Genomic DNA, 72,089 nt, shown 5'->3' on the forward strand with positions numbered 1-72,089 from the left:
TTTGATTTGCATTGTTACGTGTTTGTTCGTGTTATTACGCCTTTTCTGCGTTATCACGCCAATAAGCGGCTTTATTTCTACTATAGTGTGGGTTTTTTCGCGTTTTAACGTGTATCAATTAACTATATTCTATCCTATTCACACTAATGAGCTGTACTAATGAGCATGAAGGTTGGTGCTGAATTCTTTTTTTTTTAAGTTGACGTTTTTTAGCAAACGCATCGAAAGAACATTCTGTATTATTATTTGTGGTTGTTTGATTGTAAATTTTCATATAAAAAATGCTTTGACATTTTACACATGTTACCCTTGTTGACAACGTGTCTACAATGATGCCACACACATCAAAACAAGATGCAACATACAAATGTGCAATCGAAAAATTACTTAGATCTGTATTTTGTTTGTTGTTATGTGAACACTATACTAATGTTAATATGTGGTTTGATAAGGTAACATTCAACTGTTGCGAAATATACATTTTTGTACAGTTTGAATTTATGTTATTGTTTATTGTTCCTTTTTTCTTTGTGGCCATTCTGCTAACTATGTACTCATAAGAAAACAAATAAAAATCAGTTACTAGTTGTTATTGAATGACATGAAATTGGATGTTATGTCACGTATGGAACTAAGCAAACGAAACAATTTGTCACTTTTAACGGGTAAGTCGCAATTACCAAGCTTAATTTAACAAACATTTTCAAGGCCAGAATACTGTTGGTTGTATAACTCGCTCAATTAGTATTTTCCTCCCCGGGTAAGTCATCGATGCCATAGTCATTTCTTAGCCTTCCTTTTTGTAAAATATCAATATTATTTTTTAAAAGAAAGGAATAAAATCTTATGTAAAATGAATATGACATTTTGAGTAGCTATTCGGTACATCGGTGACACTCGTTTCACGGTCAGTTAAGTTTATCTTTAGAATTCAAACGAAACCAGTTTTAAAAAAAATGTTTTGAAAACAATGTCAAAAGCTGTGAAAGTTGGTCACATAAATATATCTTATAATGTCTACATGGTTTGGGTAAATCAAAACTGAGGCTGAAAAGGCAAAGACGTGGCTATCCATTTTAATCGACCAGTTTTATCGTTGCGTTTGCTACACCACGTTTAGCATGATTGACAAGGCGACGAAGACTTTCTCATGTGGTCAGTTAGAGTTCCTCCGTGGCATCGATCCTTAAAAAACAAAACAAAAAAGATTAATGTTAGATATTGCCAATAAAATATCAAAGTCGGAATCACAATTTACATATTTACTTGAATCATGGGTGCTCGTTTCTATTAATATTTTCGTAATTGTGTTTGATCTATTTCAAGTTGATGTTTTAGCTGCCTTTCAGTATCTACATCTATTTTGTTCATATCATCACTGTTGAGTCATTGAAGGACAAACATCTGAATTGTGCAATCTTATTTAAATGCTGTTTAATATCGTGTGTGCCTTTTGTACAATCCTACAATGTATACCATAGCCCGAAGTTGGTTCCGAGTTCCGAGTTCCGTTTAAGAAAAACTGAAATACTATGTATTAGCTTTATTAGTTTTGGTCCCAGTTCCGAGTTCCGTTTAAGAAAAACTGAAATACTATGTATTAGCTTTCTTGGTTTTGGTCCCAGTTCCGAGTTCCGTTTAAGAGAAACGGAACTCGGAACAAACGGAACTAGGAACGAGTTCCGAGTTCCCTTTAAGAAAAACGGAGCTGCAATGTATTAGCTTTACGAGTTTTGGTCCCAGTTCTGACTTCCCTTGAAGAAAAACAGTTCCCAGTTCCGTTTAAGAAAATATTCTATGTACTTTATCTAAATATGAGACCCGAATCTGAAGAAGAAAAACTACATGTGTCAAATGGATGCAAAGTCATTTATGAGTCACGTATGAATTTTACGGGACTGGGTCCTAGTTTTCAGTTCCGGTGAAGAAAATCAAAACTAGAAACCAGTTCCGAGTTCCGTTTAAGTAAACGGAACAACTATGTATAAGCTATATGTAAAACCAATTAAGCTAATACATAATATTTCAGTTTTTCTTAAACGGAACTCGGAACTCCGTTTATCTTAAACGGAACTCGGAACTGGTTCCTAGTTCCGTTTTACTTACACGGAACGAGAACTAACTTCAGGCTCCCGATATGGGACTACTATATCTGCTTTATAAAGTTGGTATCTGGAACATACTTAGTGGCCTTTCCTTTAATGAGTTTCCCGGCATACTCAAGAAGAAATTAGTAAACAATCTGAGGACGAATACTCCTTTACCTGAGACAAGCGTATCAAATTTGAATATTATACTATCATGATACTTATTTAAATGAAAAACAATACTTAATTTGCATGGTATATGAAAATTCAAACAGCTTTTTGCATTTCCAGAACACCATCATTTGTTTGGTGATATATGTGATTCAACATCAAATTGGAAAAAAAAGAAACTAGTTCATAAATAGTACTGTCAAAGAAAATTTTGAAGGGTTTTTTATTTTATTTTTAAGGATAAAGGTTTTTGCATTATCCCCTGGTTTATAACGCTTTCTCCGTCTTGGTGTGATATCCACCTTTCAGGTGTAAAATTTGACAAATATAATTTATCTCAGTACTTTCCAATTAATAGACCACCGACATCACTTTTTTCATTATATTCTACAAATGTTTAAAAACTTAACGAATGTATTTTCGTTGTAATAATTTGATATATTATTTCCAAATTACATGAAATCGCCATAAAAACATTATATTAATCTGAATAAGATAAACTTGTGTTTATTGACATATTAAACATTGCTAAATCCTTAAATATAGTCACGCTAAATATTTTTATAGCATTATTGCATTACATTTGTATATTATGTGGAATTTGTTACTTGTTTTAAATACACAAACATGTTTAGAATTGCGACGTATGTTCTGTATCCTCCGATAATCTCATTAAATACAATGCGCGGCATGTTTTGTTTCATTGTTAGAGAGTAATAATCAAAAATATAATATGTATTGCTAAGTCAAAAATCTTTATATTGACCTATATATGCTAAAAAAAGGTTGACAATGACGTACATCACTAGTAGTAAGTATATGTATGAACAACTACAATATATTTCCCATTTTTTCCTGTTAGATTTCCAAACAAACATGTGTCCAGCCAGAACATAATCATTTGACAAACAACAAAATGGTCGAAATTCATCAAAAATATAAAATTTACAATGCTTCCGCATATAGTTATATAATGCCAATGTTATAAAACAATCAAACAGAATATCATGTTTCAGCTGATAAACTTTTATGTACATCATTTACCACAAAATATTCCGTAAATGCTCTTTTTTTCTTAGCCATATTAAATCCCGTTAGATTTATACCCTGTTTATAATATGGGTATGCATATATTCTACTTTAGTAATTACATATAAACTTATATTGACACCCTCCATATTCAGTTTTATATATTATATATACAGATATACAACAAAGTAATATACAAAACATTTGTCTTGTATCATCATTAAGAAAGCAATAATAGAATAACATCAACTCACCAATGTCCAGGTGTAGTATCGGCAACTAAACTAGGTTTACTGGTGCCTTGGTTTTCTTGACATTTTTGCGGGAAAACTACGGGGTGCTCAGTAGGATAGAATAGTGTTTCTTATATAGATTTACTAATGCAATCACGTTATATACCCCGTTGGTGCCTCTCATAGACAGTAAGAAACTGACCCGCGCTAGCCACTGCAGCAGGATCAGCTGCAGGTGACCCATATAGATAACGTAATTCGCTAGGTGTGTATGTGAGGTGACTTCACACAGTCTACTCAACATATTTTTCCAGCCCTATACACACGGTGTGTATCAGGGTGGTTCACAACGCTGTTATACAGTTTTCCCTTAAATATATTAAGTAGGGTTATAGTAGGCCACTAGATGTGTGTACACTGTGGACACCAAATTATGGTGTCCACAATGTAAAATGTGTCCACAACGTTGGTCTATACACCGCTTATGTGTCCACAACTCCGTAATTCTGAGAGCACACACACACACACACACCCCGGACACCCGGAAAATATTTGTTATCTATTTATTTTTTAATTTCAATATATGTTTTTAGAAATGATAATATTAAGTTAAATTAAGTGCTACATATATGTATAAGTGATTTCAGTCTCCGGTGGCTTCTGCAATTAAACAACTGGTTTGAACAACAACTACTTGAACTTTTACATAAACAATAAGCTGTTAGACAGGTGTTTGGTAGGTTTTTCATTGATTTTGTATTCTCCTGAAAAGAAATATATCATTAATGGCTTCAATGTATCAACAGTGAAATGTCTACGTTTTCACAGGTATAAATTTGTTTTGATATAATTTCTTTGATTTTAATCATTCCTAAAATAAAATAATTACAATACAGAGTAACATGTTTGGTTGGACACTCATTATAATTTGAGACACAGATACTGAAAAAGGAGATGTTTTAGGAACCTGATAGCACCATGTGATCGACGATTATCAACACTTGAATTATACAACGCTTGTTTTCGTAATTTCATAATTTTCTTTTTTAAAGTTATCTGCTAACAAATATATTATATACACATGTGGAACTTGTGGACATTTAGCCAAGATTTTTTACAGTTCACGTTAAAATGTTTTTTGCAATATTGTATAAAAACAAAATTTTGGGATACATTTTGATCAGCATTTAAGTGTTTACCTATTGCATTAAGAAAATAATTGATTGTTCTTTACCATAAAATATATAACTGATGGGGAATTTACCTCTTTTTGTAATTAAAGAAAATCAGCATATAAATTATATTTATTGAATATCTTAAGTTATTGTGAAGAAAATGTAAATAAAAATTATTTTTTGATGATTCGCAAAAAAAACCAACAACAAAAAAACAACAACAGAAAACCCCAAACACTATAAATGTTTGAAAAACATCCACAGGTAAATATTATATATGGGTAGTGTTAGATGCTAATTACCGGTTTGTAAGGCAGAGGAGCCTGCCACAGCAGAGAGAGGGTGGGGGGGGGGGGGGGGGGGGGGGGGGGGGGGGGTAATTGGGGGCTTGACAGGTGTCAAAACAGGCACGACTGATCCTCATCTGATACATATATATATAGGTGTTATGGAGGTTCATAAGGTGGTGGTGAGGTATAGGTTTGGGCCCTGGGGCCCAGGTGGCCATGACAAGCATGTCCTGAGAGTACCAATCATGCATATATACAGCTTCTAGTGCCATATGTCTCTAAAAGAACATAAATGAGAATATACGAAACTTCAGATTCTTGATTCTTGAGTATGCACAATGAAATCATTTCATGGTTGAATAAATAAATATTAGTGAAGTAACAATACATTGAATTAAAAAATATGTTTGCGTGATAAAATAATATAAATATTAAAGTATATGTACATATACAGTCATCAAGACCTAAGGTAGAATTAATCTTTAATATAAAATTGATATCAATTACATAAAAAGCATCAAAGTTTTCAAATCAGGAAGATAAGCCTTAATTTGATATATAAGGCAGTCAATTTACACAGATCTGTATATGTTCACTGCTATATAGTTTACCTGTAGCTTAAATGTAGTGCACTACTAGGTTAAACGTAAACATGTAGCTATAATTATATGTTTTGGATGATCAGAGCGTATTCTGTTGAAGTATAGTACAAAGAAAGGACGTCATCAACAAGGATATGTTTGGGGAGAAATAAAAATTAAAACAATTATTCATGTCAATATATAATATAGCTACATATAGAATTAAAAGTATGTCAAAAAGTAGTTCGACAATGAAATGTACAGCTACATTTCCCTTTATATTTGCGTTACGGCGCATTGTTACCAAGAAAAAAATCCCTTTATTATCGAATTACAAGTGTGCTTTTTGCGATAAATACGGTACTGGCTCAGTCGTCTCCCCTGAATGAAATCTCCAATAAAAATTGTAATTTTAGTGTCAACTTCCGGTTAGCAGACAGCGACGATAAAAAAGGAGAAATCAAAATGGATTGACTTTCATTTTATAAGACACGGGTATTGATTTTCTCAGGTCAGTGATATCGGTTACTTTCCTTAAACATCCGTGCAATTAGTGCAAAAATTTGGCATTGAGATATTATAACGCAATAGTATTCTGACCGTCGTCGGATCAAGTCAATCGGTTCGGCCACGTTGACAGATTATTCGCCGGACGGCTAGTTCTCTATTATCCTCGGGCTCAGAACTTTTATTCACTCAAGCCACGCAATTGTTACGTGTCAAGCCCTGCTCACCCCTGATTGCCCGAATTGTCATGGTAGAGGCAACGTGTGTTACTGATTTTTTGGATGAACTTACAAAAAATCATTGATTTTTTTCTTTGTGAAAAAGTGGTCCACTGTCATTTTTGACTGCTTTGTAACTGACTTTGAATCTCCGTTGATGATAGGTTGGTAGTTAGTTGTCAAATAGCTCTGCTATCATTTAAGTACACACTAACTACCCGACCGCCGGAGCTATGAGGGTACTAAGATACAGAAGAGGAGCAATAATCAAGCTTGGAATTGTCACACTGATCGCTCTAATCATTGTTCCATTTTTCTTCTTGAAACTTGATGGCAGCAAAGATTCAAAATCAAAGAAAGATAATGTAAGTATTAATTAATTGTCTAGAGTTTGGTCTAATAGTGCAAGTCTGGTAATCAAAATCAATGGATATTTTAATTTATTCAGTTTCCACTGACTGTAATAAATAAAAGTTCATTAATAACTAACTTATAAAGCTATTCTTCAAATAATTATGGAAAGAATACTAATTGCAGTTCTCATCTTTACAAAGAAATCCTCAGCTATTCATTAAACCATCATGTTTACCCTTTTATATGATCTTCTCGTAGACTGGGTTACATTGATATATATTATTACAGAGAAAATCATGTAGTGTTACATTATTAATCATATATCATCATAATCATGTATATGTTTATCTGTTGTCATGCAATATTTATAATATATATATTTATAATATATATATGGATATGTTACATGTTCACACAGGAATGTGAGGACAGTTTTGTAAAAAACAACATTCTCAAAGTAAAAAAAAAAAATAATTACTCTCCACCAAGGTACCGAGAGGATCGACAGGAGGGGATATTTTGGTATATGAAACTACGATGAACTATGATGAATGGAATAGAATGTAGCCTGTACAGATATATTATCGACGAAACTAGTAAAAGTATTCTATATGGGGGGTATTAGCAGAGGTTAATCTAGACCAATTTTACTACCAAAATTTGGTAGTATTCTCCACTGATGGTATTTCCCCCTTTAAATAAAAAATAAATCCTCATCAAGAAAAAAAACCCATAAAACAGATGGGAAATTCTCCAAAACAGGGGAAATCCCCTAAATTTTGATGAAATATGTGAGAATGATAGCAAAGAATAGCTGTAAATATTTTGAAGAATAATTCAAGACATTGCAGCCCCTCATTTCCCCTAAATGTCATAATGGTACACGGTAGTATTCCACAAATCCTAGATTAGCCCCTGATTAGTAAAGTTGCTTAAAAAATCTTTAGTTGCAAAATTATTTGTTTTGTCAGTTTTTGCAGTACTTATTACTGCTGTAGCTATTTATATTGATATTTTTGATACAAAAGATATTTCTAGAACAGTCTAACATAACATATCACAATATGCTTTTAAGATCACAATGACACCACTTCAAATCTCATATGTATGCCTCTGGAAAACATTGTACATTTTCTTCTCCCAGATTCTTGCAATTGCATCTTATAGTTTTTGCAACTGTCAATGTACACTTATTCATGCATGCTTTGATTGCTTATCAATATTAATATATTATGTTTTTGAATAATTTCTTAATTTGCAGATATCATACAAAATAAAAACGCTCATTTTTATTTCACATTGATGTAAACATTATAAAAGTCTCAGGATCATTGTATCATAGTGTGGTAATATATAAATAGCTATGGTAGAAATATATCATTACCAGCTATATATATATATAGAAGCCCAAGGGGCTTTACATGAAAGTAACATGATGCATATATATACATAACATGAAAGTTATTTTATATATCTTATGTATGCATGCCTAACGACAATAAACTGTCCTATGCATATTATTTTGAATAGCTAACTTTTATTTGTTGTTGCATATCATTACCAGCTCCATATGTGAAAAAGTCTGGAAATAGATCTGAATAGTAATTATAACTTGATATTGCATTACTTTTGTGAATTAAACACTTAACATCAATTTGTATTGAGATTGTAAGCAAGCTAGGATCAGAAACACCTCTTTGTTATAACGACATGTTTAGTGACATTTGTTACTTGGTTTTTGTGCTCACTCAGCCTTCAATATTACTAAATACAATCCTAGAACACGTACTGTACAATATATCATGCCAGATTTAAAGAACACATATGTTACACCATGTGTACCGAATACCAGTTAAGCTACAAATATTGATTGTCTTAAGCTGTGACTTACTGCTGCCAGTCAGTTTAACTGTAAGATATGTGTAAACTGAGTTCTATTTACAATAATTGTCGACTATCAAAGCTTCATAAAAAACACATCTCTGTATGAACTTCCATGTAACCATTTTCTAAAGAATCGTGTATGAAAAGACGAAAAAAAAAAAAAAATAAAAAAAAAAAGTTAAATGTCTGAAAAAATTGTGGTCATGCTGTTACCTATAGCTGCTAGCTATATCCGTCTCCAACTAATGTAAAATATGTGTATGTATCACATTATTATTCCATTGTAAATCCTCGAGGTCATATTTTGTTACCAACAGATTATGATGACATTTCCCAGAGCCCCATCTGTTTAATCTGTTTAATACATCTTGATTAAAAAAGTCCCCTATGACCTTACTGCTGTGAAACAGTTTAACTGTGAGATACATTTCCACTATAACTGTCACAGATATTTGTTGTGATTGCTAACTATCTAAGTTTCATAAAAGAATCTCTGACATTTACCTTTAGTCATATTTTTCAAAGAACCATGTGTAAATACTGATGCATGAGAAAACAATGAAGACCCTATTTTTTCATTTTCAATATGGGTTTGTTATTTCTTTTGACATATTTACATATAAATACATGTACATGATGTATATGCAGCAAAAAGCAAATCATATCTACATTAAGTTTATACCTTTCTATTGCCATTTCTTAACAAGCCATAAATTTTCATAATTAAAGTCACCTGAAATGAGTAAATGATTAAAGATGAATGCATGCAAACTTGAAGTATAAATTTATTCTATAAACTTAATAATTTGTACAGACTTATAATCATTTATAGATACTTAAAATTAATTTGACATAAGAAAGCTTTTTTTTTTTTTGTAGAAAATTAAGATCTATTGCTGCATGTGCTGTATGCATCATGACCATCAATGCATCATAATTATAAAGTACTTGTAATTCTAGTCTACACAAGTTGAGGCATCAAACTTGATTTGCAGTCTTTGTAATACTGTGCTTTATGTTTTTATATAAATGACAGCTTTGCAGGAAAAATTATGTATCATGTTGTACTAACTTATATATATGTTTGTCTGCCAAGCTCTGTCATTTATAGCTATAATAAAACCATAGCAAGGCAGTTCAGTAATACAAAGCAAGCCAGGAAAAGCCTTATACATAATAACCAAATAAATCAAGAAACATCCACTCTGAAGCTTTTCGTGATATATTTCCTTCTGACTTTCACTATTGCCCGATCACCCTGCATGCGTTCCTATGGGTATCCAGATGAAGAGTGCAGGAACTATTATATATGCAGCCATTAGCAAGAACGGTGTTTGCTCTATTACCCGAACCCCAGTACATTTAAAGTTACAGTACAGGCCTTGGTACACATTTTGAAAATCATACATGTATGTATGTAGAGTTAGTAAGTTAAGTTATTAGTTCTTAATGGCCCATCATGCCTTGGTACACATTTTGAAAATCATACATGTAATTCTTAACGGCCCATTAACACTAATGAAGTCATTAGGGCAAACAAATGGTGATATATATATATATATATGTAGAGAGAGAGATTTGGACTAGGTTTTTATTGCTGACAGACCTACAATGTATATCTAGTGTGATCCTTTCAGAGAACAGTTTGATGGTGAATTGCTGTCCCTATATGAAGTAAATGGCTCTATCAGTTATGATGCCCTATGACAGACACACAATTACCTTTATAGATAACACTTCTTTCTAGTTAGTTTACATATACTGGCATTGTCATACAATTGTATTGTATGTCAATACATTCATGTAAAATATAAGCGTGTATATATAAACAATCTGATATGCAATAGATATTTTATAATAAATCACCATGTAATTAACACGACACATCCATTTTAACATACCTTGTACAGTCATGTGTATGTTAATTCGGCATTATATTGATATGCAATGTATAGCTAGTGTATAGTGTTATAATATAGGATATTCAGTATTCCCAGCTGAGTGTTTCTGTAGTCATTTCTGAGGTCAACTCCTATGATAATATAGCTATATGATATACACTATCCAGGTAACAGGTTGTACAACACCATATTACAAGTTTTGACTTACAAAATCAATTTGAATTTTAAAGTAACTTTGTTTTCTTCTGATTTTGATTTTAGTAAATAGTGTTCGTGTCATTATAAAAGATAGTGAATTCTTCAACTTTTACTGCATACAAAATACATATGATTGATACTGATCCTGAGGAATTTGCAGCATGTATTGAAGATTATATAGAGTGATAGTCAGTGATTTTAATTAAATTATTTACAGCAATTAATAATATCACATTGTGTATGAGTTTTATATATATCAATGTATATAAATTTCCAAGAAATGACCTTACCTGACCTCTCAGTATTTATTACCAACACATAATGTGAGATGTTACAACTGACAATACTGATAAAAAATCTTCACTCAGATAACGATCTTATGCAGTAGGTTTTATTTTCTCACCAATTTGTGTTTCTAGCTTGCCAAAGACTCTCATCCCCTTCAGAAGGGACCCAGAGCCCCAGATGCTGCTAACGGTCCAGGAGATGTGGTTGGGGCTGGAGATGCTCCTAAAAATGTTGTAGACAATCCAGTAGAGTCTAACAATGGACAGGAGGAGGTACAAATGGAGGTGCCCAACAAGTTTGGCCCCCCGCAACGTCTCACTCCAGGCCAGTTGGGTAACTTTGAGCCAAGAGATTACCCCTCCAGGAATGGACCAGGTACATTGCATGCAGGGGTCTTTAGAACATTGGGGAAATATTACCTATGTAAAATCCTAAAAAGTAATCTCATTTCGTGTAATTAATTGATGTTCTCAGTATTGATACTCGTGGTTAATAGATGGGGAATTTCCTTATTAACTAAGTACTTTAGAATCTGTAGGATTTATATTATAACATTTTGAATCCTTGAAAACTTACCAGGAACTTCATTAGACATTGAATTATGTACCATATCATCCCCTGTTTGGTTGAATATTCAAAAGTACCTGGTACAAATTTAGAAACTTTGAGTGAGCCCAACACCGAGGTTCTTTTCATGGTTGGATTTTTGATAGAGAGCGTTGTTTACATGTTTGGGCTATAGGTTAGCCGTCATCAGAATGAGACTGAAAGTTTACACAACCAAGTTTTCTCCTCTGAGTTTGATACATTGATATATTAGTATTTATATGTCTGATTGATTGTGTGTTGTGTGCTTGTATAAGGTGAGAATGGTCAGGCAGTGTACACAAAGATGGAGGAGAGAACTCGAGCGGATGCTACCACCAGGGAGTTTGGATTTAACATGGTTAACAGTGACAAGATAGCCATGGACAGAACTATACCAGACACCAGACTAGATGAGTGAGTTATGTCAAAAAATCTTATATATAGTCATAAGTAACCACAACGAAAGGCCAGTCAGGTCGAGGATTTAAGCTGGTCACTGTATTTATTCATCTAGCAGCAGGTCACATACTTAAAAATAGAATTTTCATAAGGAAGTACGGTAGATATTATGGTTAAAGGTAATATAAAATAAAATCAAGTTTTAGAGTTAAGGATAAAAAATATATATATATAAAATAATTTAAATAAAAATAAGTTTTGAATTTAGAATAAAAATGTTCAAATTATGAAATAATAATGTTTGTATATAGGGCAGTGGTTCAGTAATGTTTACATTGTAATTGATGTGATATTAGCTGTGTGAATATTTAAGTGTAAAATTATCTATGTGAATATTTAGGTGTAAATATTGGCAATACCCCGAGGACCTACCCACAGCCAGTGTGATTCTGGTGTTCCATAATGAAGGCTGGTCCACCCTGATGAGGACAGTACATAGTATTATCAACATGTCCCCTGCCCATCTGCTGAAGGAAGTGGTCATGGTGGATGATTATAGCACCAAAGGTATGTCGTATACGGATCACCAATCACGGCCAGGACACATGTAATTAAATTGACTAAGTCAGATTCAGATCATAATAATTATGATTTTATATTATTAAATCACTGTCAGGTTGTAGATATACTTGAATAGTTAGGTCATGCTCAGATTACAGTAATATATATGTACAATGTATATAAACTTGACCATCATAACAAAAAACTAGGTCAAATGAAGGTTAAAAAAAGTAGCCCAAGAAAACTAGCTTGGTTCTAATAAATAAATATCGTTAGAATTCAATCGCAACAAGCAACAGGATTTGAGGGTTCTTGGATATTTATTTGGTCTACCGGTTTCGCCCATACAATGGGCTTCTTCAGGACAAAGTTGTAGGGTATTTCTACCCCTAAAGTACTAAAAATGTGGGACCATATATATTGTTATCTCTGACATCATTAACAAAGGTAGAAATTGTGACAGCATTAACAATAGTCAGTATTGTGACGTCATCATAATGGATAGTATTATGACGTCATAATTGAATTAAAGATAGATAACTCTATTCTAACAAGAGAGATATAGCTATAAAAGGTGATAAGTGATTGATGTTGACTTGCAAGTCATAAATAATTACTAGTTAGGTAATTAACAAAAGCTCTCTATATATAATATTATTAAAAATGAATGCTATAAAATATCAAAGTAGATTTAGGCTAAGGTACAATTGCTTAAATATCTTGCTATTAAGTTCAATGTTTTCTCAGTCCAAGGCCTGTTGAAGGAAAGGTCCTCTCTTAATATGGCCTAAAATAACTTCCCATGTGGCATGGATCCCTGCCATCCTGGGTTGATTCTTCATAGTACATCTATATATATCTCTAATAGTTTTGCATCTGCTAGGTCATTGTGCTGGGACGATAATCCATGCTTGTAGTTCACAAAGAGTCCTTTTGGTGGTTAGTTCTTATATGGTAACAGAATTATAATTCTATTATATTTCTATATGGTAGCTAGTAACATCACAAATGTATTTTTAAATGATATGGATTTGGTACATAAAAAGTTCTTAATTCTTCGTCTGTGAAACAATTTAAAAAATGGTAACGCCAAGGTCAAGTGACAAACCTTGTCAATTGATCTTCCAACAAAGTCACATCACACATTTGTGATGCTAATGCTGTCACAAATTCTACCTTTGTTAATGATGTCATAGATAACAATATATATGGTCCCACATTTTTAGTACTTTAGGGGTAGAAATACCCTACAACTTTGTCCTGAAGAAGCCCATTGTATGGGCGAAACCGGTAGACCAAATAAATATCCAAGAACCCTCAAATCCTGTTGCTTGTTGCGATTGAATTCTAACGATATATTGCCCCACTTTCTCAATCGCCCTGAATACTCAGAGGTATCCAAGCCGGGATGACGGAACCTACAGAACCTAAATTAGAAGAATGGCGTTGGCTCTTTTCCCGAAGATTGTAATAAATGAATAGATATATCTGTACGTTATACAAAAAAACCCATTTTGATGGCAAATCAGTGTAAGCGAAATGTTTTGTGTGGGTTTTAACTGTTGTCTTCTCTACCTGAACCAGATCACCTGAAAGGCAAACTGGAGGAGTATATTAAACAGTTTAATGGTAAGGTAAAGCTGTATAGGAACAGTGAACGCCTCGGACTGATCGGCACCAGGACGCGTGGAGCTGAATTGTCTACAGGTGATGTCATTGTCTTTTTGGATGCCCATTGTGAGTGTAACAGAAACTGGTTACCTCCCCTTTTAGCCCGGATCCGTTATGACAGGTATGATGTGTTTAACCCTCCTGTATCGTTAGTTATGTTTTTTCCTACATTAATTGCTTATCGTATTTCACTGTTATGAAATCATGCAGTTTGGATTATGGTTTAGGATTTTGTTTCCCTTTTACAGGCTTTCCTTATAATCCATGTTACAATTTGAATTAGCATATGTTTTAATTTTAATAGTACTTTCATAGTTACAGTTCTGGTTTTTTGTTTTTAAACTTAGCTGGAGCATAGAGATTTGATAAGAAGATATTTTAATGAGAACATTTCAAACAATTAGAGTACCTTCCTGAAAAATATGTTTTGCTTCTAATTGCTGAATAAATGTAGATATTTTTTATGACATCAAAACTAAAAGTTTTTGATATTAGTGAGATCTTTGTAACATTCCTTCCCCTTTATAACATGACTGGTCTATCTATAACTGATCAGACATTTGTAGGAGTTGAATCCTTTTGTAATTATTCTGTGGAGATTAACAGAGCTATTGACATTACACACTGTTGTGTTTACTAGGACTATTATGGCTGTACCTATTGTTGATGGTGTAGACTGGGATAACTTCCGCTACCATCCAGTGTATGGTGAGGCCCACCACCGTGGCATCTTTGAATGGGGATTCCTGTACAAGGAGAGTACAGTACCACAGAAGGAGCTGAGTCGCCGACAACATAACAGTGAACCATACAGGTAAACAATTACATACAGGTAAACAATTACTATACAGGTAAACATATTTATACATAGGTAAACAAGTACCATACAGGTAAACAAGTACCATACAGGTAAACAAGTACCATACAGGTAAACATGTACCATACAGATTAATAAGTTCCATACAGGTTAATAAGTACCATACAGGTAAACAAGTACCATACAGGTAAACAAGTTCCATACAGGTAACAAGTACCATACAGGTAACAATTCACATACAGGTAAACAAGTTACCATACAGGTAAACATGTACCATACAGGTTAACAATTTACATACAGGTAAACAATTTACATACAGGTAAACAAGCACCATACAGGTAAACAAGTACCATACATGTAAACAAGCTAGATTAAAAAAAAAAAAACTGTTGTACTAGCTGTACAGGTAAACATGTGCCATACAGGGACTAGTTTCACAACGGTAATCAGGTTACCATATATGTATATATGGAAAGCAGTTCAAGTCTCATTTTGTCCATGAATAAAGTTGATGTTATTTATAAGTGAAAGGGACAAAATACATGAGAGAAACAGGCAAAACAGGTTTCTGTATACATAACAAAGATAACTTTGCGCTATATAACATAAAGAGATAGATCTGTACAGTATCAATTGTTTTTTGTTTAACATGTTAACTTTTTTATCTTGAAAAAATTGTTCAGGTCACCAACCCATGCTGGAGGACTTTTTGCAATGGACAGAAAATACTTCTTTGAAATGGGGGCTTATGACGAAGGTTTAAAAATATGGGGAGGAGAAAACTTTGAACTATCATTTAAGGTATGTTAATTTTTCTTGTTATTCAGAAGTTAATCTTGAATATTATGAATAAGGTAACCTGATGGTTATAATATTTGATTACTACATACATTGGTTGATTACTTTCAAAACTGGAAATATATATTGCAATAATATGAAACAGAATTTCTATGTTGTATGAAAGTTCTTGATGTCAGTATAATTTACTATATTTGTATAACTATATGACATTTTGTATGCTAAGATATCTTATGATTTGGATTGTGTGATATTAAAATTTTTGTCAATGTTGACTACAGATCTGGCAGTGTGGAGGTAGTATAGAGTGGGTGCCCTGTTCTCGTGTTGGCCATGTTTACAGAAATCACATGCCCTACGGCTTCGGAAAACTGGATGTAAAAATACCTGTGATATCATTGGTATGTAGAGCAAATCAGGTCACATTGATTTGATCACACAAAAGCATTTGTGATATACATCAGTAGTTAGTTACCTGGAGGTAATGTAAGGCAAACTTAATTATTAAAGTTTCATGTAATATGTTGTAGTAGGTAATGCTTTATTTGAACATCAGTTAATAAAACAAAACAGTAAACTAAACACTATATAGTCACGGCAGTTCTCACAAGAGTATAAACTTTAATGTGGAAAACAGAAAACATTTCATCTAAATATTTATCCGAAAGTTTGTAATGTTTTAATTTTAATCAAAAATGTGATATGGGCCGTTTGGATTATTTAGTTATATGATACAGAATTCCTTGGTAACTTGTACCTATTACAGAACTACATGCGAGTGGTGGAGGTGTGGCTTGACGATGAACATAAAGAGTTTTTCTACACGAGAGAGCCCAGTGTCCGTGGCTATCCTGTGGGGGACCTCACCAAACAACTTAAGTTCAAAAAGGATCACAAATGTAAAAGTTTTAAGTGGTTCATGGAGGAGGTAGCTTACGAGGTGTACGACAGGTTCCCTAAACTACCTCCTAATAAAGCCTGGGGAGAAGTAAGTCTAATGGCTGATATGTCCTCAGGTGTGGCATTTAGGAAAAAGTTCAATATACATTAGATTTTGAATAAAATGCTGTTCATTTCTCGCACCTTCATTTCATTATAATTTTTATGAGTAATTCCATAATATTTATGATATCAAATATATTTTTTGTAGCTGAGTTTGAACGGTATCTAAAATTCATGCTGGGTGTAAATTTATTGTAGCTATTTTAAAAGTTCTTTATGCTTTGGAGTATATTAATATATGCTTGAAGAGAAATAACTCCTTCAGTAGGCATAGTGCATAAAAAATGGAGTCGTTGAATCCTGATATGGAAATTCCGATTTATCAGATTATACCTGTAATTAAAATTCTTTGTTGTTACATATTGCATAATGTTCAGGGAATATTAGCTATATTTTACCACAAATATGATATCTACCTCTCACCACAAAGAAATTTTAAATATATATACATGTATATACAGGTACACTGTATAACAAAATTACTCTCCATATATCACTCCAGTAATGTATATATACAGGTTATTAGTGGTTAAGGCAGTTGTTTTGTCTTATTACAGGTGAAAGAGAAGAATGGGATGCGTTGCCTGGATACAATGGGACAACAAGTTGGCGGGGGTGCAATGGGTATCAGTGGATGTCATCACTTCGGTGGTAACCAGGTACAGTGGATGAGTACAGTTGTCTCCCCTGATCTGTGTTTGGTACATACTGTGGCCTTTTAGCTCAGACAAGACTGGCAACAATCTGTTATGATCAGTCTCTCAGGCAGTACAACAGCTGTGTATTCATACCAACTGGGTACACTTATACCATCTACTGTTTGTTTACAGGGAAGTTTAAAAATAATTCTCCTGATATTAAAAAAAAGAAAGACAAAATAATTATTAAAACATTCAACTTCTCCTCATCACATCAACAGACTGTGAGACATGTTTTGAACATTGCTAGTTTTAATGCAGCCATGTGTAATTAAATTTGGAGTTTTTAAAGTCCCTAAAATATCAATATATAAGGCTAGTAAAAAGCAGTATGATAATAATTATTATTAATAGAAAAAGGTGCTATTTACACTACATAATTTCCCTGTCAACAGTTGGTGAAATCTAGGATTCAGCTTCACAAACATCCCTAGAAAACCCTGGGAGTTTTCCATCTGGAAAGCATTATTGAATTTAAGGAATTAAATGAGGAATATTTTCCTTAATTTGAACAATGTTTCCCTCTGGATATCTAAAGAAACTTCTGTAAGGAATTTTCATGTAACTAGGGTAGATTGTGTCATATTCTGCTTGATGTGAATATACAGCTGTTTCAACTGAAAAAAAAAGAGAGACAAAAAATGGATTCTAACTCTAGCATGTGTATGGTGTACGACATTCAGCTGAACTTGCATGGCATTGGTATTGTCTGGTAGATAATATATGTATATTCCATTTGATTTTTATTGATTTATTTTTCTGACTTTTGGAGATTTTCAGTATTTTTTTTTTTAAATGAGGAATGCTTTTGAATGCAAAATGGTTATGTGGATGACAATGGCAATGTTACCTTTTTGTGTGAGATATAAATGTATGAAATGCATGAAAGCTAGTCATGTACCACATCTTTACAAATACATTAAAGATAATTAGGCATCGTTATATTACAAATAAACAGGGTACAAGCATGTACATTACATGATAATAGGATGCTCTCAATAACAACCGTTAATTGTATTAGATAAATAATAGGATGCTGTCTATAACAACAGTTATTGTATTAGATAAACAATAGGATGTGGTCTATAACAACAGTCATTGTATTACATAAACAATAGTATCTGTCTATAACAACAGTTATTGTATTAGATAAATAGTAGGATGTGGTCTATAACAACAGTTATTTTATCAAATAAATAAAAAAAAAAGGGGGGAGTACTTTGGTTGATATTATAAATACACACATTTATATAGTACATAGGCTGCATGGATTAAGGTGGACATTTAACTGACTAATAGCAATGGTTATATTTTTGATAAATACAGTCACCTTGAATATTGATGTTCAATGGAGCTAGAGCTCAGATCTTCTATCACCATCCATTAATAATTTGTCATTTTCCATTCCATCTCAAGAATTATAAGGCTAGGAACATGATGTTTGACTGCAACTATTACCTTGTAGTAAACACAACCAACCATCAAAATATTACAATAAATAGCATAAACCTTCATTCAAGGTTACATAAAAATTTTGTTTACAAAATATATGAATTAAATCATTGAATCAATTCTATACATGTCCCAGAGTCCTGGAACAAAATCAAAATTTTGTTTACAAAATATATGAATTAAATCATTGAATCAATTCTATACATGTCCCAGAGTCCTGGAACCAAGGATGTGGTCCTTATAGCCTTTAGCCTGTTGAAATTTTAGGGCATGCAGACAAGTATTTAAGTAAATGACATTGAACTTAATTTAATTTAAAAGTTTACAACTGCATTCATTTGATGTATTGTTGTACAGTACATAATAGCCTTATCTAAATAAATAACATGCATATATGGTTAGATGTTTCGCTTGTAGCAAGCATGGATAGAGGTCATAAAATGTGTTCAAATAAGTAACCTTGTTAAATCTATGAATAACATCTTCTTCAGAACAAATAAGCCTGGTTTTACTGGAACAGTGCTTAATATAAAGCTGCACATACTGGCTTGTATCTGAATTGGTAGTCTTGTCAGATGAATTCAAATGTGACTTTGACCTTCAAGGTGATAGCGGTCATCGTTTTGTCATTATGATCTTATCAATATCTGTCAGTTATCAAAGAGTTAAGGTAATAACTAGGGCAGCCCTAAATAGTTGTTTGGGACAGTGAAATTTCAGATGTGTTTTGTTGGTGTGTCTAGGAGCCTACACAATATTCTATTTGATAATAGTTGATAATACATCTTATAGCTATATACGTGTAGGTTGTACAAATGTATGTGATGTCTTTAGAATGAGTGGAATATATCTCCCAGAAACATAATAAACCTTCGTATTACACTATATGGCATCTTCGTTACACTATATGGCATCTTCCTTTGTAATACCAGCCTGTATGATGATCTGAATGTCATATATGCTGCCATTATGCCTGTTATTTATGCCACGTACCAGTCCTGCTGCCAGTCTGATACAGCAGCTGTATTCAGCCACTTATGTACCTAACACAGTCAGGGCTGACATGTAACATCCAGCTTACCTGGCTGGCACCGTTGCGGTCCATCTGCTTTACTTTTATTTATTGATCAACATTCTAGAAGTCTTTCATTGTTGTTATGAGTTTTGATATAATGATTTTAAGCATGACATGTAAGATTTTTCTGTTGTTAGCTGATAGATATACAGGTATAATTTTAAGATCACATCTGGTATAGGTAAGTATTCCTACATTCCTTTGTGTAGGTAAATTCTGTGTCTGTGAATGTAGAGACAGTGTTGCATGCTATGTGTCCTTATAGAAGCTGATGACTTTGACTTGGATCATCATAAAATTACTTGGATATTGTATTTAACTAGCTCATGATCATAAAAAGAAAAACTGCCAAGAAACATTGCCCAAAGTGAAATAGTTCCTGTCACTTTCATTTATCGAGGCATCATCCCTTTCAGGGAATTTGGGTTTTTATTAGCAAATAATCAATTGATAAGGAAGAAAGCTCATGATCACTCTCACAGAATATCCAGTACAGGTATTAAGTACCCAATGCCAGCATCATTTTTAGGACTATACAACCTTGTTTGTAGTACATGTTCTTTTGTATCACATGAATGTTTATCATGCATTTTTAATTACACTGCCTCAATACCTGACCACACAAACCTACCTGTATACTGCATCTTCAACAGCAAGTATGTATACAGTAACAGTTATATCCCTTTGTGTCTGGTTTCTGGAGAAAGGAATTTTCTATTGGTAGACTTTCTGGATTAATCTAGACTAGTAGGAACATTTCTGATTATTTTTGAGAGTTAGTGAGGTTGAGGTTTGATTTAATTATTTTTGCTTTTTAATTCAGTTTTCAGCAAAATCACTTCGACCTCTCTTTTAAGCCTACTGTGGGCGCATTTTTATGCAAATGACAGGATTTCAAATCATTCTTTTCTGTTGGTGTAACTATTTGCTGTCATCCATCTTTAAACTTGTTATTGCTGTCTTCTTGGACAGAAGATTTCCCTTTTGGTCTTATTGGTGCAGCATCACTTGGTTAGTGGTCCAGCATCACTTTGTTAGTGGTCCAGCATCACTTTGTTAGTGGTCCAGCATCACTTTGTCAGTGGTCCAGCGTCACTTTGTTAGTGGTCCAGCATCACTTTGTTAGTGGTCCAGCATCACTTTGTTAGTGGTCCAGCATCACTTTGTTAGTGGTCCAGCATCACTTTGTTAGTGGTCCAGCATCACTTTGTTAGTGGTCCAGCATCACTTTGTTAGTGGTCCAGCATCACTTTGTCAATGGTCCAGTATCACTTTGTTATTGGTCCAGCATCACTTTGTTAGTGGTCCAGCATCACTTTGTTAGTGGTCCAGCATCACTTTGTTAGTGGTCCAGCATCACTTTGTTAGTGGTCCAGCATCACTTTGTTAATGGTCCAGCATCACTTTGTTAGTGGTCCAGCATCACTTTGTTAATGGTCCAGCATCACTTTGTTATTGGTCCAGCATCACTTTGTTAGTGGTCCAGCATCACTTTGTTAGTGGTCCAGCATCACTTTGTTAATGGTCCAGCATCACTTTGTTAGTGGTCCAGCATCACTTTGTTAGTGGTCCAGCATCACTTTGTTAATGGTCCAGCATCACTTTGTTAATGGTCCAGTATCACTTTGTTATTGGTCCAGCATCACTTTGTTAGTGGTCCAGCATCACTTTGTTAGTGGTCCAGCATCACTTTGTTAATGGTCCAGTATCACTTTGTTATTGGTCCAGCATCACTTTGTTAGTGGTCCAGCATCACTTTGTTAGTGGTCCAGCATCACTTTGTTAGTGGTCCAGCATCACTTTGTTAGTGGTCCAGCATCACTTTGTTAATGGTCCAGCATCACTTTGTTAGTGGTCCAGCATCACTTTGTTAATGGTCCAGCATCACTTTGTTATTGGTCCAGCATCACTTTGTTAGTGGTCCAGCATCACTTTGTTAGTGGTCCAGCATCACTTTGTTAGTGGTCCAGCATCACTTTGTTAGTGGTCCAGCATCACTTTGTTAGTGGTCCAGCATCACTTTGTTAATGGTCCAGCATCACTTTGTTAATAGTCCGGCATCACTTTGTTAATGGTCCAGTATCACTTTGTTAATGGTCCAGCATCACTTTGTTAATGGTCCAGCATCACTTTGTTAATAGTCCGGCATCACTTTGTTAGTGGTCCAGCATCACGTCGTTAGTGGTCCAGCATCACTTTGTTAGTGGTCCAGCATCACTTTGTTAGTGGTCCAGCATCACTTTGTCAGTGGTCCAGCATCACGTCGTTAGTGGTCCAGCATCACTTTGTTAGTGGTCCAGCATCACTTTGTTAATGGTCCAGCATGACTTTGTTAGTGGTCCATCATCACTTTGTTTGTGGTCCAGCATCACTTTGTTAGTGGTCCAGCATCACTTTGCTAGTGGTCCAGCATCACTTTGTTATTGGTCCAGCATCACTTTGATAGTGGTTCAGCATCACTTTGTTAATGGTCCAGCATCACTTTGTTAGTGGTCCAGCATCACATTGTTAGTGGTCCAGCATCACTTTGTTAGTGGTCCAGCATCACTTTGTTAGAAGTCCAGCATTACTTTGTCAGTGGCCCAGCATCACTTTGTTAATAGTCCAGCATCACTTTGTTAGTGGTCCAGCATCACTTTGCTAGTGGTCCAGCATCACTTTGTTAGTGGTCCAGCATCACTTTGTTAGTGGTCCAGCATCACTTTGTTAGTGGTCCAGCATCACTTTGTAAGTGGTCCAGCATCACTTTGTTAGTCGTCCAGCATCACTTTGTTAGTCGTCCAGCATCACTTTGTTAGTGGTCCAGCATCACTTTGTTAATGGTCCAGCATCACTTTGTTAGTGGTCCAGCATCACTTTGTTAGAAGTCCAGCATCACTTTGTTAGTGGTCCAGCATCACTTTATTAGTGGTCCAGCATCACATTGTTAGTGGTCCAGCATCACTTTGTTAATGGTCCAGCATCACTTTGTTAGTGGTCCAGCATCACTTTGTTAGTGGTCCAGCATCACATTGTTAGTGGTCCAGCATCACGTTGTTAGTGGTCCAGCATCACTTTGTTAGTGGTCCAGCATCACTTTGTTAGTGGTCCAGCATCACTTTGTTAGTGGTCCAGCATCACTTTGTTAGTGGTCCAGCATCACTTTGTTAGTGGTCCAGCATCACTTTGTTAGTGGTCCAGCATCACTTTGTTAGTGGTCCAGCATCACTTTGTTAGTGGTCCAGCATCACTTTGTTAGTGGTCCAGCATCACTTTGTTAGTGGTCCAGCATCACTTTGTTAGTGGTCCAGCATCACTTTGTCAGTGGTCCAGCATCACTTTGTTAGTGGTCCAGCATCACTTTGTTAGTGGTCCAGCATCACTTTGTCAGTGGTCCAGCATCACTTTGTCAGTGGTCCAGCATCACTTTGTTAATGGTCCAGCATCACTTTGTTAGTGGTCCAGCATCACATTGTTAGTGGTCCAGCATCACTTTGTTAGTGGTCCAGCATCACTTTGTTAGTGGTCTAACATCACTTTGTTAGTGGTCCAGTATCACTGTCTTAGTGGTCCAGCATCACTTTGTTAGTGGTCCAGCATCACTTTGTTAATGGTCCAGCATCACTTTGTTAGTGGTCCAGCATCACTTTGTTAGTGGTCCAGCATCACTTTGTTAGTGGTCCAGCACACTTTGTTAGTGGTCCAGCATCACTTTGTTAGTGGTCCAGCATCACTTTGTTAGTGGTCCAGCATCACTTTGTTAGTGGTCCAGCATCACTTTGTTAGTGGTCCAGCATCACTTTGTTAGTGGTCCAGCATCACATTGTTAGTGGTCCAGCATCACTTTGTTAATGGTCCAGCATCACTTTGTTAGTGGTCCAGCATCACTTTGTTAATGGTCCAGCATCACTTTGTTAGTGGTCCAGCATCACTTTGTCAGTGGTCCAGCATCACTTTGTTAGTGGTCCAGCATCACTTTGTCAGTGGTCCATGATCACTTTGTTAGTGGTCCAGCATCACTTTGTTAGTGGTCCAGCATCACTTTGTTAGTGGTCCAGTATCACTTTGTTAATGGTCCAGCATCACTTTGTTAGTGGTCCAGCATCACTTTGATAGTGGTTCAGCATCACTTTGTTAATGGTCCAGCATCACTTTGTTAGTGGTCCAGCATCACATTGTTAGTGGTCCAGCATCACTTTGTTAGTGGTCCAGCATCACTTTGTTAGTGGTCCAGCATCACTTTGTTAGAAGTCCAGCATTACTTTGTCAGTGGCCCAGCATCACTTTGTTAATGGTCCAGCATCACTTTGTTAGTGGTCCAGTATCACTTTGTTAATGGTCCAGCATCACGTCGTTAGTGGTCCAGCATCACTTTGTTAGTGGTCCAGCATCACTTTGTTAGTGGTCCAGCATCACTTTGTTAGTGGTCCAGCATCAATTTGTTAGTCGTCCAGCATCACTTTGTTAGTGGTCCAGCATCACTTTGTTAATGGTCCAGCATTACTTTGTTAATGGTCCAGCATCACTTTGTTAGTGGTCCAGCATCACTTTGTTATTGGTCCAGCATCACTTTGTTAGTCGTCCAGCATCACTTTGTCAGTGGTCCAGCATCACTTTGTTAGTGGTCCAGCATCACTTTGTTAGTGGTCCAGCATCACTTTGTTAATGGTCCAGCATTACTTTGTTAATGGTCCAGCATTACTTTGTTAATGGTCCAGCATTACTTTGTTAATGGTCCAGCATCACTTTGTTAGTGGTCCAGCATCACTTTGTTAGTGGTCCAGCATCACTTTGTTAGTCGTCCAGCATCACTTTGTTATTGGTCCAGCATCACTTTGTTAGTGGTCCAGCATCACTTTGTTAGTGGTCCAGCATCACTTTGTTAATTGTCCAGCATCACTTTGTTAATGGTCCAGCATCACTTTGTTAATGGTCCAGCATCACTTTGTTAGTGGTCCAGCATCACATTGTTAGTGGTCCAGCATCACTTTGTTAGTGGTCCAGCATCACTTTGTTAGTGGTCCAGCATCACTTTGTTGGTGGTCCAGCATTACTTTGTTAGTGGTCCAGCATGACTTTGTTAGTGGTCCAGCATCACTTTGTCAGTGGTCCAGCATCACATTGTTAATGGTCCAGCATCACATTGTTAGTGGTCCAGCATCACATTGTTAATGGTCCAGCATCACATTGTTAGTGGTCCAGCATCACTTTGTTAATGGTCCAGCATCACTTTGTTAGTCGTCCAGCATCACTTTGTCAGTGGTCCAGCATCACTTTGTTAATGGTCCAGCATCACTTTGTTAGTGGTCCAGCATGACTTTGTTAGTGGTCCAGCATCACTTTGTCAGTGGTCCAGCATCACATTGTTAATGGTCCAGCATCACATTGTTAGTGGTCCAGCATCACTTTGTTAATGGTCCAGCATCACTTTGTTAGTCGTCCAGCATCACTTTGTTAGTGGGCCAGCATCACTTTGTTAGTGGTCCAGCATCACTTTGTTAGTGGTCCAGCATCACTTTGTTATTGGTCCAGTATCACTGTCTTAGTGGTCCAGCATCACATTGTTAGTGGTCCAGCATCACTTTGTTAGTCGTCCAGCATCACATTGTTAATGGTCCAGTATCACAGATTAGAACACATATGTCCAAACTAGGTAGATAACCTCACACAAAAATCTACACACACTAATCAGGTAGTTTCCTTTGGTATGGTTTTCACTTTCAAGTATTTCAGGTTTTTCTGTTTATTTTAATTTTTTCCGTCATAATTACTACAGTAATTGTAAAATTATAATGTCATTGATTTTGAAAACAATACCATATAGATGATCTATTATGCAGGACATGCATATACCGGTAATCATTTCTGCTAAGAATCTGAAAATGTTTACTTATATGGGAGTTTTTAGCATTCCAGCTTTCCATTCATGATGATTAAGAAGATGATTATGTTTGTAAGATGTTATTATATATAATTACTTGCACAAACAACTATATTGTATCATATGCTTTACACAATAGCCTGGGGTGGGTGCTACTTCATGTACTATACACAACGGCCTAGCTGGGGAGGATGCTTCAGTACATAATGGCCTGTGCTGGATGTGACAGTACACAATATGGCCTGGGGTGGATGTGGCAGTACACAATATGGCCTGGGGTGGATGTGACAGTACACAATATGGCCTGGGGTGGATGTGACAGTACACAATATGGCCTGGGGTGGATGTGACAGTACACAATATGGCCTGGGGTGGATGTGACAGTACACAATATGGCCTGGGGTGGATGTGACAGTACACAATATGGCCTGGGGTGGATGTGACAGTACACAATATGGCCTTGGGTGGATGTGACAGTACACAATATGGCCTTGGGTGGATGTGACAGTACACAATATGGCCTTGGGTGGATGTGACAGTACACAATATGGCCTGGGGTGGATGTGACAGTACACAATATGGCCTGGGGTGGATGTGACAGTACACAATATGGCCTGGGGTGGATGTGACAGTACACAATATGGCCTGGGGTGGATGTGACAGTACACAATATGGCCTGGGGTGGATGCTACTGTACACTATGGCCTGTGCTGGATGTGACAGTACACAATATGGCCTGGGGTGGATGCTACTGTACACTATGGCCTGTGCTGGATGTGACAGTACACAATATGGCCTTGGGTGGATGTGACAGTACACAATATGGCCTTGGGTGGATGTGACAGTACACAATATGGCCTGGGGTGGATGTGACAGTACACAATATGGCCTGGGGTGGATGTGACAGTACACAATATGGCCTGGGGTGGATGTGACAGTACACAATATGGCCTGGGGTGGATGCTACTGTACACTATGGCCTGTGCTGGATGTGACAGTACACAATATGGCCTGGGGTGGATGCTACTGTACACTATGGCCTTTGCTGGATGTGACAGTACACAATATGGCCTGGGGTGGGTGCTACTTCATGTACTATACACAACGGCCTAGCTGGGGAGGATGCTTCAGTACATAATGGCCTGTGCTGGATGTGACAGTACACAATATGGCCTGGGGTGGATGCTACTGTGCACTATGGCCTGTGCTGGATGCTAGATTATTGCAATCACACATATGTTTTTTAAACCTTAGCCTGTTTTAATATATTCAATCAAAATCTATGTCTAGCAATTTTATGCTGAATAGAACAACACAACAAAACATGTACAGCCAGTGTTGAGTGGGGAACTGAGGTAAGTATAATGATGGTATTTGTATCTATATTGTAGATGTTCCGCATTAATACAAAAGGCCAGATGGGAGTTGGAGAGCGATGCATTGAAGCCCCTAATGGCAGTACACTACACATGCATTTCTGTGAGACACAGCCCACAGGTCCATGGCAGCTTGATCTGGTAAGAGGCCCTGTTTAATCACATTTGTAATTATTACTGGCCAGTTTTACAGATCACTACTAGACACTGAACTTATTGAAATATGAAGAAAATATCAAATCCCCAATTAAGATGCCATGAATCCTTTAAAACACAGCTTGTTTTGTGTGCTTTCATTACCATATCTGTGTAACAATGAAAATCGCATTAATTAATGTAAAGCAATTTAAATTTTGTGGCGGAAAAATGGCAATGGATATTATCTTTTCACCCATTGCCATTACTTATTTAATTACCATTTTTAGGAATAATAAATGCTAATTTAATAACCATTAATAGTTTATTAATGGGCCATGTTATAGCCACAATAAAACCATTATGAATATAAATTAATGGGTAGTACATGTAAATATTTAATAGTAGCATATTAATAGACTGACAAAAGATATCAATTTAATGGACCTTGATATTAATTAAATGAATTTTTTCATGGGATACTAATGGGGGAAATAAATGGCAAAATTAATGGGCTTGTGTCACGACTCGTTAATGAATGGTTAATGGCCTATAGCTGCCTTACATCCAAAAAAACACTCAATTCTCTGATGTGTTAAAATAATAAGTAAAGCTGAAACACCACACAATAGGCAGTAATATACAAGTGCGTGTGTTAAACATGCAACTTACTAACTACGTCATGATGAAATGTGAAAATTGTATTGTTTTCCCTATATACAGACAACAGGTGTGATTCGACATGAACACCACCAGAAATGTTTGGAGGCGGGCAGTGGAAACAAGGTCACATTGGAGCCATGTGACCCATCAAACGATAAACAGAAATGGGTCGTCAACGAGATCCGGCAATGGAAGTGATCACAATAATCGGAATACTAAGTTATTTATTTTAACATTTTGCTCAAAAAAGTATATCATTTTTTGTGTATTAAACCTAAAGGGATCTGAAAATTCATTATGTGATGAATATTTGCTTTTGATAATTCAACATCATCCTTAGATACTAGTTTAGATTTATCAAAAAAGATCATTTTGATAAATTCAGAATAACAATAATCCATTATGTAGTATGTGCAATGGTTTTGTTGTGTGAGAAAAGAATTTAAATAATGAGTTTATGATGATGAACTTTGTAAAGGTTTCCTCCTCTGGAAGGATTTGTTTAGTTTCTCAGAGCCTTGCAAACTTACAATGATAGCAGGAAGTGCGATAAGGAACTTGATTTCGTATACAATCTTATTTATACTACAATCTTACCGGTATGTATACAGTGTACTACAAGAACCACGCAGTATTGATTAGGCATCTATAAACATCAGTCTTGACAATTTTTGTGCTTGTGGACTTTATCAGTGATTGAAGTTTAAATTGAAAATTGAAGTACTTTTAGAAACTTGTCATGTCCTGTGTGCAAATAATTTATTACAAACAATATTTATGTCTTTAACATCGAAAATGAGTTGCAAAAAATACTCATATAGTTTTATTGTTTTCCCAAAAATACTGGCAATAACAAGTTCTCGAGGTAATTGTTTAGTTATGTAGAATAGACTGATAGGTCTAGTGAAAAAGCAATTTGGAATTATAATTTCGTATGGAGAAACACTTTCATATATATGTGCTTGCTTTTTTTCATATTTGTTAATTACACTGAATAATTTTTATTCGGGATTTGGAAAACATGCATATATTCTTCAACAATGAAAAAGGTTTGCATATTCTATGAATTTTAAGAACTTTTATTTTCTAGACATGGTTAAGGGAAATTAAAATAAAATTAATGTAATTGTAATCACAACTCAAAATATAACTCATTTTTGTCTATTAATTTGATTATACTTCCAACATAGATATAATAAGCTTTAGAGAATACTGATGTAGAATATTTGACTGTATTGTCTAAATAAGGAAAATCTCTTCTTAGTTTTACATATGAAATAAGAGTTAAGAATTGAGGCAGCTAAAACTGTTTTCACAGTATCAGTAATATACAAGTATTTCGACATGAGGATTTAACAGATAAATATTAATTAGTACAATTAGTTAGGGCAGGAATGTACTTAATCAGTTAATATACTTATGAGTTTCCGACAGGAATGCATAATCAGTACAATAGGTTTAAGATAAAAATACATTTATGATTAGTAAAATATGTAGGAATAGGAATGCATTACAGGACAATAATTAAAGACAGGAATGTATTTCTCAGTACAACAGCTGGTATGACCAGAATGTATTTCTCAGTACAACAGCTGGTATGACAGGAATGTATTTCTCAGTACAACAGTTGGTATGACAGGAATGTATTTCTCAGTACAACAGCTGGTATGACAGGAATATATTTCTCAGTACAACTGCTGGTATGACAGGAATGTATTTCTCAGTACAACAGTTGGTATGACCAGAATGTATTTCTCAGTACAACAGCTGGTATGACAGGAATGTATTTCTCAGTAAAACAGTTGGTATGACAGGAATGTATTTCTGAGTACAACAGTTGGTATGACAGGAATGTATTTCTCAGTACAACAGTTGGTATGACAGGAATGTATTTCTCAGTACAACAGCTGGTATGACAGGAATGTATTTCTCAGTACAACAGCTGGTATGACAGGAATGTATTTCTCAGTACAACAGTTGGTATGACAGGAATGTATTTCTCAGTACAACAGCTGGTATGACAGGAATGTATTTCTCAGTAAAACAGTTGGTATGACAGGAATGTATTTCTGAGTACAACAGTTGGTATGACAGGAATGTATTTCTCAGTACAACAGTTGGTATGACAGGAATGTATTTCTCAGTACAACAGCTGGTATGACAGGAATGTATTTCTCAGTACAACAGCTGGTATGACAGGAATGTATTTCTCAGTACAACAGTTGGTATGACAGGAATATATTTCTCATTACAAAAGCTGGTATGACCAGAATGTATTTCTGAGTACAACAGCGGTATGACAGGAATGCATTTTAGTTTAATTATAGTAATTGGTACAATAAGTTATATTAGTAATGTAATGCATTTCTAATCAGTAGAATAAGTCCGAACAATAAGCTCAATAATACAAACACTTCAGCACAAAAAGAGATTTTTTGGTAGATCTGTATCATATAGGTTGACACATTTAGTAGAAGGTACATCATCTCCATGACAGTGATTGGTCATACAATAAGATATTTCATCTAAAGGCTATAGTATAAATCATTCAAAAAGCATATCAATGAAACAGATTTAATAATATTGTACTCAATTTCCTGATCATTATCATGTTACAGTGTGTAAATGGTCAAGCAATAATTGTGTAAAAAAAATATCACAGTATAAAATGTTCATTTTAATTTTGTGATGCTTCTGTCAGATTTGTCTTTGGTGTGGTATTAATTGATAGGTTACAGCTAGTAAAGATATACATTGTACTGTTACTAGTGGTTTTAGTCAATTTTATTAGCTGCATTCTGTATCATTATATTGCAACAACATAGCTATATATTAATGTCCTGACTAACATTAATTAACCATACCCGTGCTTATTGTGTTACTGAATTATCTATTGTATATAAAAACATTCCACGTCACATTGTTGCTGCTCATTATGTGACCTCATGCTTGTCTCATATTTGATTTGTACTAGATCTTAACTTCTACCTGGTAGATCATAATGAAATATTTGATTAATCCATCTTATTTTCTAAAGATTTTTCAGAAGTATAAACGTTTCTGCTAAGTTTCAATAATTCAATTTTTCACAGAGAAAGAACATTGAAATTCATTGTACATTATCTTTTATGTCCAAATATTAGGTTGATTCATCCTCATAATCTCTATTAATGAAAACTGTTTTGCAAAAATACTTTTTGCTTTTTAGGTCATCTGACCCGAAGGGTCAGGATGACCTATAGTCATCATGCTTCGTCCGTCGTCGTGCGCCGTGCGCCGTCCGCCGTCCGCCGTGCGTAAACTTTTCACATTTCAATCTTCTTCTCAAGTTCCACCAGTGGGATTAAGCTGAAACTTGCCTGAAATGATCCTGAGATGGTCCTGACCAAGTGTTGTTATTTTTCGGGTCAGTCCGAAATCCAAGATGGCTACCATAGCCGCCATTTTGAAAACACATTTTAAACTTCTTCTCAAGTTCCACCAGTGCTGTTGGGCTGAAACTTGCCTGAAATGATCCTGAGATGATCCCGACCAAGTGTTGTTATTTTTCGGGTCGGTCCGAAATCCAAGATGGCCGCCATAGCCGCCATCTTGAAAAACACATTTTAAACTTCTTCTCAAGTTCCACTGGTGCCATTGAGCTGAAACTTGCCTGAAATGATCCTGAGATGATCCCGACCAAGTGTTGTTATTTTTCGGGTCGGTCCGAAATCCAAGATGGCCGCCATAGCCGCCATCTTGAAAAACACATTTTAAACTTCTTCTCAAGTTCCACTGGTGCCATTGAGCTGAAACTTGCCTGAAATGATCCTGACATGATCCCGACCAAGTGTTGTTATTTTTCGGGTCGGTCCGAAATCCAAGATGGCCGCCATAGCCGCCATCTTGAAAAACACATTTTAAACTTCTTCTCAAGTTCCACTGGTGCCATTGAGCTGAAACTTGCCTGAAATGATCCTGACATGATCCCGACCAAGTGTTGTTATTTTTCGGGTCGGTCCGAAATCCAAGATGGCCGCCATAGCCGCCATCTTGAAAAACACATTTTAAACTTCTTCTCAAGTTCCACAGGTGCCATTGAGCTGAAACTTGCCTGAAATGATCCTGATATGATCCCGACCAAGTGTTGTTATTTTTCGGGTCGGTCCGAAATCCAAGATGGCCGCCATAGCCGCCATCTTGAAAAACACATTTTAAACTTCTTCTCAAGTTCCACTGGTGCCATTGAGCTGAAACTTGCCTGAAATGATCCTGAAATGATCCCGACCAAGTGTTGTTATTTTTCGGGTCGGTCCGAAATCCAAGATGGCCGCCATAGCCGCCATCTTGAAAAACACATTTTAAACTTCTTCTCAAGTTCCACTGGTGCCATTGAGCTGAAACTTGCCTGAAATGATCCTGATATGATCCCGACCAAGTGTTGTTATTTTTCGGGTCGGTCCGAAATCCAAGATGGCCGCCATAGCCGCCATCTTGAAAAACACATTTTAAACTTCTTCTCAAGTTTCACCAGTGCTATTGAGATGAAACTTGCCTGAAATGATCCTGATATGATTCCGACCAAGTGTAGTTATTTTTCCGGTCAGTCCGTAATCCAATATGGCCGCTGAGGCCGCCATCTTGAAAATCACATTTTAAACTTCTTCTCAAGTTCCACCAGTGCTATTGAGCTGAAACTTGCCTGAAATGATCCTGATATGATCCCAACCAAGTGTTGTTATTTTTCGGGTCGGTCCGAAATCCAAGATGGCCGCTGAGGCCGCCATCTTAAAAAACACATTTTAAACTTCTTTCAAGTTCCACCAGTGCTATTGAGCTAAAACTTGCCAGAAATGATCCTGATATGATCCCGACCAAGTGTTGTTATTTTTTAGATTGGTCTGAAATCCAAGATGGCCACCATGGCAGCCATCTTGAAAACACATTTTAAACTTCTTCTCCAGTTCCACTGGTGCCATTGAGCTTGAAATTGGTGAGGATGTTAAGGAAGGAGGGCCAACAAAGTGTTTTGTTATTTTTTCGGTCTCGTAAAAACTTTGACATGGCAGCAATGGTGGCCATTTTGTAACATGATTGCGCAATCATGGTTTTCCTGAACAACACCTATTTCAAACTTCTTCTCAAATTCCACCAGTGGGATTCAGCTCTAACTTACCAGAAATTATCCTTAGATGGTCCAGACCAAGTGTTGTTATTTATTGGGTCCGTCAGAAATCCAAGATGGCCACCATGGCCAACAGTGCCACTATATACTTGCTACAGAGAATGCATACTACAATAATATAAGGGTTTTAATTTAGAGTCAGATGACCGTTAAGGCCCCTGGGCCTCTTGTTATTTTCTATTGTTTTGAATTATTTTTTGACCGTGTGATGTAATGTTTGCTTTTAATGATCCATATTTTGTAACTAGATCATTTTAAATACTATGTACTAATTAGAATGAAGTTGAAATTTATGCAACCTCTAATTTAGAATATCCAAGCATTAATTAGAATACTGATTTTTTAAAACTGGGTACAATACCCGCTCGCTGTATTTATAAAGTGGTAAAATTTACAGGTACATAATGTAAGGTTTTGTCTTATATCTAGTCAAGTTTATAATAATTGTGTATTTTGATATTGATTACTTGGACACAGATTGTAGAGAACTACTTGCAGACACTGCATTGTTGATTTGGTCATGTGATCATATATCATTTAATTGTTTAATTTTTAAGTGTTTTTAATTGTTTGTATATCACATGATAAAATATGAATTTTCAAATTTAGATGTAGTCCAGTCCAGACAAACACACTCACTTTTGTATGGCTTTGCAGCTAGAGATTTATCCTCGTACTCCAAGGGTTATGACCACTTTGATAGTATCTCTCTCAAAACCCCTGGGGTATAGAGAATGCTAGAGATGTGATGTTTATAGCTTTCAATTCAAGGTGTAATTTGTTGTATGCTGGATACATTGCAGATATTTATAACGACAGTAATACATGATATCGTACATACCGTTTTATTGTAGTTAATTGTGTGATGTACTTACTCTATCATTGCCTTCTGATAAAGGCACTACATTCTCTTGGTAATAGGAAGTAGTAACTCTTCCGTTGACCAAGTTTGCCTTCACCAGAAGGCAATATATAAATTAATCCTAAATAGATGATAAACATAATCATATTTACTTTTATTTAATGTATTAAATACATGTTATAACAGACATATTATGTTTGATATTTAATTGTAGAAATAGCATATAGATTTATGAATGCTATACAGTGTGTATATATATATATATATGATTGTAATTTGTTCTGAGTGAATTAATTTGGAGGGATGTAATTGACAATACATTACAATCAATCCTGTTAATATGGACCATTTTGATTCCTAATGGGTTGTTCCTGGGACACTTTAAAACACCAGTCTCATGGAACTCTGGGTGGAATGTGATAGGACAAACAACCATGACTTGATTGACAGGGCTGGAATATTACTATTGGATGATGGAGAGAGGTAGATCTGTATGTTGAATATTCACAGCACAATGTTACACAGAGTAGTAATATATAACTTATAAAATTTGAAAACATCTATTTTTATTTCCCTCCAAAAATATTGATATAAATGAACGAAAAGACATGTGAATATATCTTAATTGTGTTAAAATTGTGTTTGTAGAAATTAATTTTTCACAAACATTTTTGCAGACTAGTTAAAGATGACTTTCTTTGTGAATTTGAAGAGCAGATTTCTGGAGAGTTAGCATCTGGTATCATTATATACAGAACTGTGGGGCATTTACTGGTGTGTAGTCTGAGTGTACATTCTATGTGTGCTGTTGGCAAGATTGTGCAGGTCTATATTTATCACAAATATATACAATATACACAATATCTAGGTATGCAATTGTCAGTCACTCCAGGTGAGGGGCTTTATGAGAGTTTTTAATAATAAAAATTTCACAGACTTTATTTTGTTATAATATGTTGAATTCTCAGAGTGGAATATCTGTTGGTATACACTGTATTACATTCTGTTACAGTACATGTAATAGATTATCAGTTTGTGTAATACCCACAAGTGGATTATTCAGTTGTCTCCAGTTAGACTTTCTGTTCCTCATTTAACACTTCCTGGTTCAAAGGTCACAATTCAAGGGTAACTTTAAATTACATGAGCACACAATCATGGTGACTGGGAGTTATGATTTGATGAATTTCAGTATTCTAACATATTATAATTTGTCCTGGGAGACAGCCGATAAACTGAATCAGGGAGGGATATGTTGCAGGACTAGAGACTTACAGTACCTCTGTAGACGTAGTTTTATATAAACAGACGGGTTCAGTGGTGTGTACATGGAAGGATGTTAGTGAGTATGACAAGTATGCTTGATGATGAAGTTGCTTTATTAATCTACCAAGAACTGAACCAAGTTTAATGTGGACCTGTTATAAAACCAGCACATTGGCAATATACATAAAATTGACCTGGTATATATCATAAAAACATGAAATGTTTGTATTTTTGCACTTTATTTAAACTTCATAAAAAATACAATTTTAGACTAAGCGGTTTACTTTTTTGGCAATATAACTGTAATCAAAATTTAGAATTTTGCTTGCATTTTTTTTTTTTTTGCATCATTTCCTCAGTGAAATTTGAATTAAATGTGATGTAAATGTAAGAAGTCTATGTGTTTGGTGCTAGAGTCGATTATTAAATGTACAGTGTATATACTCTTAAACATTTTTATTACAAGGTATAATTCCTGTAGGGACATTTCGTAGACAAGAAACCTCTTAAGTCTGATTAGACAAGAGTCCTCTTAAGTCTGATGATTTTAGAGGTAGTAAATGGTTGTGGTTCTGTATGAGAGATATTAAATGTTTGGTAGAAGTCGCAACCATTTTTAGCACCTCACCTTTTAATTATTTTATTGAATACCTACCTGGCATTACCATGAAATTTTACCTGTGTTCACCATTCATCAACCTTTTGAAATAAACACCTGTGAAATAGATTATCTAATAGTGTATACCTATATAAACGTAGGATTACTTATTAACTATTCTACTTTGTAATGGACACATTTTTTGAACTTTTAAAACACTTTTAAAGTTAGAAGGCTGTGGATTTTAAAATATATTTGTAGTTACTCCTATGGAGATTTTGTATCACTTTGGCAATGATCGATCTGGTTTTTCTATTCTATACAATGTACTCTCTTTATAAAAGGTGTTGATGTGGAACCCTGTCGGGGGACATTTGACAGAGACCCAAATGTAAAGGCCATTTGTCCTCAACTCAAAACTAATGAAATAGAAAATGAAAAAAAGAAACTTCTGGCATTCAAACTGTTTTATTGAAATTCAACATGTAGGAATCTCTCTTAAGATACAGTGTACTAGATCAGGGGATCCCAATATGTCAGTGTTCCCATTAAATCAAGCTTTAACCTGCAACTTTCCAAAAAAAAAAAAAAATCTTTCCTTGCAAACCCCATTGGAGTGGTGGTGGGTGGCAATATCTTATTAAATTGATATACAATGTCCTTGGATACCAGGAGAATAATTTCAGAATTTTGGGGATCTATATTTCTTTTCCTACATTTTTATTGAAGTTCACAAAAACAATGTTTAGAACAGGATGTTGAAACATTTAACTTTGTAAATTATTAGTACAGGAAACACTAGGAAATCCTTGTATAAATCCTGGTATCGGTACAGTTATATGTCTTTACATTTAATTCTGTGATCAATTGTACTTAAGATATGAGTGTGATACTGTTTATTGAGGGTAATGATCATGTGTGTGATATTTGTTATTAGTACATTGTATTTGATAGACACTATATGCAATTTGAGCCCTAGTTGATGAGGAGATACAAGTGTAACTGTACAGTAAGACAATAGTGAAATAAAATCATCAAAACGTTTAATCCTTTTGTTCGTCATTGATATCTCAGCATTCCACTTGTACACAGAATAATTGTTGTGAAACTCATAACTACTGAGAATGAGAAGCATCCTCATCACTATCTGTATTAATAGCTCACGTGGCACCAGTGTCGGGGAGCTTATGGTATGGTGCAAGAGTGGTCATCCGTCCAAATGTCAAATTTTAACTTTAGAAAACTATGCTACTGCGAGTTCTGATATTTGGGTAGGATCACATTTAATTTTCCTTATGTGAATTACCTTGACCTGTTTGCAAGGTCACATGGTCAAATATGAGCAAAAAGAAAAATCAAGATCTTAAGTTCTAGATGACCAGTTGACCTGATATTTTGTCAGTAGGTACCAAGGACAGAGTATTATAAAGTTTACTCTTATGATTGACCTTGACTTATTGCCGAGGTTATAGTGGTAAACGAAACCTTTGAGAATCTTCTCTGGCTTTTTAAGACCTAAAGACATGATATTTGGTCATAACGTATCTGTTACAGAGTGCTGGAAAATTTCCTCATAAGAGTGACCTGGTCCTAATTTCAAGGTCGCGTGACTAAACTATGGAAAATTGTTTTTGGAAACATCTCAAGATTTATAAGACTAACAGACCCGACAGTTTGCGGGCAGATACCTAGAGAAATTGACAAACTGTTTTTCAAGGTTTAGGTCAAATAGGTGAGAAAAAAAATCAGAATGGATTCATAAGACCCAGAGACCTGTTATTTGGACATGACGTATCCGTTACAGTGAGTGAAGTCTCCACATACGAATGACCTTGGCCTAATTTCAAGGTCACATAATTCATATAAAAAAGTCCTTTCGGCTTTGATACACTTCTCATGATATTTAAGTCCAAGTGATATAATTTTGTTCAGCCAATATATACGGAAAAATGCTACAACGAATACTCATATAAATGTAACTGTCTTCTTCTCTGGTGTCATATCACATGGATACCTGTTATTTAGTCATACGGTATCTGCTATAGAACATAAACAATCTGTATACATTCTCGAGGTCCCAAGGGTCAATATGTTAGTAACTTCGATAATCTTCGTCCAAAGTTCCAGGAGACCCAAAGCTATCATTATGAGAATGGTTTTGAAGGACAATTTACTCTAAAAATCCTCATATGAATGACCTTTACTTTTTTTTCAAGTTCACTGGATTCAACTAGGGAACATTTCTTTGAGAAAAATTCCTCTCGATCTGTAAGACTAAGAGTTTTGCTATTTTGTCAAGTACCCCCTTCTCATTGCTCTAAGCGTTACATGGGTTATGCGCGACTTACCAAACACACAACTACAGTACTTTTGGAAAACGCACTACCCTTTAACTGATTCACAATTACCAATAGTTCCCTGTATCTAGAGTATCTAAATCAAAAATGAAATTGAGCTTTGTGATGTTGGTCTCTTTAGGATATGTCTGATTCTAGATTTGTCTGACCCTAAGTTTCAAACTTGACATGATGTCAGGGCTTCTAATCAAGACATGCATCGCTTACCATCTTGAATATATAAAGCTACATTTTGCATATGTGGCATGAAATAAAAATAAGATGATCATAAAATTTATGCGAAACAAGCTATACAAAATTAAATTAAAATCACTCTTGGCCGGGCCTTAATGTGGGAGGAAACCAAACTAGACTACCTGGGAAAAAACCACGTGATCGGACAGTCTGACCCATATCCTTGATATCGGGAAACGAACTTCGGCCGCCTTCCATGTGTTACCACTGCGCTACCCGACCAAACATTGTGGCTTTTTAATGGACACACTACAGTAGAATGTCCTCAAATTAAACCGTCCTATACCCCCGAAGTGACGCCAGGTCAGAAACTGTCCCTTTGTGTTGACTTTTTATGAATACGTCCGTCATTTCACAGGGCTATTATATATGGTATGTCGGCGTAAAACTCTTTATAAAAGTCTGAATAATAACGATACACAGCAGTTTGTTTTCCTGTGTGGTATTTTGTTATACGGTTGTTTTGTAGCTGTTGTAATTACTATCAGTTAAACTGTTGAAAGAGTTATTGCTCTTTGTTTATTTAAATATTATTTTAACCTTCTGACTCTGCTTTAAACCGATCTCTTTGGAGTATATGGTTTCTTATACATTCTGATACAATAATCCATATAGCTGTGATTGTATTGTGATGTAGTGTGCAAGTGTATTTGAATAAATTTGTTTAAACTAATTATCCATATATACTTTTACATTGGGCTGGCGTATATTGTTCTTCTCAGCGGTACTCTAGTTAAACATCAAGCAACATTTTACGGTTAAAGTATGCTCGATCAAGGACAGACTCTTGTCTGTTTAACAGAAAATTAAAGTAAAACTTTTGTCCGACACATTTTGTGGCATTCATAACTAAAACACGTATTCAGATTTTATATATCATCAATAATTTACCATCCTTAGAAATGATGTTTTGTCAGCTCTAGCTCTTGTAGAAGCTTATACTTGAGTACGCTATGAGAAAATCGTGGACATACATGTACTTATGACGTCACAGATATTTTGCTGATTGTTATTTGTTTTATGACGTCATGCATCTCGGACATTAGTAACGCACAAAATGCAATGGATACCGCAGAGGATTGCTCAAGTCCGATTCCTAACAGGGCAACGTTAGAAGATGACGGAGATGTTCCGAGGAGAATTGATGAGCAGATCTTGTATTTCAAAGACGAGCAGCCATTGTCGGATCTAGTTCTGTTGGTTGAAGGAGAGCGTTTGTTCGCCAGTCGAAGCCTGCTAGCGTTTGCTTCACCTGTATTTAGTATCATGTTCACGTCAGAGTTTAAAGAAAGGGATCAGAAAGAAATTGAATTACCCGGGAAAAAAGCCAAAGATATTGATGAACTATTAAAGTTTCTGCACCCGGGGATGGACGATAATTTAGAGCAAGGTAATATGTCGGCGTTTCGGCTACTGCCAATAGCAGAGGAATACCAACTAGCCAAGCTTACTGAGAAATGTGAGGACACTATTCTGGAAAAAGTCTTGGAAGGTAATTTAAATAGAGATAAAGGAGAATTTGTCGTGAAATGCTTAGAAGTGTGTGCTAGATATGGGCTGGAAAAACTCTACAATGTCGTCACTCAGAAGTGTTCCGAAAATCCCGTACTAGGTGAAAAGTGTCCGGAAAAATGAGACGCTCCCGTTAGACGTCAAGAACCGGGTGTTTGAGGAGCGACTATCCATCTTGGAGAAAGAGCGGGAAATCTTCCTCTCAACTAAAGATCGCCTAGAAACTGTCAAAGGTCGTCTGCGCGCGATTATACAACCACACGAGAATCACTGTCGCTGTCGAGTCGAACTCAAACTCCGCTCAAACATGCAGAGATACTGTACGTACTGTTCACGAAATTGGTGTTCCGATCATGTGAGCTCTGAGTCCTATCGGAGTTCCTACTGGTTCAATTGTAACCATCGAGTCGGCTTCACCGTGGCAAATGACGGTCTTCTCAAAGCTTTCGTTGAATCCAAAGATATATAGTTCACAGAAAAAAACCCAACTCTACATAAACATTTTATGATTATAATACATATTTTCATATTATTGTTTACTAGTTTCATTGCAGTAATAATTACAAATTAAGTGTAATAATAAAGTGGTTTTTTTTCTTTTACAGATTTTGTTTCTGGTGGTGTTACGTAAATAATATGTCTGCAAATGTAATCAAGTACACAATATACGTCCGTGGACGTTAGTACCTACAATATATACATAAAAGCAGTTCAAGTCATGTAGCCTTTCAATGTATCCAAATATGATTTGTAAGCTAAATCAGCTTAGAATCTGGCGTTAAAGACCGATTAAAGGTCTCCATTGATCCTCTTAAAAGTCTTAAAAAGACCGAATAAAACGACCACTTGTAGGTCGACAGGGTGGGTTATCGGGAACATTTATTAGAAGTTGTTCTATAATAAGTTTTTTTCTGTGTACTTGCCAAATTTTTAACCTAGAAAACTTTGTTTGTATTAGAAACGAATATTTACATTAAGCTGAAATTACTGGATCACATTTCGATTAACAACACATGTTTGAAGTTATTCTGAACGAATTTTGTTTTATTCCTATCTTAGATAATTTTATTTGGTAAATTTCAATTACATTCACATGTAGTTTGCTGACTCATTGTGATTTCTAATCTCTCTCAAGGAAACACAGTATAAAAATGACAAAGATCAGAAGATATATTTGAAACGATTAACTTTAATGGGTTTTTGTAAAAATACTGTTAATAAAATCAGGAACATAAATCCTGACCCCAAAGGGAATCTGACTTATATAACGAAGTTCAAAATAGATCTTATTGTTTCAGGTAACAATGTATTAATATCAACAGAATCATAAACATCATCCATTAAATTTTCAACAAAACTATATAGCTGACACAGTTTTCAGCACAGGACATGGGTTTGTATATATACCCGTTCGCTAACAACGTTTGTATGTAAAACAATAACGTATGTAATCCCGAAAACGTGTCTCTCCACTTTACATACCATACCAATACCTCCGTGATATTATGAAACATCATTTATAAGTCTTCAATACGATTTCATTTGTTTAAAGACCTTTAATTAATGAACCTCCCAAAACACCTTTAAACTGATAATTAACTAATTTTCATACGATTTAATGATTCATCATGTTTACTGTACTGTGTTTTGGGGGGTTCATTAATTAAAGAACAACTGTTTTTAATTTAATGACCACCTGGATAGCTATTTCCAGATGAAAATCTATACATGTATCTATCACACACACATAAATATATAACCTACATGTACCAAAAACATGCTAGATTGGAGGGATTATTGTCATATCTAGACTTTAATGTTTAAAAGTTGAGTTGCGCATTAAGAAAATGATCATTATCTTTATTAATGTAACCAAGTATCATAGACAATATTCATTTCCTTCTTAAACTCAACTGATCGAGCTAAAGAGGAGTACTCCAGCCGAGTGGTCAATTGCGGCTAGTGTTTACTAGGGTTAAATTTTCAATTAAAAGTTCTTAATTTTCGATAATCGTGTTCATTGCTTCATTAAGATAAACACAATCAATCCTTATTTATCACAGACTTTTGATTGTCGTAAGATATTTGATATTTGGCACACTTATCTTTGATAAATTATCAACTCGTATCAAATGACTATAATAAGCAGTACTATTATATGGATGTGTTAGATACAATGACCAATATACACCTCTCTCCACAATATACACGTGTGTCTGGAAAACGTTTGAATTTACTTTTGTAAAGTATGGTTAATTATCCTAATCGGTAAGAAACTCTTAACCATGTAACACGTCAATACCGCCTATTTCTACCCCAAGCTACGGAGATGTGACTTGAAACTGGGGGGAAAAAGAAAGTCGGACAATTGCACTGTTTTGTTGGTGGCTCATTTTGCTGCACAATCTCCATTGTCTTATTGCTACTATAATTCACATGTGGAACTGCGTTAGAGCTCCGGACTATGATTACACTGAGCCACATTGTAATGGCAATTTGACTAGTCCGTGTCACACAATAATGACAAGTGGACTAGTCCTAGTCACAACAAAATGACGAGTGGACTAGTCCGTGTCACACAATAATGACGAGTGAATTAGTCCACGTCACACCATAATGAGGAGTGGACTAGTCCGAGTCACACCATAATGAGGAGTGGACTAATCCGGCCCCATGTCACACTACAATGTGGAGTGGACTTGTCCGGCCCTGGGTCACACAATAATGACGGATGGAATAGTCCGGCCCCGGGTCACACAACAATGATGAGTGTACTATTCCGGGTCACATAACAATGACGAGTGGACTAGTCCGGGTCACTCTACAATAGCGAGTGAACTAGTCCAGGTCACACCACATTGACGAGTGAACTAGTCCGGGTCACTACATTATTGACGAATGGACTAGTCCGGGTCACACTTCAATGTCGTATAAACTAGTCCGGGTCACACTACATTGATGAATGGACTAGTCCGGGTCACACTACATTGATGAGTGGACTAGTCCGGGTCACACTACATTGATGAGTGGACTAGTCCGGGTCACACTACATTGATGAGTGGACTAGTCCGGGTCACACTACATTGATGAGTGGACTAGTCCGGGTCACACTACATTGATGAGTGGACTAGTCCGGATCACACTACATTGATGAGTGGACTAGTCCGGGTCACACTACATTGATGAGTGGACGAGTCCGGGTCACGCTAAAATGGCGCTAGTCCTTGTCTGGGGCACACCGTATGACGATAGGTCTAGTCTTACACAAGTAAAATAATTATTTTCACTTAATTGTATTGTGCTATTTTTTTAGATTCTTGGTTCTCCTGATTGGATTTAAAACGATATTCTAATGAAAAATGTTTCCAGACAGATATCCAATCTTATAAACACGTTATAAATGTATTGATGTCATAATGTACCCTGCAGTTTGTGCACTACATGTCACACACAGTTTGAATTGTCATAATATCACAAATATATAGACATGTCTTATAATAGCTGTACGTACTTTTAAAGTACAATCACTTTTTCAATAAAGAAAAATACGTTCATAACAAATACTATGATAGCACAAATCCATCGCAGCACTATCAAGATACCGCTTTGAGCGGTAACCGAGTCAATATCGGCAGGTCCTTGGGCATTGGTTACAAATGTAAACTTTTCTAACATATAGAAAACCAATATTTCACGTTATTGGTCAATATTCATGACGTTCGAAGGCTCGCCTCACTGATCATTCATCTGTTCTTTATCTGCACTTTTTTTGCTTTGTTTTGAGGTTCCAGAACATGCACTCGTTTCCTCTAACCCACCGGGGCTCGCCATTTTGAAACAGGTGGGTGCTATCGTGCTATACAGTCGTTCTTTAGATTTCTGTCCCCGTCTGCTGGTTCCCCCGCCATGCTTTTCCGGCTTGTAATCCGGCTTCCTATCCTTTTTATCATCTGGAAGTTCTTTGATACTTAGCTTTTTGTGTCCTCGCATTCTTTGGTCCTCCATCCGAGAAAGGTCAGCTGCAGAGATTGACCTTTCCTGTAGTTGCCTCAGAAGTTGGCGCGCAACCTGGCCTTGCTTTGAAGAAGGCGGAAATTCCCGGACATACGACTCGATAGCCTTGATGACGAGTTCATCGTAAACTCCAGATACGATATCTATTTTTGGAAGGGTCAAAGGCGTTCCAATTTTTCTTTGTCTCGGAGTACCGGGTGTTTGATGTCGGAATTGTTTCTGGCGTTCGTAAGCCTCCTTGAAGTTTTCCTTGAACTCAGCCTCCTTTTTGCCCAGCAAAGCTGGCATAGTCGAAGGGCGTGGAGATATCTGCTGTGGTATCGTAGGCGTGATAACAATTCGGCTACCTTTAATCATGGGCAAGTCGATGGAGTCCGAAAAATGCACCCTACGGTTCTCGGAGTCTTGTGACGACAATGAGGACTTTGAGATAATCTCCATTGATTTGGACTCTGTGGTACTAGCACTAGCTGTACCCAGGTTTTTCCTCTGGATATCCACCGACATGTAGGGCAGCTCCAGGACACGGGTTGACATGTGTTTTGTGGAAGGCCGACTGGTCCCTATTATGCTTATGTCTGCAAGGTCAATTGATGACATTTTCCCTCCTTTCAGATCCAGCGACACATTGTCACTGTCATGAAAATGGCAGGCCGAGCCAATGGTAGCTGGGGTAGCGGGAGGATTTCGAGGAGGAGAGGACGAATTGTGGGAAGCAGGGAACGAGATTGTCCGCTGAGATATGGACGACCGTGAAGGAGGCGGCACAACATCAGACTTAAGACCTATTTCACCAGCAATCTGTTGCATTTTCGTTCTGTCTTCATCTTTTATGTAGCGCTTCTGCATTCGTGACAAGAGAGATGAACGGTATTTTCTACTATCCTTGGATTGAATTTCGTCGAATGATTCCTGAATGCTGTCAGATTGGTTCTGTGTACGGTCTACGGATACGACAAAATACACGTATGGAAATGAGCCTTTCGAAGACTCCGAGCTTTTGCTGTTTGATAATGGTACCATCTCTACCTTCTTCTGTTGAATGCGTGTCCTGAGTTTGGTCTCAGGACTTTCCGGCATTCCATATGTGTGTGGTGTGATATTGTCGCCAACCTTAGGTACTGCCCTTTCCGATCTATCAGTCAATTTGGTTAGACTCCTGCTGACACGACTTCCATCAACGGAAGCGGTTTTACAAGCGTCTGTGTAACGCACGCGCGATTCCTCAAGCCTCTGACGGATTAAGTCCATTCGTTTTTGTGTGACCTCATTTCTCGTGAACGATATAAGTTTCTTCGGTTGTGAGTTGCCATTCGGTGCTCGTCCATGACGTGAAATCTTTGCCAGGTTTTCTGTCAAGTATTCCGTTTCTTCATCATCGGGGGGACTTGCAGCTGTCAACCCGCCTGCCGTCAGTATGAAATACGGAGTAACCTTGGCCGCCATATTGTACAAAAATATCTGAAAGTAACAGAATAAACAAATTAATTATATCATTCGAACAAACGTGGAAAATCAAGACATTTCTTATTTTAATTGTCATTTCGAATTAGACTTGTAGACTGTTGATTTCTTTATAATGTCAACAAATCCTTAATTTTATTATCATTTGTAGGCAGTGATCGAAACGATTGGTGATTTTCGGAAAGTACTGTGACATTCAAATAGAAACATTAGTTGATTGGTCGATTTTGTCGACATATACACGTCAGAAAGGCGCGAAGCAGTTTCGAAATCGCTGTTTATCCACGACATCGTTGTCTGGGCAATTCCCCTGTAACTACACTACTAGATGTACGCGAATACTTTTCAGAAGCATTCTACTCTCAGTAAAATATTGTTTCCGACACGTAAATGACGAAATCGGTTTTATATCAGCAATTCAAATAATTATAGGTTAATAATAATAGCCAGTAGGACTGTTTATCTGTAAATTAGTCCTTCACGAATTGTAATATAACATCCATGTGTCTGCCGTATTTGTATTGATAATGTTTCTTTAAATAAAGAACTGTAAAATTCGTCTTTTAAAGTTATCGGACCGGTGACACTGACGGGAATTATCGAAATTCAACCAACACATTAAAGTCACAATATACCTTACTTAATATGATATATTTCAAGTATCATACATGCTGTCCTAAACTAGCACGTTAAGCTGCACGTTATTATATTATTTGCCCTGGTACAGGGACCGATAAGTTGATTCTAAGTGAAGTAAGGCATTCTGAGGTGTAAAAGAGTTTGTTACGAGATATGAAGGGAATTCGATCATCAAACTTCTAGTTCCGGTAGACGCTAAGCCTGTCTCGTATACAGAACGTATGTGTTATAAATAAATAAATTAAAAAAAGACATAAGATCAGATAAAATCATTGTTCATCGATAAAAATCCAAACTAACAAAACTCTTTTTACTTAGGTTTGCAGATGGTATGGTAATTTTATATCATATAATATGAAGCACAAAATAATTTACAGAAAATGTTATATTCTTAAGAAGAGTCATGAAAAAAATGGAGTTTAAATGTTAATGTGAATAGAACAAAAGTAGTCAAATGTCTAATGTAAAATTTGCAAAAAAACAAAAAACAAAAAAACGAAAAAAACAAAACATAACGAATTATTTACTGTAAAAACAGTTTGAAGAAAGATTTGTTTTAATTGATTCTCGTCTTGCTGTTTTTGACACTTTGACATTAAATATTATTTCAATGTATGGTTTTGAAACCGGATATCACAATGCTCCTGACGTTGAGAAACTTCATATAACATTTTGTATCGAATGCAGGGAAGTCAGTTTTTGTATCGAATGGTGTTTAAACGAGTATTATTATTGTGTTGTATTGGGCTAATTATAAAGTGTGAATTGCTATTATTCTGGAAGTTGATTGTATCAAGAATGATTTTCTGTAGCGTGTATGATGAATCGAATAAGAATGGGTAAATATGACGTCCTTCTGTTATTTATAAATAATTCATATTCCAAACCACGGCAAGCTTGTTAGAGTTGTACTATAACTAACAGTAAACAGCAAACACATTTGAATTGAACATGGCCGTTTTATTATACACACACTTTCATACTACAGGTTTTAAAAGTTTCGGAATAAAATTAAATTGAATGATTTCCGATTTGAGAACTTCTGCATTTGAATGAATGAATGAAGTTCGTTTACATTTGGTGACACTTCATCTTCTGTTATCGGCAACCCACTCCGAAAGTTGTACTGGGTGTTTTTCAGACAATTTAATAGCTATGCCAATGTTACTATTTTTGAATAAATGCTCTTTCATGAAAGATATTTCTGATGCAGTTCGATTGAATTACGTAAACGATTATTACAAGTGTGAATGGCGATCAAACTAGCTATATACTTTCTAATTAATATCATTGTCATAGTGACCTTTTTGTCCTCATTCTATTAGATTGTCACTATTTCTCAAGTGTCCGAAATGAACACCAACCCCAGAAATACCCTAACGCCAAATATTAGACTGACCCCCAGTCTCTATAATATCAAAATTATAAATAAAATGTTGAATATATCTAATAATCTACATTCTTCAAATATATTTTTCACATGTCTCAACCAAGACGAGTTATAATATGACATAATCGTTAAGATGATTTAATATTAGAACTTAGCGGAGCGATTCTTAACTAAAAACCTTACTGTCAGTCAAACCTACATGTAGTAGGTAGTAAGTAAGTAGGTTGAGTAGAGTATCATTCTGTCCCTACAAATACTTTTCTTTATGAAACCTCCACCGATATACGTACATGGCGTGATACACTACCTGTATTTCATTACAGATGCGTGGGTAACACAGACAGCACTTTATTGGAATACATTTTTGTATGTGGACTAAAGAAACATTTGCCTCCCGAGTTGTTAGATCTGATAATTAATTGGTCCAATATGTTACACTTAATTGTTGTTTTACCTTATAAATACACAGCTTTAGACAGTAATATTTCTTAACGAACTTCTCATATCCTAAAGCAGTGGACATGATATCAGGATATTCAACCCCATCTTCTTGTAGGTCAGTTTCTTCTTTGTCTTTCTCTGCTATACTGTATACTATACATCCCCGATTATTTTATCAAATATTATCCAGAAAAGTTCAGGTGCTTTTAACCTCCTCATTAGTTCTCGTTGTGATAGCAGAGTTACATCTAAATTGTATTGGCATGAAACATTACCGAAAATTACCTTCTATAACGTTTTTTTTTTTGATATTTTAATCTATTACCATCTGTCTTTCTACCTGTCATTTGTCTTTGCTTTTCTTTCTTTATATAAAAGTAGAGCGGTCACCCTACTACTCGCAGCTCAGACTAGTGGTAGGATATTTGCCTTGAGAGTGATAGGTCACTAGTTCGAAGCCCGACACGGGCAGGGTATTTTTCATTACTCCTTCCTATTGCATTTGTAAACATTATAAGTATACTGTGTCGCTATCACAATCTTTCTAATATGTATTTGTGGAGAGTACTTTTGTAAGTTGTTAAAAACTTGTACCCAATCTGTCTTAACAATAAAATACGTTCAAATCAAACCAATGTAAGCGGTCATTTTACCATATTGTCATTGCTGCCTTTTATATCAAAAGACATGTATGCAACAATTCATATTTTGTCAACAAAAGGGGAGTTTATATGTTAGGGGTTCAACTGCATATATATGTTTTATACACATAGTTATACGTATTTTCATTCAATCGAAATATAAGATCTTATATGAGTGGCGATATCATATGGAATTTATCAAATTAGTCCAATAACATGTTTTTATTCAGTCAAGTGATATATAGACTTATTTTATTATTTTAATAAATCCCATAGGGCAAGCCACGGGTGCAAGATACTGTTGATATCATAACTAAATAAAAATATAAGTGAAAATTCTCCCGAATTGATTTCTAGGCCAATATAAAACAGGCCGGTATACTAGTATATGTTTTTCTCTATAGAGACTATCGGGCGACATCACAAATATCTCATAAATTAGAATGACGTCACAGTATTGTGATAATTGAAAGGAAAAAGAACGTTATAATTATAAGAAGACCATAATGTTATTGTCCATCTATTATATTTCTTTACATACGTGATGTTTTAATAACCAAACTTTGAAATCAAATAAGGAAATGATTAATATAACTGTTCTAAATATATATATTATATATATATATATATTATAGTAATAATTCAATATTGTCCAGGATTTGGTTTTCATGTTACGATACTCATGATCGGATACCATTTTTATTTATATCAATATATTTTCCTACCTTTTTCTGAAGTTATCGTATATCCATCGTTAAAACACCGCGATTCAGCATATTCCCTGAATAAACCTCCATGTTTTCTCCAAAATATTCCCTTTTTCTAGCCGATAGTCTCTTGTCTATGTTCTCTCAGCCCCGCTCGGTACCATGGTGCTGTCGGATTACCACAATCCCCGGGTAATCCCTTAGTACGTCTTTATATCCAATCAGTCCTTACCAAAAGGCGTGAGCATAATCCATTTGTTGAGTTAGGGTTAGAAACCTAATACAAACTGGATTTGTATAACTTTCCGTAGATCTAGATTAACATTCGGAAATTAAACCACTGACCCAGCTTTTATATGCTCTAAAGGCTTTTGTGTATATACATACAGGGTGACACCTGTAACGGCCATATTTACCACTGGGTAGACAATCAGGCCTTTTTGTAAATACTCGTAAATGACCAGGTAGATGGCAGACCGTACCCTTCATTGCATACTATAGACCGATTACAACATAATATACATATTGTACGGATCCCATTCACAAAAAATAAAATCAACAAACACCCGAATAACTTTCACTGCAAATTGAATAATGACATTTTAAATCAACTGTCAATATTGAACAAGTGTTATTTTTATTTACAAGATAAAATAATAAAAAATCAAGAATTGTTGTTGATATCCAGCTGATAAATTGTATCTTGAACATGCTCACTCCGAATAAACAATTTTAGGATTTTGCCCATCTGTATTTATCATTTTTTAACAAAGAAACAGATTGATTTCATATTTTACTTAAGCTGTATTGGGGAGGGGAAGAAACATGGATTAACATGATCCATTCGAAACAGAGAGTATTCCGATTTAATTTAGACTGCTTACACTTAAAATTGACAATAATGATTATGTATGGCTTGTACAAAGTCATCCTTTCGGAACAGCATATGCTCCGAAGTAAATTTGGATATCCGCCATATTGGATTTTTAAAATCTATTATGACGATAGTGTTAGAGAATGGAGTACAGGCGTTGTTTGCAAATAAAAGGACCCGGGCACATTTTAACAGGTTGATAATGACACTCGGCACCGTTGCGCCAACATAAAAAAGTTATTGTCACTTTATTTTTCAAGGTTCGAGTAAAAACAAAACTGATGCGACAATCTCGGATAAACAATTAAAACAAAAACTTTTTTCGATAAAAATAGTCCTTCACATAAAACAGATTTAAACTCTATTCATTGTTCATTGTACGGTGAAATTTCACGACGGAATCTACCAGTGGACTTACAGTTTAAACTGTTTGACTCATTGATATCTCCTATATTCTATTATATGGGTCTGAGATCTGGGGATTTGAAAATATAGCGATATTGGAGGTGATACATTTGAAATTCGTTAAAAAAAGTCTTTAATTTAAGGAAAGGTACACCAAATTATATGGTATACGGGGAATCTGGACGATTTCCATTAGCAAACACAATTCTAATAACAGAAAATGGTAAATTATCAAGCCAGTAATACCGCATTATACATATATGCAATGCACGAAACTGGAGTATACCAACCAAAGTGGCTATGTTTTGTAAAATCAATATTCAATAACCTAGGATTGACATATATTTGGTCTTCCCAACCAGTTAACACGGCAAACACTCAAACATCTTGTGAGGCAAAGGCAAATTGACCAGTTTATACAAAAGTGGTTTAATGATATTGAAAAAAGTAGTAGGGGACACAATTATTTAATTTTTAAATCTAACTTTGGTTTGGAAAGCTATTTAAAAAAATTAAATAAAAGGGATCATATAGTTTTATGCAAATTTCGAACTTCAAACTTCCCGCTTCCACTGGAAACAGAAAGGTGGATAGGAATCCCTTCGGAAGAAAGGATATGCACATTATGCAATTTAGATGAAGTCGGTGATGAATTCCATTATTTGTTTAGATGTAAAATAGACTCAATTTGTCAAGCTAGAGAAAAATTTATGCCTAAGTATTACTTCGCAAACCCAAATACTGAAAAAATTAGAGGTATGTTTACAGTACATTATGTATGTAACATTAGACTTATGAAAAACATAAGCTTATTTCTTGTGAAATTACAGAAATGTATTAAAAACAGTTAAGATGAATACAACAAACATTATTGGTATACCTTATAGGAACTTAATACTTTTTACACAAACATTGTATTTACAAACCATATTATAATATATTAAGCTGTGGAACTTTCCAGACTTACCTATGTTGCGAATTGGCAATTATTAAAGGATATTGGGGGTTTTATGACAATTACACTATATATATGTCAGTGTAAAAATAGTTAGCCCTATTGTCTAATCTCTGCATACAGTATGAAGGAAGATAACTACTCCAAAATCTGTAAAAGTCCAGAGGTACTTACACTAGTTTTTTTCCACAACAATTAATTTTCAAGTATGTTTCATGTAACTTCGATATAGACTTAAGCCTACTGTACACTTTATTTTTAGTAATGGCATTAGGTATATTGTATTGTAAAGAAGATGAATACATTGGCTATTATTATAGTAAACATAAGGGGCGATAACTTTCCCAAGATTTCCACCAGTCTATAGGACAAATAAGCTATTCCTTATGAGATAAAGAATTACAATGAATCTCTGTATAACTTATGAAGCTTGGTGTTATTTACCTGTGCATATTGTAATTTTATATGCTATAGTGTAGAAGTTGCCAATTATTATCAATTAATATTCTACTACATTCATATTTCCCAGATTTTCACAATTCATTATACGGAAAAGTAAGAAACAAACAATTATGTCCATACATATGATCTGCTCACATTGTCATGTTATAATTGTAACATTGCTGTACACTTGTTTGACCTCTTGCTACACACTCTCAAGTGTGTCAGGGAGTAATAACGATCTTGAATCTTGAATCTTGCAAAAACATTTTTTTTTAATATTAGTGTACTTAGTAAAGGGACAGGCAAACGGGGGTAAATAAATCCAAAGGAATTGAGGAAATAAATAATACAAGGGCATGGAGTGAAATGCACCATTAGACATTTATGAACCAGGCCTCAATGTTAAGCATCTTTTTCATTAAATAATAGATCGCTACAGCATACAGAGGTTCATCGAGGATGTACCGAAATTTCTACGTCCTACTATTTTGCCACGCGTTAGTTTTGATGACGTCTCTAATATTTTGACGTCATTTCTCAAGAAAGTGAGTGAGTGGAGTGAGACTTGGCGATTAGGTGCCGTAGACCATGAGTTCGAGGCCCGGTCAGGACACGAATCATAAAGTTGTCTTTTGTATTACTATGTTATGTATATTATCTATTTGGTTTGCTACATCTTTTTAAATGCAGCTCACCAATATACATTACGTCTTAATATATATGCTTTAAACAAATTTGATTATGCTTTCAATAATTTAAGTATTATAATTGGGCACAAGTTATGTAAACTTACTGAAGCCTTTTCCTCAAAATGCATATCAACAATATGATAGCATCAATACATCTATATTACACTTGATATAGACAAACTAGAGCAAGACTTCAGAGAGAACAGGGAAACTTAGACAAAAGAAGTCCAAGGAAGGCATATCTAACCGAATATTTTCCCATTTATATCATATAATCGTACATGTACACATGTATATAATACTGCCTGCAATCTGCCCGCATTTAGGATGTAAGGATTTTACCTTCTGTTCCAATTACAGATTCGTAAGAGACGACTAAATGGGATGTTATCTGTTCTATCTTTTCTAATCTTCATCCTAATTTCATCTTTTATGCTGTTAATTTGAGCGTTCACCCCTATGCGAGGAAGGTTTTGGTTTCTGTCCCAGGCCCCAGAGTATATAAAATGGTAGTTGCTACTCCTGCTCAGCGCTCGGCTATTTGGGAATTGGACTACAGGGCCGCTCGTTGTCAGTTTAATTAGAACGAATATTCATACCCTGCCTGTCAGAAATTGTCCGTCCGTCGTCAGAAATTGTCCGTCCGTCGTCAGAAATTGTCCGTCCGTCGTCAGAAATTGTCCGTCCGTCGTCCAGAGGTACGTTATCGCAGCTAAGTTTAATGTGACCGTTTAATGCTGTATTACTTCGGCAATATGCTTTAACTTGTTAGCACTATAAAGTCGGCATTAGTTCAACGCTATTACATGGAGACAAACACAAACATGCACCGCGCATGTATCTCGTATACAGCGGAGGCAGTCGGTAAATGACGCTCGATATTGAAAGATAATAATTAAAATCTAGCTACATTACGCCGGACACATTTTCTACTCAAAATCCATGGGGTATGTATACACACTTTTGAATTCTCTGTTGTACCATCCAGCTACATCAAGGTATCGTTTGTATGTGTCATAACAGAACACTGGCGGATTTAAGGGGGCGATACAGTCTTTTCTTAGATACTAACCAGAACATACGCATGTGACGTTCGCTGACAACTTTTGGTACCATATTATTCTGAACAATTTCTATCCCGGATCGATTCTTTTTATGTTGTTGGCCGTTCTTTTTACTATTTAGCTAAACTGTGTACATGTTAATCTTTAACAGCTTGTTTTTTCGTTAATTAAGTGTTGGTTTTATGAAACTTTTCAAGAAATCCGTGCGTCAATTCAATTTCGTTCCTAATGATATATACTCTGACTTTGTTCAACATAAATGTGCATGTAAATACATACATGTACGTGTATATGTTTTTAAAAAATGTGACCTGTAAGAATTTATCCTAATCTCACGTAAGATATGCTTTATTTTAAACAAACTTTCTAAAATGCACGTTTCGTAAAGAATGGGTAGGCCTATAACTAGATAATCTACGGTAATTTAAACACGAGCTACAGTTAGAGTTATCTCCCTGTACGTGTTACAAAACAGCAGCAAAATGGGTGCACGCTCCACACAACAATATCGGTTATTCATGAAGATTTGTGATGAATGGCCATTAGATCCAACTAGAAAAACCAGGGACATTGCACTGCTTATCCGACAGAAGGGTATGTTTATTTTCAAGCAATCAAATTCTACGACGTTATTGAACTCACAAGTGTGTCGCAATGAACAGGACAGTCTTCGAAGACTCGTCGACAATGTTCACCATGAACGCTGGCGTCCCAGACCCCGTACAGAAGGGTCTTCAGGTATCAACCTGGAAATCATTAAAAAAATGCTGTCTGATGAGACGATGGAGCTCTCGAAGTTGGGAGATAAGGGTGTTTTATCCAGAAACTTTGAGGTGTTGAAGTCGTTTACAAAACCGAAAAGCTGATAATGGGGAGATGTGCTATAATACCAAGTTGTGTGTGGATCTATGAGCAGTCCTGGTGATGTTCGTTTACGACAAGGTGTCTAGCTCACGAAGTTAAGTACCAAAAGTAACAAATGCGGCGGAAGAGTTATTTATCATATAAACCACCTGGGTTATGTGTTGTGGACGAGGGGAGGTAATCGCGATTGAAGTTTACAAAATGTAAATTAAAGTGGACTTGTTCAAGGAATACTATTATTGACTGTACATGTGATCGTGTTGTTTGTACTATTAAAACTAGTTAGTAAACTGTATTTTTTCTGAAACATTTTTTAATATTATTTCTTTCGTGATTTCAGCAGAAGTTCTGATCGGAGAGCTATATTGCACGGCCATTTGGAATAATATATCCGCATATACATGCAGGAAATGCATCATTTAGAATGAAATAAACGTTTAATACTTATCACTTGATCTAGTTCAAAAATGGGCGAAAAACAGTTTTCATTTTCCTATTCATTCCATTATTAAATTTTTTGGGGTCGAGGATTACCGTTCCAAGACTGTGCAATAAACCTTCAACTAATTAGGCCTATCATTGTACACAGTTGTTACCGTAATATATACTACGGTCATCAAAGATGGATGCAGGCGAAATCGGTGAGTTTCGGTTTTTAGCTCACCTGGACCAAAGGTCCAGCTCACCGGACCTTTGGTCCAGGTGAGCTTATGCCATGGTGTGGCGTCCGACGTCCGTCCGTCATCCGTCAACATTTGCTTCAAATCGCTTCTAGTCAAAAAGTTTGTATTGGATTTTGACCCAATTTGGTCAGAAACGTCCTTGGCAGAAGGGGATCAGATTTTGCATCAATAATGACTGACCCCCAAGGGGCCTGAGGGCCGGGCCCAATAGGGGAAATTAAGGCAATTCCTTTAAATCACTACTAGTCATAAAGTTATGAATGGATTTTAACCCATTTTGGTCAGAACCATCCTTTGGGGAATTCGAAGGGGAACAGATTTTGCATCAATGGTGGCTCTGACCCCTGAGAAGCCAAAGGGGCGGGCCCCTATAGGTGAAATAGAGATAATTTCTTTAAATCGCAACTTGTCTTAAAGTTATGAAAGGATTTGAACCCAATTTGGTCAGAAACATCAATGATCATTGGGGGAAGGGGAACAGATTTTGCATAAATGGTGACTCTGACCCCTAAGGGGCCAAAGGGGCGGGGCCTAATAGGGAAATAGAGGTAATTCCTTCAAATCGCTACTAGTCATAAAGTTAGCAATGGATTTGAACCCAATTTAGTCAGAAACATTATTTGGGGAAGGGGAACAGATTTTGCATAAATGGTGACTCTTACCCCCAAGGGGCCAAATGGGCTGGGCCCCATAGGGGAAATAGAGGTAATTCCATCAAATCACTACTAGTCATCAAGTTATGAATGAATGTGAACCGAATTTGGTCAGAAACATCCTTGGGAGAAGGGGAACAAATTTTGCATAAATGGTGACTCTGATCCCCGAGGGGCTGAATGGGCGGGGCCCCATAGGGGAAATAGAGGTAATTCCTTCAAATCGATACTAGTCATCAAGTTATGAAAGGATTTGAACCCAATTTGGTCAGAAACATCATTTGGGGAAGGGGAACAAATTTTGCATAAATGGTGACTCTGACCCCTGAGGGGCCGAATGGGCAGGGCCCCATAGGGGCAATAGAGGTAATTCCTTCAAATTGCTACTCGTCATCAAGCTATGAATGGATTTGAACCCAATTTGGTCAGAAACAGTCTTGGGGGAAGGGGAACAAATTTTGCATAAATGGTTACTCTGACCCCTGAGGGGCCAAATGGGCGGGGTCCCATAGGGGAAATAGAGGTAATTCCCTCAAATCGCTACTAGTCATAAAGTTATGAAAGGATTTGAACACAATTGTTCAGAAACATCATTTGGGGAAGGGAAACAGATTTTGCATCAATGGTGACTCTGACCCCTGAGGGGCCAAAGGAGCGTGGCCCCATTTGGGAAATAGAGTTGATTCCTTTAAATCGCTACTAGTCATTAAGTTATGAATGGATTTGGACCCAATTTGGTCAGAAACATTCTTGGGGTAAGGGGAACAGATTTTGCATAAATGGTGACTCTTACCCCCAAGGACCAAAGGGGCGGGGCTTAATGGGGAAATAGAGGTAATTCCTTTAAATTGGTGCCAGTCATCAACTTATGAATGGATTTGAACCCAATTTGGTCTGAAATTAAACATCATTGGGGGGATGGGGAACAGATTTTGCATAAATGGTGACTCTGACCCTCGAGGAGCCAAATGGGCGGGGCCCCAATACGGAAATTAGAGGTAATTCTTTTAAATCGCTACTAGTCATGAAGTTATGAAAGGATTTGAACCCAATTTGGTCAGAACATCATTGGGGGAAGGGAAATATATTTTGCATAAATGGTGACTCTGACCCCCAAAGGGCCAAAAAGGCGGGGCCTAAAAGGGAAATAGAGGTAATTCCTTCAAATCGCTACTAGTCATAAAGTTATGAAAGGATTTGAACACATTTGGTCAGAAACATCATTTGGGGAAGGGAAACAGATTTTGCATAAATGGTGACTCTGACCCCTGAGGGGCCAAAGGAGCGGGGCCCCAAAGGGGAAATAGAGTTGATTCCTTTAAATCGCTACTAGTCATAAAGTTATGAATGGATTTGAACCCAATTTGGTCAGAAACATTCTTGGAGGAAGGGGAACAGATTTTGCATAAATGGTGACTCTTAACCCCAAGGGGCCAAAGGGGCGGGGCCTAATGGGGAAATAGAGGTAATTCCTTTAAATTGGTGCCAGGTATCAACTTATGAATGGATTTGAATGGATTTGAACCCAATTTGGTCAGAAATTAAACATCATTGGGGGAAGGGGAACAGATTTTGCATAGTTGGTGACTCTGACACTCGAGGTGCCAAATGGGCGGGCCCCAATACGGGAATTAGAGGTAATTCCTTTAAATCGCTACTAGTCATAAAGTTATGAAAGGATTTGAACCCAATTTGGTCAGAAACATCATTTGGGGAAGGGAAACAGATTTTGCATGAATGGTGACTCTGACCCCTGAGGGGCCAAAGGAGCGGGGCCCCATAGGGGAAATGGAGTTGATTCCTTTAAATCGCTACTAGTCATAAAGTTATGAATGGATTTGAACCCAATTTGGCCAGAAACATTCCTGGGGGAAGGGGAATAGATTTTGCATCAATGGTGACTCTTACCCCCAAGGGGCCAAAGGGGCCGGGCCTAATGGGGGAAATAGAGTTAATTCCTTTAAATTGGTGCCAGTCATAAATTTATGAATTGATTTGAACCCAATTTGGTCAGAAATTAAACATCATTGGGGAAGGGGAACAGATTTTGCATAAATGGTGACTCTGACCCTCGAGGGGCCAAATGGGCGGTGCCCAATAGGGGAATTAGAGGTAATTCCTTTAAATCGCTACTAGTCATAAAGTTATGAATGGATTTGAACCCAATTTGGTCAGAAACATCATTGGGGGGAGGGAAACAGATTTTGCATAAATGGTGACTCTTACCCCCAAGGGGCCAAATTGGCGGGGCCCCATAGGGGAAATAGAGGTAATTCCTTCAAATCGCTACTAGTCTTAAAGTTATGAAAGGATTTGAACACATTTGGTCAGAAACATCATTTGGGGAAGGGAAACAGATTTTGCATAAATGGTGACTCTGACCCCTGAGGGGCCAAAGGAGCGGGGCCCCATAGGGGAAATAGAGTTGATTCCTTTAAATCGCTACTAGTCATAAAGTTATGAATGGATTTGAACCCAATTTGGTCAGAAACATTCTTGGGGGAAGGGGAACAGATTTTGCATAAATGGTGACTCTTAACCCCAAGGGGCCAAAGGGGCGGGGCCTAATGGGGAAATAGAGGTAATTCCTTTAAATTGGTGCCAGTCATAAACTTATGAATGGATTTGAATGGATTTGAACCCAATTTGGTCAGAAATTAAACATCATTGGGGAAAGGGAAACAGATTTTGCATAAATGGTGACTCTGACCCTCGAGGGGCCAAATGGGCGGGGCCCAATATGGGAATTAGAGGTAATTCCTTTAAATCGCTACTAGTCATCAACTTATGAATGGATATGAACCCAATTTGGTCAGAAATGAAACATCATTGGGGGAAGGGGAACGGATTTTGCATAAATGGTGACTCTGACCCTCGAGGGGCCGAATGGGCGGGCCCCAATACGGGAATTAGAGGTAATTCCTTTAAATCGCTACTAGTGATAAAGTTATGAAAGGATTTGAACCCAATTTGGTCAGAAACATCATTGGGGGAAGGGAAACATATTTTGCATAAATGGTGACTCTGACCCCCAAGGGGCCAAAGAGGCGGGGCCTAATAGGGAAATAGAGGTTATTCCTTCAAATCGCTACTAGTCATAAAGTTAGGAATGGATTTGAACCTAATTTGGTCAGAAACATCATTTGGGGAAGGGAAACAGATTTTGCATGAATGGTGACTCTGACCCCTGAGGGGCCACAGGAGTGGGGCCCCATAGGGGAAATAGAGTTGATTCCTTTAAATCGCTACTTGTCATAAAGTTATGAATGGATTTGGACCCAATTTGGTCAGAAACATTCTTGGGGGAAGGGGAACAGATTTTGCATAAATGGTGACTCTTAACCCCAAGGGGCCAAAGGGGCGGGGCTTAATGGGGAATTAGAGGTAATTCCTTTAAATTGGTGCCAGTCATAAACTTATGAATGGATTTGAACCCAATTTGGTCAGAAATTAAACATCATTGGGGGGAAGGGGAACAGATTTTGCATAAATGGTGACTCTGACCCTCGAGGAGCCAAATGGGCGCACCCCAATACGGGAATTAGAGGTAATTCCTTTAAATCGCTACTAGTCATAAAGTTATGAAAGGATTTGAACCCAATTTGGTCAGAAACATCATTGGGGGAAGGGAAATATATTTTGCATAAATGGTGACTCTGACCCCCAAGGGGCCAAAGAGGCGGGGCCTAAAAGGGAAATAGAGGTAATTCCTTCAAATCGCTACTAGTCATAAAGTTATGAAAGGATTTGAACCCAATTTGGTTAGAACATCATTGGGGGAAGGGAAATATATTTTGCATAAATGGTGACTCTGACCCCCAAAGGGCCAAAAAGGCGGGGCCTAAAAGGGAAATAGAGGTAATTCCTTCAAATCGCTACTAGTCATAAAGTTATGAAAGGATTTGAACACATTTGGTCAGAAACATCATTTGGGGAAGGGAAACAGATTTTGCATAAATGGTGACTCTGACCCCTGAGGGGCCAAAGGAGCGGGGCCCCAAAGGGGAAATAGAGTTGATTCCTTTAAATCGCTACTAGTCATAAAGTTATGAATGGATTTGAACCCAATTTGGTCAGAAACATTCTTGGGGGAAGGGGAACAGATTTTGCATAAATGGTGACTCTTAACCCCAAGGGGCCAAAGGGGCGGGGCCTAATGGGGAAATAGAGGTAATTCCTTTAAATTGGTGCCAGGTATCAACTTATGAATGGATTTGAACCCAATTTGGTCAGAAATTAAACATCATTGGGGGAAGGGGAACAGATTTTGCATAGTTGGTGACTCTGACACTCGAGGTGCCAAATGGGCGGGCCCCAATACGGGAATTAGAGGTAATTCCTTTAAATCGCTACTAGTCATAAAGTTATGAAAGGATTTGAACCCAATTTGGTCAGAAACATCATTGGGGGAACGGAAACAGATTTTGCATAAATGGTGACTCTGACCCCCAAGGGGCCAAAGAGGCGGGGCCTAAAAGGGAAATAGAGGTAATTCCTTCAAATCGCTACTAGTCTTAAAGTTATGAAAGGATTTGAACACATTTGGTCAGAAACATCATTTGGGGAAGGGAAACAGATTTTGCATAAATGGTGACTCTGACCCCTGAGGGGCCAAAGGAGCGGGGCCCCATAGGGGAAATAGAGTTGATTCCTTTAAATCGCTACTAGTCATAAAGTTATGAATGGATTTGAACCCAATTTGGTCAGAAACATTCTTGGGGGAAGGGGAACAGATTTTGCATAAATGGTGACTCTTAACCCCAAGGGGCCAAAGGGGCGGGGCCTAATGGGGAAATAGAGGTAATTCCTTTAAATTGGTGCCAGTCATAAACTTATGAATGGATTTGAACCCAATTTGGTCAAACATTTAAACATCATTGGGGAAAGGGAAACAGATTTTGCATAAATGGTGACTCTGACCCTCGAGGGGCCAAATGGGCGGGGCCCAATATGGGAATTAGAGGTAATTCCTTTAAATCGCTACTAGTCATCAACTTATGAATGGATATGAACCCAATTTGGTCAGAAATGAAACATCATTGGGGGAAGGGGAACGGATTTTGCATAAATGGTGACTCTGACCCTCGAGGGGCCGAATGGGCGGGCCCCAATACGGGAATTAGAGGTAATTCCTTTAAATCGCTACTAGTGATAAAGTTATGAAAGGATTTGAACCCAATTTGGTCAGAAACATCATTGGGGGAAGGGAAACATATTTTGCATAAATGGTGACTCTGACCCCCAAGGGGCCAAAGAGGCGGGGCCTAATAGGGAAATAGAGGTTATTCCTTCAAATCGCTACTAGTCATAAAGTTAGGAATGGATTTGAACCCAATTTGGTCAGAAACATCATTTGGGGAAGGGAAACAGATTTTGCATGAATGGTGACTCTGACCCCTGAGGGGCCACAGGAGTGGGGCCCCATAGGGGAAATAGAGTTGATTCCTTTAAATCGCTACTTGTCATAAAGTTATGAATGGATTTGGACCCAATTTGGTCAGAAACATTCTTGGGGGAAGGGGAACAGATTTTGCATAAATGGTGACTCTTAACCCCAAGGGGCCAAAGGGGCGGGGCTTAATGGGGAATTAGAGGTAATTCCTTTAAATTGGTGCCAGTCATCAACTTATGAATGGATTTGAACCCAATTTGGTCAGAAATTAAACATCATTGGGGGAAGGGAAACAGATTTTGCATAAATGGTGACTCTGACCCTCGAGGGGCCAAATGGGCGGCACCCCAATACGGGAATTAGAGGTAATTCCTTTAAATCGCTACTAGTCATAAAGTTATGAAAGGATTTGAACCCAATTTGGTCAGAATAACATCATTGGGGGAAGGGGAAATATATTTTGCATAAATGGTGACTCTTACCCCCAAGGGGCCAAATTGGCGGGGCCCCATAGGGGAAATAGAGGTAATTCCTTCAAATCGCTACTAGTCTTAAAGTTATGAAAGGATTTGAACCCAATTTTGTTAGAACATCATTGGGGGAAGGGAAATATATTTTGCATAAATGGTGACTCTGACCCCCAAAGGGCCAAAAAGGCGGGGCCTAAAAGGGAAATAGAGGTAATTCCTTCAAATCGCTACTAGTCATAAAGTTATGAAAGGATTTGAACACATTTGGTCAGAAACATCATTTGGGGAAGGGAAACAGATTTTGCATAAATGGTGACTCTGACCCCTGAGGGGCCAAAGGAGCGGGGCCCCAAAGGGGAAATAGAGTTGATTCCTTTAAATCGCTACTAGTCATAAAGTTATGAATGGATTTGAACCCAATTTGGTCAGAAACATTCTTGGGGGAAGGGGAACAGATTTTGCATAAATGGTGACTCTTAACCCCAAGGGGCCAAAGGGGCGGGGCCTAATGGGGAAATAGAGGTAATTCCTTTAAATTGGTGCCAGGTATCAACTTATGAATGGATTTGAACCCAATTTGGTCAGAAATTAAACATCATTGGGGGAAGGGGAACAGATTTTGCATAGTTGGTGACTCTGACACTCGAGGTGCCAAATGGGCGGGCCCCAATACGGGAATTAGAGGTAATTCCTTTAAATCGCTACTAGTCATAAAGTTATGAAAGGATTTGAACCCAATTTGGTCAGAAACATCATTCGGGGAACGGAAACAGATTTTGCATAAATGGTGACTCTTACCCCCAAGGGGCCAAATTGGCGGGGCCCCATAGGGGAAATAGAGGTAATTCCTTCAAATCGCTACTAGTCTTAAAGTTATGAAAGGATTTGAACACATTTGGTCAGAAACATCATTTGGGGAAGGGAAACAGATTTTGCATAAATGGTGACTCTGACCCCTGAGGGGCCAAAGGAGCGGGGCCCCATAGGGGAAATAGAGTTGATTCCTTTAAATCGCTACTAGTCATAAAGTTATGAATGGGTTTGAACCCAATTTGGTCAGAAACATTCTTGGGGGAAGGGGAACAGATTTTGCATAAATGGTGACTCTTAACCCCAAGGGGCCAAAGGGGCGGGGCCTAATGGGGAAATAGAGGTAATTCCTTTAAATTGGTGCCAGTCATAAACTTATGAATGGATTTGAACCCAATTTGGTCAGAAATTAAACATCATTGGGGAAAGGGAACAGATTTTGCATAAATGGTGACTCTGACCCTCGAGGGGCCAAATGGGCGGGGCCCAATATGGGAATTAGAGGTAATTCCTTTAAATCGCGACTAGTCATCAACTTATGAATGGATATGAACCCAATTTGGTCAGAAATGAAACATCATTGGGGGAAGGGGAACGGATTTTGCATAAATGGTGACTCTGACCCTCGAGGGGCCGAATGGGCGGGCCCCAATACGGGAATTAGAGGTAATTCCTTTAAATCGCTACTAGTGATAAAGTTATGAAAGGATTTGAACCCAATTTGGTCAGAAACATCATTGGGGGAAGGGAAACATATTTTGCATAAATGGTGACTCTGACCCCCAAGGGGCCAAAGAGGCGGGGCCTAATAGGGAAATAGAGGTTATTCCTTCAAATCGCTACTAGTCATAAAGTTAGGAATGGATTTGAACCTAATTTGGTCAGAAACATCATTTGGGGAAGGGAAACAGATTTTGCATGAATGGTGACTCTGACCCCTGAGGGGCCACAGGAGTGGGGCCCCATAGGGGAAATAGAGTTGATTCCTTTAAATCGCTACTTGTCATAAAGTTATGAATGGATTTGGACCCAATTTGGTCAGAAACATTCTTGGGGGAAGGGGAACAGATTTTGCATAAATGGTGACTCTTAACCCCAAGGGGCCAAAGGGGCGGGGCTTAATGGGGAATTAGAGGTAATTCCTTTAAATTGGTGCCAGTCATCAACTTATGAATGGATTTGAACCCAATTTGGTCAGAAATTAAACATCATTGGGGGGAAGGGGAACAGATTTTGCATAAATGGTGACTCTGACCCTCGAGGAGCCAAATGGGCGCACCCCAATACGGGAATTAGAGGTAATTCCTTTAAATCGCTACTAGTCATAAAGTTATGAAAGGATTTGAACCCAATTTGGTCAGAAACATCATTGGGGGAAGGGAAATATATTTTGCATAAATGGTGACTCTGACCCCCAAGGGGCCAAAGAGGCGGGGCCTAAAAGGGAAATAGAGGTAATTCCTTCAAATCGCTACTAGTCATAAAGTTATGAAAGGATTTGAACCCAATTTGGTTAGAACATCATTGGGGGAAGGGAAATATATTTTGCATAAATGGTGACTCTGACCCCCAAGGGCCAAAAAGGCGGGGCCTAAAAGGGAAATAGAGGTAATTCCTTCAAATCGCTACTAGTCATAAAGTTATGAAAGGATTTGAACACATTTGGTCAGAAACATCATTTAGGGAAGGGAAACAGATTTTGCATAAATGGTGACTCTGACCCCTGAGGGGCCAAAGGAGCGGGGCCCCAAAGGGGAAATAGAGTTGATTCCTTTAAATCGCTACTAGTCATAAAGTTATGAATGGATTTGAACCCAATTTGGTCAGAAACATTCTTGGGGGAAGGGGAACAGATTTTGCATCAATGGTGACTCTTAACCCCAAGGGGCCAAAGGGGCTGGGCCTAATGGGGAAATAGAGGTAATTCCTTCAAATCGCTACTAGTCATAAAGTTATGAAAGGATTTGAACCCAATTTGGTTAGAACATCATGGGGGGAAGGGAAATATATTTTGCATAAATGGTGACTCTAACCCCCAAAGGGCCAAAAAGGCGGGGCCTAAAAGGGAAATAGAGGTAATTCCTTCAAATCGCTACTAGTCATAAAGTTATGACAGGATTTGAACCCAATTTGGTCAGAAACATCATTTGGGGAACGGAAACAAATTTTGCATGAATAGTGACTCTGACCCCTGAGGGGCCAAAGGAGCGGGGCCCCATAGGGGAAATGGAGTTGATTCCTTTAAATCGCTACTTGTCATAAAGTTATGAATGGATTTGAACCCAATTTGGCCAGAAACATTCCTGGGGGAAGGGGAATAGATTTTGCATCAATGGTGACTCTTACCCCCAAGGGGCCAAAGGGGCGGGGCCTAATAGGGGAAATAGAGTTAATTCCTTTAAATTGGTGCCAGTCATCAACTTATGAATGGATTTGAACCCAATTTGGTCAGAAATTAAACATCATTGGGGAAGGGGAACAGATTTTGCATAAATGGTGACTCTGACCCTCGAGGGGCCAAATGGGCGGTGCCCAATAGGGGAATTAGAGGTAATTCCTTTAAATCGCTACTAGTCATAAAGTTATGAATGGATTTGAACCCAATTTGGTCAGAAACATCATTGGGGGGAGGGAAACAGATTTTGCATAAATGGTGACTCTGACCCCAAGGGGCCAAAGAGGCGGGGCCTAATAGGGAAATAGAGGTAATTCCTTAAATCGCTACTAGTCATAAAGTTATGAAAGGATTTGAACCCAATTTGGTCAGAAACATCATTGGGGGAAGGGAAACATATTTTGCATAAATGGTGACTCTGACCCCCAAGGGGCCAAAGAGGCGGGGCCTAATAGGGAAATAGAGGTAATTCCTTCAAATCGCTACTAGTCATAAAGTTATGAAAGGATTTGAACACATTTGGTCAGAAACATCATTTGGGGAAGGGAAACAGATTTTGCATAAATGGTGACTCTGACCCCTGAGGGGCCAAAGGAGCGGGGCCCCATAGGGGAAATAGAGTTGATTCCTTTAAATCGCTACTAGTCATAAAGTTATGAATGGATTTGAACCCAATTTGGTCAGAAACATTCTTGGGGGAAGGGGAACAGATTTTGCATAAATGGTGACTCTTAACCCCAAGGGGCCAAAGGGGCGGGGCCTAATGGGGAAATAGAGGTAATTCCTTTAAATTGGTGCCAATCATCAACTTATGAATGGATTTGAACCTAATTTGGTCAGAAATTAAACATCATTGGGGGAAGGGGAAGAGATTTTGCATAAATGGCGACTCTTACCCCCAAGAGGCCAAATGGGCGGGGCCCAATATGGGAATTAGAGGTAATTCCTTTAAATCGCTACTAGTCATCAACTTATGAATGGATATGAACCCAATTTGGTCAGAAATGAAACATCATTGGGGGAAGGGGAACGGATTTTGCATAAATGGTGACTCTGACCCTCGAGGGGCCGAATGGGCGGGCCCCAATACGGGAATTAGAGGTAATTCCTTTAAATCGCTACTAGTGATAAAGTTATGAAAGGATTTGAACCCAATTTGGTCAGAAACATCATTGGGGGAAGGGAAACATATTTTGCATAAATGGTGACTCTGACCCCCAAGGGGCCAAAGAGGCGGGGCCTAATAGGGAAATAGAGGTTATTCCTTCAAATCGCTACTAGTCATAAAGTTAGGAATGGATTTGAACCCAATTTGGTCAGAAACATCATTTGGGGAAGGGAAACAGATTTTGCATGAATGGTGACTCTGACCCCTGAGGGGCCACAGGAGTGGGGCCCCATAGGGGAAATAGAGTTGATTCCTTTAAATCGCTACTTGTCATAAAGTTATGAATGGATTTGAACCCAATTTGGCCAGAAACATCCTTTGGGGAAGGGGAACAGATTTTGCATAAATGGTGACTTTACCCCAAGGGACCAAAGGGGCGGGGCCTAATGGGGAAATAGAGGTAATTCCTTTAAATTGGTGCCAATCATCAACTTATGAATGGATTTGAACCTAATTTGGTCAGAAATTAAACATCATTGGGGGAAGGGGAAGAGATTTTGCATAAATGGCGACTCTTACCCCCAAGAGGCCAAATGGGCGGGGCCCAATATGGGAATTAGAGGTAATTCCTTTAAATCGCTACTAGTCATCAACTTATGAATGGATTTGAACCCAATTTGGTCAGAAATTAAACATCATTGGGGGAAGGGGAAGAGATTTTGCATAAATGGCGACTCTTACCCCCAAGAGGCCAAATGGGCGGGGCCCCATAGGGGAAATAGAGGTAATTCCATCAAATCACTACTTGTCATACGCATGTTGGTTAATGTTGCGTTCCGTTTTGTTGCTCATTAGTGTATTCCTGTAAAAAATACATTGTTGTACATTGTTGCAACTTGTACATTCCAATGACGTCACATTGTTTACAGATCCCGCGTTGTGTCTGCACTGCCTGACACGAAGGCTTCATTCTGTGTTTTTTAGTGTTTTGTTAGTTTTCTTACAATTCAATTGATCAGGTATGATTAAACAATCCCAATCAATATGAGGTGTGAATGTAATTTTAAGTTTAAGCGGCATGTTGCGAAAAATACTTCAACTTTCACTTTGACAGTGCATTCGTGATCGGAGCTTCGATCGGTTGTCATGGCAACGACGAGGACGGTGGTTTTATAACAGTGTCGAATTTACAAACTTGCATGTACAGCCGAAAACGTCTAACTATACCTTATGTCTTTGGAAATCATCTGTAAATAATTATTTGAATTAATTACGATCCATTGCATTCGTTTATTAACGTTTGCTCTTTTCTATATGCCGATTTCGATACCTAAAACACCGAAGAGTTCCAATATTGGAGAATGAACATTAACACCCGACTACCCTAAATCAATAATTATAAAACAGGTAAGAGCGTGAAGGTAATTGTATGAGAACAACGAAAAGTGCTGTACATTCTAACGAAAATGACAAACATCGTCAAAATTACTTAAAAAGTAGTCAATTAATCGGCACTTCGTCAATTAAGACCAGATTATAACGCCGTTATGTAACCATACTTGAATAAATAGAAAAATGTACAGCACTTTTTCTCGGTTTCTTAGCACGATGAATAAGTGCATCATATTTGTTTGTACGACAAAATACGTTGGTCGGGTGCTCTGGCCATATTTACCGACCAAGTGTTAATATAGTCCTTCGTGCCGGTCACGTGACCACGCGAGAACAGAAGGACCGACGAAAACATCCCGATAAAGACGTTGGACACCTAACATTAAAATCCGATCAAGAAAACAAACAGAACTTACCGGGAAATAATTAAATATTGAATTTATATAAGAACATGACGATTTTTGTTCTTTTTAATTATAAATGCAACATTAACCCACATGAGTAAAGTTATGAATGGATTTGAACCCAATTTGGTCAGGATCATCCTAGGGGGAAGGGGAACAGATTTTTCATAAATGGTGACTCTTACCCCCAAGGGGCCAAAGGAGCGGGGCCTAATGGGGAAATAGAGGTAATTCCTTTAAATTGGTGCCAGTCATAAACTTATGAATGGATTTGAACCCAATTTGGTCAGAAATTAAACATCATTGGGGAAGGGAAACAGATTTTGCATAAATGGTGACTCTGACCCCCAAGGGGCCAAAGAGGCGGGGCTTTATAGGGAAATAGAGGTAATTCCTTCAAATCGCTACTAGTCATAAAGTTATGAATGGATTTGAACCCAATTTGGTCAGAAACATCATTTGGGGAAGGGAAACAGATTTTGCATGAATGGTGACTCTAACCCCTGAGGGGCCAAAGGAGCGGGGCCCCATAGGGGAAATAGAGTTGATTCCTTTAAATCGCTACTTGTCATAAAGTTATGGATGGATTTGAACCCAATTTGGTCAGGAACATCCTTGGGGGAAGGGAAAACAATTTTGCATAAATGGTGACTTTGACCCCCCAAGGGGCCAAATGGACGGGGCCCCATAGGGGAAATAGAGGTAATTCCTTCAAATCGCTACTAGTCAAAGTTATGAAAGGATTTGAACACATTTGGTCAGAAACATCATTTGGGGAAGGGAAACAGATTTTGCATAAATGGTGACTCTGACCCCTGAGGGGCCAAAGGAGCGGGGCCCCATAGGGGAAATAGAGTTGATTCCTTTAAATCGCTACTAGTCATAAAGTTGTGATGGATATGAACCCAATTTGGTCAGAAATTAAACATCATTGGGGGAAGGGGAACAGATTTTGCATAAATGGTGACTCTGACCCTCGAGGGGCCAACTTGGCGGGGCCCAATAGGGGAATTACAGGTAATTCCTTTAAATCGCTACTAGTCATAAAGTTATGAATGGATGTTTTAAAAACAATTTTTGAGGTCTTTCAGACCCTTAGACTTCGTTTTTTCTTTTAAGCAGCTGAATCCCCACACTATAACCATATATAGAATTGTTTGAGATTGATAAATGAAAGTAATTGAACATGAATATTATTTTGACATTTGGTCTAATCCAACCAGGTGAGCGATACAGGCCCTATGGGCCTCTCGTTTACCGAATTTGCTAGTTTATGATAACATTGAAAGTTTCTAAGGCCAGCTGTAGGAAGATTTTAACACGCTGTTCCGAAATATAATATATTCTTGACAATAACCCATTTTAACTAAGAAGCGTTAGAAGAATATCAGTTGTATGGGTAAGTTGTTTACATCCATACTGAATGAGCGTTTAGTAAAGCGGAATAATGAAATGATTTCTATTACCCTGGACAGGGATATCCGCATCCCATGCAGTGAAACCCTCTGGGTAAGATGATTAAGCTGCCAAACACTCAGCAAACCAAGTGTTTGGCAACTGAAGAATCTTCCCCTCGGGTTAAGATTCCCTGCCTCGCTTACATGGGGGTGAATGAATATTTTTCTCTTACCCTGTTTACCCTCTTGTGTATCTAATATTGACGTTACATCAATGAAAGGAAATGTTGACATGACATGATTGAATTGTCGACGTGACGTCATTGCACTGTTACCGTGACGAAATGCAATTGTTGAGAACGTGCAAAGAGCATGCGTAGCTTGTCTTTTCCCTAGGGTGAGATTAATAGAATTTTTCATCCCCTTGGGGGTGAGACGGGAGAATCTCAACCCGAGGGGAAGATACTTAAGTTGCCAAACACAAGGCTTGTCGAGTGTTTGGCAGCTTAATTATCTTACCCCGAGGGTTGAAATTCCCTTGTCTCGCTTCCATGGGTGTGAATGATTATTTTTCGCTTATCCCGTTTACCCTCTTATGTATCTAACATTGATGTTACATCAATGGAAGGAAATGTTGACGTGACGTGATTGAATCGATGTGACGTCATTGTACTGTTGTGACGTCATGGTATTGTTGACGTGACGAAATGCAATTGTTGAGAACGTAAAAAGACCACGTGTAGCTTGTCTTTCCCCTAGGGTGAGATCAATAGAATTGTTCATCCCCTTGTGGATGAGACAGGGGAATCTCAACCCGAGAGGAAGATTCTTAAGTTGCCCAACACGAGGCTTGCCGAGCGTTGGCAGCTTAAGAATCTTACCCCGAGATATTAAATTTTTTCACAATTTCTAGATTATTGCCATTATACATGTAGGTGAACGGTATATTTCGTGACACCATTCCTCTCCCCAAACCCATTATCTTAGTCTTGTCAGTGTTAACTTTAAGATGCCACAATTTTGAGTAGGTGTAATACGTTAAGTTGTGTTTGTAAATCTTCGACTGACTCTGCAAGTAGAATGGTATCATCGGCATACAACATTACATGCAACTTTGGATAAACTGATTAGCCAACACTATTTGTACTATTGTATTATTGTGTCTACTCTCCAATGTTTCTTGTAACACAAGGAAATACATTCCGATGACGTCACATACTTTACAGGTCCCGCGTTTTATCTGCATTGCCCGACACAAAGGCTTCCTGCATGTTTTTTCAGTGTTTTTGTTAGTTTTCTTATGTTTATATTGAACAGATATGATAAAACAACATCAATCAATAAGAGGTATGAATGTAGTTTTAACGTTAATTTGTGGGAAACAATACCTTAATGGGGCTCTGACCAAGTTACCGACCAAGTGTTAATGTAGACTTTCGTGCCGGTGACGTTACCACGAGAGAAGACAAGGACCGAAGAAAACATTCCTCCGTTGGATCTCTTACGGAAATTATAAAAATGAAATGCATGTATTTAGAAAATATAATGAATTTTGTTTTAGGCAACATTAACCCGCATGCGTAGGCCTGCAATCTTGCTTGTTTACATATAATGTATTCATTACCAAATTACTATTTAATTATTATTGAACAGGTTAGCAACGACAATCAAATGAATAGTCTTTGTATTTTGAAACCTGTCGGATAGCAGAGACATCTATGGTAGCCTATTCCGATGAAGTTAATGATGGCGTGTATCAACAAAATATGGCAACTACAGCCAATCCCCATCTATCCAGCTTGGTTTGAGTTTTTTTATACATTCGATACCTTTATTATTTCATCATATAATTATAATTATATAATTATACCCTGTGCAATTCAATAGACATCTGTGTCAAAATTAAAATCCATCATATATTGATTCTTTCAGGGACAACAAAGATGTATGCATGTACTTCCCTGATTTTATCCTCTGAAGTAGACACATTGTCAATAAGTCCGTGAATTCTAGCAAGGTGTGTATTTCGTGATGTGTGTTTTTTCACACTTTTGTAAGGACCAGTGAAAATATAGATGTCCGCATCAATGATTATACACAATGCATACTTAACCGATTATGTTTGGACATGATAAACTACACACGAACGGAATATTATCTACGCCATCCGTCTGTCACTCACTAATTGTTTTGGTTATAGATTTTTACAGTGGCGATACACCTCAGTGTCGTATATGAGCAAATACTGTAAATCACTTAAATTTCGCGAATATTTTATTTCGCTAGCATATCTCTTCAAACATATTCGCTAATACATTATACATTCGTGAACGCTGATCTAGAAATGACTTTAAATTCGGGAATGATGAGCTGCTATAGTCATGGACTCTACCAAACTCGTATATCGGTTACCGATAAATAGGTGACTCTCTCCGTGCATTAATCTGAAAATAAATCCCACGCGAAATATGAGTGATTTGCAGAACACTGTAAACCCATGCCGTCTTGAGTTGGTGGTACAAAGAGTAGCTGGTAAACTCCAAAAAAATATATAGGAATTCTCGTCATTAACTACACCAATTATCATTTTATTTTTTGAAACGCCAATCATTTACAACCAAAATTAACACTAACTTGAAAGCTTTGTGTCAATTCTCTAACCTTACAGAGACTATATACTGTATTCACGAGCTAGATGTTTACCAACTGATCTATATTCACTATTCAACTTCGAATATTTGATGGGGGAAGGGGGGTAAGAGTCAAACAGGCTGCCATTTTGAATTTTGC

General features: G+C 37.1%; 4 protein-coding genes and 1 long non-coding RNA gene across 6 annotated transcripts; 3 read left to right on the plus strand and 2 right to left on the minus strand.

The window, feature by feature from the left end:
- Positions 1–1,060: 1,060 nt before the first annotated feature.
- Positions 1,061–4,041, minus strand: LOC117323723. The gene is made up of 2 exons (XR_004531813.1): positions 3,542–4,041; positions 1,061–1,185 (listed from the first exon to the last, which is right to left on the minus strand). It is a non-coding gene; the product is annotated as an uncharacterized LOC117323723 (long non-coding RNA).
- Positions 4,042–5,993: 1,952 nt separating this feature from the next.
- On the plus strand, positions 5,994–31,212 carry LOC117323724 (N-acetylgalactosaminyltransferase 7-like). The gene is made up of 12 exons (XM_033879144.1): positions 5,994–6,656; positions 11,048–11,291; positions 11,780–11,918; positions 12,304–12,470; positions 14,049–14,256; positions 14,776–14,949; positions 15,636–15,753; positions 16,032–16,151; positions 16,517–16,738; positions 17,310–17,411; positions 27,229–27,354; positions 28,072–31,212. The coding sequence occupies exons 1-12, from the start codon at positions 6,525–6,527 to the stop codon at positions 28,207–28,209; spliced, it is 1,890 nt and encodes a 629-aa protein (XP_033735035.1). The 5' UTR covers positions 5,994–6,524; the 3' UTR covers positions 28,210–31,212.
- Positions 31,213–39,499: 8,287 nt separating this feature from the next.
- LOC117323726 (kelch-like protein 15) lies at positions 39,500–40,608 on the plus strand. Its single transcript, XM_033879146.1, has one exon. It carries the CDS (start codon positions 39,513–39,515, stop codon positions 40,125–40,127), a length of 615 nt encoding a protein of 204 aa, XP_033735037.1. The 5' UTR covers positions 39,500–39,512; the 3' UTR covers positions 40,128–40,608.
- Positions 40,609–41,173: 565 nt separating this feature from the next.
- On the minus strand, positions 41,174–49,493 carry LOC117323725. 2 transcript variants are annotated; one of them, XR_004531814.1, is made up of 3 exons: positions 49,319–49,493; positions 41,677–45,479; positions 41,174–41,573 (listed from the first exon to the last, which is right to left on the minus strand). XR_004531814.1 is itself a non-coding variant. In XM_033879145.1 (2 exons), exon 2 carries the CDS (start codon positions 45,462–45,464, stop codon positions 43,737–43,739), a length of 1,728 nt encoding a protein of 575 aa, XP_033735036.1. In that variant the 5' UTR covers positions 45,465–45,479; positions 49,319–49,493; the 3' UTR covers positions 41,174–43,736. The 2 variants fall into 2 exon arrangements, 1 of the variants encoding a protein (XP_033735036.1); XM_033879145.1 differs by having other exon boundaries at positions 41,174–45,479.
- Positions 49,494–54,174: 4,681 nt separating this feature from the next.
- On the plus strand, positions 54,175–54,902 carry LOC117323727 (ubiquinol-cytochrome-c reductase complex assembly factor 2-like). The gene has a single exon (XM_033879147.1). It carries the CDS (start codon positions 54,214–54,216, stop codon positions 54,595–54,597), a length of 384 nt encoding a protein of 127 aa, XP_033735038.1. The 5' UTR covers positions 54,175–54,213; the 3' UTR covers positions 54,598–54,902.
- The last annotated feature ends 17,187 nt before the right edge of the window (positions 54,903–72,089 follow it).

The sequence above is a fragment of the Pecten maximus genome, chromosome 3 (genome assembly GCF_902652985.1).
Source record: "Pecten maximus chromosome 3, xPecMax1.1, whole genome shotgun sequence".
Lineage (NCBI taxonomy): Eukaryota > Metazoa > Mollusca > Bivalvia > Pectinida > Pectinidae > Pecten > Pecten maximus.

Excerpts from the sequence above, each read along its gene's own strand:
- LOC117323724 (XM_033879144.1), top strand. The coding sequence starts at position 6,525 with ATGAGGGTACTAAGATACAGAAGAGGAGCAATAATCAAGCTTGGAATT. Across the intron at positions 6,657-11,047 it reads CAAAATCAAAGAAAGATAAT|CTTGCCAAAGACTCTCATCC; the intron begins GTAAGTATTAAT and ends TTGTGTTTCTAG. Across the intron at positions 15,754-16,031 it reads ACTTTGAACTATCATTTAAG|ATCTGGCAGTGTGGAGGTAG; the intron begins GTATGTTAATTT and ends TGTTGACTACAG.
- LOC117323726 (XM_033879146.1), top strand. The coding sequence starts at position 39,513 with ATGACGTCATGCATCTCGGACATTAGTAACGCACAAAATGCAATGGAT.
- LOC117323725 (XM_033879145.1), bottom strand. The coding sequence starts at position 45,464 with ATGGCGGCCAAGGTTACTCCGTATTTCATACTGACGGCAGGCGGGTTG.
- LOC117323727 (XM_033879147.1), top strand. The coding sequence starts at position 54,214 with ATGGGTGCACGCTCCACACAACAATATCGGTTATTCATGAAGATTTGT.